This window comes from Chiloscyllium plagiosum, unplaced genomic scaffold (genome assembly GCF_037043375.1).
Source record: "Chiloscyllium plagiosum isolate Xiang-an unplaced genomic scaffold, Cpla_swu_hap1 HiC_scaffold_35, whole genome shotgun sequence".
NCBI lineage: Eukaryota > Metazoa > Chordata > Chondrichthyes > Orectolobiformes > Hemiscylliidae > Chiloscyllium > Chiloscyllium plagiosum.
The window spans coordinates 40796925-40869013 of NW_028270173.1; the positions used below are offsets into that span (position 1 = coordinate 40796925).

At 40.5% G+C, this 72089-nt stretch overlaps 2 protein-coding genes across 2 annotated transcripts; both read left to right on the plus strand.

Moving 5' to 3' along the window:
• Window positions 1-2744: 2744 nt before the first annotated feature.
• Window positions 2745-4164, plus strand: LOC148140695 (uncharacterized). Its single transcript, XM_087979006.1, has 2 exons — window positions 2745-2895; window positions 3230-4164. Exons 1-2 carry the CDS (start codon window positions 2745-2747, stop codon window positions 4162-4164), a joined length of 1086 nt encoding a protein of 361 aa, XP_087835132.1.
• Window positions 4165-12156: 7992 nt separating this feature from the next.
• On the plus strand, window positions 12157-39174 carry LOC148140696 (putative G protein-coupled receptor 139). Its single transcript, XM_087979007.1, has 5 exons — window positions 12157-12226; window positions 14219-14357; window positions 35384-35487; window positions 36522-36587; window positions 38264-39174. Exons 1-5 carry the CDS (start codon window positions 12157-12159, stop codon window positions 39172-39174), a joined length of 1290 nt encoding a protein of 429 aa, XP_087835133.1.
• Window positions 39175-72089: the final 32915 nt, after the last annotated feature.

A 72089-nucleotide genomic window follows, 5' to 3' on the forward strand; every position in this document is an offset into this window, starting at 1 on the left:
ACACCTTGAAAAATGTCCATATTATAGAGGAGGAGGTGCTGGATGTCTTGAAATGCAAAAATGTGGATAAATCCCCAGGACTGGATCAGCTTTATCCGAAAAGTGGGAAGCTAGACAAGTTATTGCTGGGCCCCTTGCTGAGATATTTGTATCATTGATAGTCACAGGGGAGGTGCTGAAAGACTGGAGGTTGACTAATGTCGTGCCACTGTTTCGGAAATGTGGTAAGGACAAGCCAGGGAACTGAAGACTGGTGAGCCTGATGTCGATGGTGGACGAGTTATTGGAGGGAATCCTGAGGGACATGGTGTATATGTATTTGGAAACCAAAGGACTAATTAGGGATAGTCAGCATGGCTTTGTGCATGGGAAATCATATCTCACGAATTTGATTGAGATTTTAAAAGAAGTAACAAAGAGAATTGATGATGGCAGAGCAGTGGATGTAAACTATATGGGTTTCAGTAAGACGTTCAACAAGATTCCTCATGGGAGACTGGTTATCAAGGTTAGACCTCAGGAAATGCAAGGAGAACTAGCCATTTTGATACATAAGTGGCTGAAAGGTAGAAGGCAGAGGGTGGTGATGCAGGTTTGCTTTTTAGACTGGAGACCTGTGACCACTGATGTGCCACAAGGATCGGTGTTGGGTCCACTACATTTTGTCATTTGTATAAATGATATGGAAGTGACCATAGGAGGTATAGTTAGCAAGTTTGCAGATGACACCAAATTTGGAGGTGTCGGACAATGAAGAAGGTTACCTCAGATCACAGTGGGATCTTGATCAGATTGGCCAGTTGGCGGAGGAGTGGCAGATGGAATTTAATTTAGATAAAAGTGACATGATGCATTCTGACCAAGCAAATCAGAGTTAGACTTAGAGTGTAGGTTCACAGTTCCTTGAAGGTAGAGCCACAGGTAGGCAGGGCAGTGAAGACGACATTTGGTATGCTTTCCTTCATTGGTCACAGCATTGAGAATAGGAGTTGGCAGTCATGTTGCGTTCATACGGACATTGGTTAGGCCACTTTTGGAGTATTGTGTGCAATTCTCGTCTCCTTCTTACTGGAAGGATGTTGTGAAACTTGAAAGTGTTCATAAAAGATTTACATGGATGTTGCCAGGGTTGGAAGATTTGAGCTATCGGGAGAGGCTGAATTATCTAGGCCTGTTTTCCCTGGATTGTCGGCGGGTGAGGAGTAACCTTGTAGAGGTTTATACAATCATGAGGAGCATGGATAAGATAAATAGACAACATCTTTTCCCTGGGTGTTTGGAGTGAAGAACTGGAGGGCATAGGTTTAGGGTGAGACCAGAAAGATATAAAAGGGATCTAAGGGGCAACTTTTTCATGCAGTTGGTGGTGCATGTATGGAATGAGCTGCCAGAAGAAGTGGAGGCTGGTGCAATAACAGCATTGAAGAGGCATCTAGATGAGTATACGAATGGAAATGATTTAGAGGAATATGGACCATGTGCTGGCATGTGGGACTAGATTTGGTTACGACATCTGGTCGGCGTGGATGAGTTGAACTGAAGGGTCTGTTTCTGTACTGTACATCTCTATGACTGCAGCACGAATAATCCAGGTAATTGTAGTCCAGCGAGCCTGACGTCAGTGGTAGAGAAGCTGCTGGAGAAGACACTGAGGGATAGGATCTATTTACATTTGGAAGAGAATGGGCTTATCTGTGATAGGCAGCATGGTTTTGTATAGGAAAGTTCATGTCTTACCAACTTAATAGAATTCTTTGAGGAAATGACAAAGTTGAATGTTGACAGATGGGCTGTAGATGCCACACATGTGGACTTCAGTAAGGTGCTTGATTAGGTTCCCTATGGTAGGCTGATGGAAAAAGTGAAGTTTCATGAGGTCCAGTGTTTACTAGCTAGATGTGTAGAGAACTGGCTGGGCAACAGGAGACAGAGAGTAGTAGTAGAAAGGAATTTCTCAAAATAGAGAACTGTGCCCATAGTTGTGTTCCACAGGGATTCATGCTGGAACCACTCTTGCTTGTGACACGTTATAAATGATGTGGAGGAAGGTATAGGTGGTCTGATTATCAAGTCTGCAGATGACACTAAGATTGGTGGAGCAGCAGAGAGTGAAGAGGACTGTCAAAGAATGCAGCAGGTTATAGATAGATTGGAGAGTTTAGCAGGGAAATGGCAGATTGAGTTCAATCTGGGCAAATGAGAGGCGATGCATTTTGGGAGATTCAATTGTAGAGTGAGCTGTATGATAAATGGAAAAGCCCTGGGGAAAATTAATGTGCAGAGAGATCTAGGTGTTCAGGTCCATTATACACTGAATGTGGCAACGCAGGTTAATAGTGTGGTCAAAAAGGCATACAGCATGTTTTCCTTCCTTGGACAAGGTATTAAGTACAAGAGTTGACAGGTCTTGATACAGTTGTATATGACTTTGATTTGACCACATTTGGAATAATGCGTATAGTTCTGGTCGCCACATTACCAGAAGGATGTGGATGCTTTGGAGATGGTGGAGAGGAGATGAACCAGGATATTTCCTGGTATGGAGAGTGGTAGATATAAAGAGAGGTTGAGTAGATTAGGATTATTTTCATTAGAAAAACAGAGGTTGAGGGGATCCTGATTGAAGTCTGCAAAATCATGAGAAGTCTAAGCAGGGTGGATAGCAAGAAGCTTTTCCCAGAGTGAGGGACTCAATTACTAGGGGTCATGAGTTCAAGTTGAGAGGGGAATAGTTTAAGGGAAATATGCTTGGGAAGTTCTTTATGCAGTGGGTGGTGATTATCTGGAGTACGTTGCCAGCAGAGGTGGTAGAGGCCGGCACAAAGGCGTCATTTAAGATGTATCTGGACAGATACATGAATGGGCAAGGAACAGAGGGAATCAGACCCTTGGAAAGTAGGCAGCAGGTTGAAATAGAGGATCTGGATCAGCACAGGCTTGGAGGGCTGAAGGGCCTGTTCCTGTGCTGCAATTTGCTTTGTTATTTGTTCTTTCTCCTTTATTCGCTGCAGAATTCTGAGTTCTTGACCTACTCTTGCAGCTGGAGTTTGTATATGGAACCTTGTCATTGTCCTGTCAAGTGCACCATTCCATTCAACACTATTGTATTCTCATTCCTCAGGAAGCTTTGAGTAACAGTATAAGGAATATGCTAATATTCAGAAAAAGATAACTGTAGACTTATGATTTTTTCAACAGTTGGTAATTTTTATCCTTCCTTTCATTGCAGCTAATCTGGTGACAATTGTGATTCTCTCTGGTGGCCATTGTGAGCTGTCCAAATGCATCACGCAATACCTGATAGCAATGGCAGCAGCGGATCTATCTGTGCTGATATTTGATGTGCTTTTCTATGAGATTAAAGATGCTTATTTTACATATTCGTTTCTGAACTACACTCCAATTTGCTGTCTTAACTTGGCCCTACTTTTTATCTCCATTGATTGCTCTGTCTGGTTGACTGTCATTTTCACTTTTGACCCGTTTGTGGCCATTTGTTGTCAGAAGCTACAAACGAAATATTGTACTGGTAAAACTGCAGCTGTGGTAATCGCATTGGTTTGTTCCTTGAGCATTTTAGAAAGCATTCCAATCTACTTTGTATATGAACCTCGGGAAATAATTGATAATGTACCATGGTCCTGTTCGATATCATCACGTTTTTATAGCTTACCCATATGGGTCGCTTTTCTTTGGTTGGAAACCATTTTAACTCCATTTCTTCCATTTCGTTTGATCTTATTGCTTAATGCAATGACCATTCGGCACATTTTACAAGCAAGCAGAGTGAGAAGGGCACTGCGAAGAAATAACAATGGTCAGAATAACAATGATCCTGAGATGCAGAGCAGAAGAAAATCAATTATCTTATTGCTGGCTATTTCTGGTAGTTTTATACGTTTATGGATGGTAACGTTAGTATCATACATATGCGTCCAATTTACAGATAATCAATTTTATAAAGAAAATTATAATGACCCATTTACTATTCTTGAACAATCTGGATACATTCTCAGGACTTTGAGTTGTTGCACAAACACCTTTATTTATGGAGTTTCCCAGAAAAAAATCAGAGATGAACTGAAGAACATGATTAAACATCTCCCTTCTTTAATAATGTCTTTGTTCAAAAGGCTATGTGGCTTTACTAAGTTAACTTATTAAAGGATTTTAATTAAGGAAATTCCTGTCAATTTGCTAACACTAGCTGAATGCATTTGTAGAATTGACAATTAATTTAACATTCATAAGCTCTGTGGACAATAGTTCTAAATGCCTACAACGTCTTTAATGTAGAAATGTTTCCTTTTGGTGGTGAGGGGACCGAGCACAAAAGGCAATGGTCGTGTTAATGGCGAAAAAGGTGCAGGTCAGAGGCTAAATAGGTGGGGATGATATGTAATCCGGTTATTTCCTATTCCAGGCCTTGGATCACTCTGTTATGACATCTGTCCTCCAGTCTTGTCAGATATTTTGCTTTGTTTTGGTGGGGCTCGAGTCTGTGTCATCACAGGTTATTTGCGCATGGTGTCAAATCAATCCCCAATCACTGATAGCTGCCACGACATTCAGTAATTGAAAGGAAGAACCACAATGAAGGAACAGCTCTGCCTGATTGGTAGCGGTTAATTCTTAAAACATTGACTGACATGACATGCTGTCGAGAGGAGAGGGAATTCGACTTTTAGAAAAGCTGAAACAGATATACAGTTTAAAATTACTTGATTTGGATTTTAGGATTCATTCAGAGCACGAGTGAATTCAGCGTCCTGTGGTGAAACAGGGCAGAAAGATATTCTGGTTTCTGCAGATCTTTCGAAGCTATCCTGCTGACAATTAATAGTGGGAAGTACTAGTTGTTATTTCAGCCAATTTGTGAGTTGACACTGAGGAAGCCTTTCCTTTGGCCGATTACTGGCTGCCCTTGAGAGAGCGACGTGTGGACTCCTCCAGGCGCTGCAGTCATTTTGATGTATTTAGATTGACAATACCTTTGGGTATAGAACTGCAGGCTTTTTGCATAATAGTGTATTTTTGAGTAAGATAAATGAATAGCTTGGAGGGAAACTTGTAAATCTTGGTGGTTCCAAGTATCTGCTCATTTTCCTAGATGGCAATCATTATACTAAGTTTAGAAGACGATTTATAAGGAGCTTTGGGAGACTTTCTACATCTTGCAGGTAAGATCATAAGAAATAAGAGCAGGAGTAGGCCATCTGGCCCCTCGAGCTTGCTTCATCTTGTAAGAACAACATGGCTGATCTTTTAATAGACTCAGCTCCACTTACCCACCCACCTATCGAAACCCTTAATTCTTTTAATGATCAAAAATCCATCTATCTTTGCCTTAAAATGTTTAACAAGGTAGCCTCAACTGCTTCACTGTGCAGAGAATTCCACAGATTCACAACCCTGTGGGTGAAAACGTTGGAGCAGAACAGAAGCTGGGTGGGAGTGGCTGAGAACCAAAGTGAAGTAGGCTGTAGATTTGGAATGGAGCAGAGATGGATGTTGGACTAGACATTGGTGCAAGTGGTCAGCAGCTGGCGAAGTCAGTCAGACCATGTCTGCGGAAGCTCCTGCACTGATCTACTGCAATATAATGCTTATCTGTAATCTGGTTACCTGACTGTAATATTTGTCCTTTTAATTGTATGCCTATTTTCTAACTTACATTATGAATCACTGTAAAGCAATGTAACTTCTTGCTTTATTTCTTTTTCATTGTATCTGAGATCTGCACCCAGGCACTTTGTACATAAGATGGCACCACGAGAGGCGACATTGTCAACGTTTGACTGTACCTCTGCGCTAGAGTACAAGTAACAATAAAACTTAAATATACTTCTAAGTTATTTCTCAACTCGGTACTAAATCTGATCCCTCTTATTTTGAGTCTATGCCCCTTAGTTCTAATTTCACCTGCCTGTGGAATCAACCTGCCTGCTTCTATCTTATCTGTTCCCTTCTTAACTTTATATCTATATAAGCTCCCCCTTATTATTTAAATTCCAATGAGTATAGACATATTCTACTCAATCTCTCATCATAAGCCCGCCCTCTCAACGAAGAATCTTTGCACCTCCTTCAGTGTCAGCATATCCTTTCTCAAGTAAGGAGACCAAAACAGTACATTGTGCTCCAGATTAGGCCTCACCAGTACCTCAGGCAACTACAGCATTATGTCCCTGTTTTTAAAATCTACTCTTCTCGCAATGGAGAACAATATTCCATTTGTCTTCTTAATTACCTGCTGCACCAGGAAACTAAGCTTTTGTCACAAGGACACGCTGCTACCTCCCCACCCCCGCACAGCAGCATGACACAATATTATAAATAATTGTCCATTTTTCTTTTATTTCCATCAAAATGGATGAACTCACATTTGCCAACATTGTACTCCATCTGCCAGACCCTTGCCCACTCACTTAACTTATCAACATTCCTCCACAGACTTTCAGTTTCCACTGCACACTTTGCTCTGTCATTCAGCTTAGTGTCATCTGCCAAATTTGACACAATCATCTGTGTTAAGTGTAAGTAATTGTGGTCCCAACACTAACCCCTGAGCCACACCACGAGCCACTGATTGGTAACCATTAAACACCCATTTAATCTCCACTTCTTGCATTGCTTTCTGTTAGTTCAGTGAGAGTTAGTGATAGTACACATTAATGTTACTAAGAGATGATATTGGAGTGAGTGAATGTTTGTGGATGTGAGACCAATCAAGTAGGCTGTTTTACCCTGGATAGTTTCAAGCCATTGGAATGTTTTTGGAGCTGTCGAGATCCATGTATGTGGGAAACATTCTGTCACACTCATGACTTGTACTTTGCTGGTTATGGACAGGTTTTAAAGAGTTTGGAGGCGACTTATTTGCTGCAAGATTCCTCCTACTTGTTCTGGTAGCCATATAGATAATTACTTATCTATTTCAGTTGTCACAAAGCCGGCCCTTTTTCTAAAAAATGTGTCCGTGGAGTTTTTCAGAGGGGTCATAAACAGGCCAAGCTCCAGAAGGGCTGGGTTTGGTGCAGAGGTGAACGGCCTTTTCATTTATACGTAAACAGACTAATCTTTAGGCCAAATATTTATGATTTTAGAAGTAACCTGTATAAATAAAGTGGGCGTGGCTAGCTCTCCAGCTGAGCGGTTTTGTTCGAACTATTTAGGGAGTTCAGCAATGAGCTGTGTGGAACCAGGTCACTAACCTCTGTCTCCTGCATTTCTAACTTCGACTTGTAAGCCTTTATTTCATTTTTACTGCGTTTAAGGGGTTTGCTTGTTGGGACTGCTGTGTAGTTTCTAAACAGCATAATTAAGTCCAGTTTGGATAGACTGAATTCTATATTCTTTATTCTGTTCTTTAAGTTTCTTTTTGTAATTTTGTGAATACATTTTTGTCCGTTTTAAAACCTGGTAGTCAACCTCGCTGACTAATTCCGGGTAATTTCCACTGTACTCTTACCAAAACAAATTACAAAGTTATGGTTTGGGCTGCCTGTTTAAGAATGTTTTGAGTGGTCTGGCCAGTCCATAACAGTTCAGTTGCTGGTCAATGTTTACGCAAAATATGTTGACTGTGGAATCATTATAACTAGGTGTGTAAATACAACAATATCAGACATCAGTTCAATCAGCGTTGAATTTGAATTCACTATGTAAACATTCTCTCTGGGGGAAAATATGCCATCGATTGTGTTGTGTTTTTGAAAATACTTTATACATTTAGAGTTTTGCAACAGGTGATTATCGTAATAGAGAAAAAAAAAACTGAACCGATGTAAAATCAAAAGCGTCAATCGACATCCTTATGGCAAGCATATTTAACTTCATTGCCTTGTAAATAGTGAACTAAATTCATCTTATAAATAAAAACATACCAATAACACCGACAATCTTTATGCAAGCAACAATGAAGTAAAAAGAAATAATAAAATGAGAATGTCAAAATGAAACTGGGACCAAACGTGTTAGACAAGTAATCGTGTTGCTTTCGTTTCAATATTTAAAAAGTATAGCCGAGATGTACACACACCAATTAGAATATAATCAAAGAAATATGGAACTAACATATGGATCTGGAAACAATTTTACTGACCATCTGGTTTACAATTAACCAATGTTTTGCACAAGACAATGGCATTGTAGGTGGTGAAGAGCTCAGCTAGATTGTTGGTTTTGGGGAGGGTTTCGGTGGTCGGGGCGTGGCAGTGGTTGCAGTGTGTTAGGGAGCCCACAATCTTTGAACAAAAAGGCTTGGATTTTCTGATATCCAGAACAGAAGAATCTGGGCAAAGGTGGCGGACCCGTGTTTGGAACCTTAAGAAGCAAGACATAAAAACATTGTGTGCAATAATCTCCAATAATTCCTGAAGAAGGGCTTATGCCTGAAACGTCTCCGATTCTCCTGCACCTTTGATGCTGCCTGACCTGCTGCGCTTTTCCAGCAACACATTTTTTCAACTCTGATCTCCAGCATCTGCAGTCCTCACCTTCTCCAAAGTTTAGCCTTCCTGTCGGTGATTTTGTATTACTCGTGGCCTTACACAGAAGCCCCTTACACTGATTTCAGTGTCAGGGACTTGGGCAATATGTTCAAAACCCGACCTGGATTATGACAAGCAAAATATTTATATTGATCAATCCAGGTATAAACTAGTGCTTGGTTGACAACATTGAATAGAGCAACCACAGACCATTCAATGCCAACTCGACAAGACCACTGCACATGACCTGATTATACCCATATTACAAATCTGGACCAAGGGAATTAGCAGAAATTTATAATCACAAAATGCGTGTAAAATGTTGTCATCTACTGCTAAATGTGCTCTAGACTTTGATTTAAAGCTTTGGAATTGATAAATTTATCCAAATGTCCTGCTGCAATCAGATGCTTATTTCTTACCTTCACGTAGACTTGGGTGACGTTTGATCACGGCTGTGTCCTGTTGGAGTCGGGCCATTTCCTGCCTTTCAGAAATATATAAAGCACAACTGATAAACAGAGATCTCACTACTATGCAACTGTAATTAGTTATGGACTGAAACGTTTACTATATCTCCAACCTGAGACGTATTCCAAATAATACAAACATGCACACGCGCACACACACACACACACACTGCTCGAAGAGGATTGCCAGCTCCACCATGGCAATCAGTGTGGTACTGTTTACAAGCGGCACGGTAGCACTACTGCCTCACAGCACGAGGGTCCCAGGTTCAATTCCAGCCTCGGGTGACTGCCTGTGTGGAGTTTGCACATTCTCCCTGTGTCTGCGTGGGTTTCCTCCGGGTGCTTCGGTTTCCTCCCACAGTCCAAAGATGTGCAGGTCAGGTAAATTGGCCAAGCTAAATTGCCCATAGTACTAGGTGCATTATTCAGAGGGAAATGGGTCTGGGTGGGTTACTCTTCGGAGGGTCACTGTGGACTGTTTGGGCCGAAGGGCCTGTTTCCACACTATAGGGAACCTAATCTAAGAGCATCTGTGGGTCAGCTGCCTGACCAGCTATGCTTTTCTAGGACCATACTTATCGACTGTGATCTCCAGTATGTGCTGTCCTCACTTTCTCCCAGTTGATTATAACCTTACTGCAAAGCCTCTTCCAAGGATGCCTCCCGTGAAAAAGTTCTCCTCGTCCCTCTACAAGGGTCTCAGTGAGTCTCTCTCTTACTGTACCCCGTCGTCTTCTCTGCCCTGAAGTTCTTCAGCCACGTCGTGAACCAATCACCCTCTTCTCCCACCTATCACCACCACTGCCCCTACCTTCTTCTGTCAATCGGATTCCCAGCTTAATTACAAACACACACGACACGCCCCCCTTTAATCTCTCAGCCCCCTTGGGCCACCCTGATCTCCAGCATCTGCAGTCCTCACTTTCTCTACATCTATTAGAATAAATGACACTATGCATTGCATTTTACGGAGTGGAAGCAAACATTGAACTGCTACGTGAGATTCTCTTCTGCCTGGCCACACATGATTATTTCCACCAAGTCTTGTCTAATGACGCATAGTAGTCTCAGGCACAAGTGGAAACAGTATTCCACAACAGTATTCCAAGCAATGAAAACCCTATAAATGTGATTTAGATTTCAAATTAAATTGCACATACTTCAGTTCATTGCATGTTATCTGATTAACGAGCAGGGTGAAATGGAGCTCCTCTACTCTCAGATTTTCGACTACTTTCCACCAATTTGCTGACATTTTGAAGTCGCGATTATTTTTGTTTTTGCACAAGGATTACTTGTTCTTGACATTCACCTGAAGCTCAAACAGAACAATTGCATATTTGCTTACTGACATAACATCGAGAAGGCAATAGCCATCAAGATATTTGCCTCTTCCTTCCTAAACGTAGTGAAAGTGAGGGGAACTAGGGCAGCTTCAGGTAAGTTCACAAAATCAACCTTAATATTCAGCATTTATTTCCTTACTAAGTAAATGGACGCAAGAAGAGAAATTAATGTGCAATAAACGTTCATCAGCAAAGTGATTCCATAAAGGGATGATATAAATAATTGATCCAGAGCAACATTCTGAATCCTGCAACTCACGTTCACTGTAATGACAAGAAATATTTCATCATCATTTTCCAATATGAATAATTCAAATTTATATCACACAGAAACAATTCAAATCTCCATGTCATAAAGGTCAAATCGCCTCAAGACATGATATTGCAATTTATTGTAATCTTGATGACAAAAATTTGATATAGCTATTGGTCTATGCACGATTGATGCCGGGTGTTATTCTATCTACACTGGAAATTGCTTTATCAAGTTACCAAACTTGAGAAACGGTTAGATTGAGTCAATTAGTTAACTCCATTCATTTCTATTTGATATTCTTATGGTTTGTAAGTAAGGTGTTCTTTTCATGAAACAACATTTTCATTTAATTGATACCCCCCCCCGAAAAAAAACCCAAATGAAACACTGAAGCTTTGTGCAAATTCATTTTTTCTGCTTCAGTCTGAATACTGACACAATTACTATCGACACTCCGGAGGCAACAGTGGAATGCTTTAACTTCATGTTTGAAATTATTGTATCGAAACATAAATCTATCTTTTCATTCTTTTAACCAAGTAATGAGAAATAAATTCAAAACGTGTGGCGCTGGAAAAGCTCAGCAGGGCAGGCAGCATGAGAGAAGCAGGAGAGTCGACGTTTCAGGCATAAGCCCTTCATCAGGAATGACCTGCTTGTTTTCCAGCGCCACACCTTTCGACTCTGATCTACAACATGCGCAGTTCTCGCTTTTGCTTTCTGATAAATGTAATCTGCTAAAACCTCCAACCGTGCGAACTTTAAGAAGCATTACTAATAACACTTTAGGGATAGACGTGCAGATCATATCAATGCAGCATAATCTAGGAAGAGGGGACGAATAAAAAGAAGCAAATAAAATGTCTCACTTTCAATTTTACTTCTCCCTTTCACTATCAAGGATGTGTAGAACGTTTGGAAGATGTCAAATTACAGCAAAAAAAAGGCCGTTTACCTTTGAGATGGATATTATCAACTTTATCTGAATTCATTTTCCTTATTTTCAATGAATATTAAACCTTTTCTCTATACCTCGGCCATTGTCAGTTCATTCCAAAACCTAAACTTGCAGTTTTCTCTTATTGCATCATTGACTGATTACATATCATAATAGGTCTCTGTATAGTTTGTGAAGATTCTTTGAATGCATGCATCAGGTAGCTTATTAAGTATGTATTATAGTCACCAAGAAATTGGTGACTCTAGACCACTGAAACATGCACATCCATTAAATAATTTAAGCATTATTAATCTACTACTTCATACGTTTAGAATCAAGAGCCTTGTCTTTTTTTGAGTTTCGGGATTAAAATGTATTTCAGACGGTTGATCACGCAAATGGACTCTTTTTGACTTTTTTAAATGACTTCGACTCTTTAAACGAGGAACCATCTGATGTAATCATACTCCTTCAGCAGTAGATGGAAATACGCCTTGGGGTAATGTGTTTGTTCAAAACACTGACACTGATGTCAATCATTATGTAGTACTCGTGTCGTCAGGTGAGGTGAAGTATAAAGGCAAGCTTAGTTTGATAACAATACATTTTGGTTTGAGAACGCAAACTACATGAACATCACTGTATGAACATGGCTCAACCGGCAATCATACTGGTGGAAAATATTTACTACCCTATTCTTGCAGTAGTTGGTATTCCTGGTAAGCATTTTATAATCATTTAAAATTTATGTCCCCATGACTGTCCCCATGACTTTTCCTTACTGCTTATTTTCTTTTCCACCTATCCACTCCACCCTCACCCCCGACCTATCACCTTCATCCCCTTCCTCACTCACTTATTGTACTCTGTGTTACTTTCTCCCCACTCCCACCCTCCTCTCACTTATCTCTCCACCCTTCAGGCTTTCTGCCTGTATTCCTGATGAAGGGCTTTTGCCCGAAACGTCGATTTTACTGCTCCTCGGATGCTGCCTGAACTGCTGTGCTCTTCCATCACTATTAATCCAGAATTTAAAATTTATGGTCAACCCTGTTGAGCTGGAGTACTTTTCCTTCCGTCGATGATATGTTCTGTTTGCCTGGATGCGGTGGATGTTAATTGCCATCATAAATCAAATAGGAAGAACACCCTGTATGTTGGAAATTCTGGATAGAATGATTTGCCTGGAAACACAGTTTCTCCTTCCTCAAAAAAATACAGTCCCTTAGTTTCATTTGTAGATTGCGTTTGTATTTTTTAGAAGCAAACACTGCGATGATTAGGATTTTGATGTAGAATTAGAAGATACTGGAACCATTCACGAATTCATCCAGTGTCTGTGGAGAAAGACAAATCAAATAAGTTTATGGACAAAATTTATGAATGTTGATTAACTAAAAAAATCCGTTTTACTGTGCACCAACATTGTATTTTGCCAACCTTTTTACAAAATAATAAAACGATTTCCGTCATAAAAAGTAGGTTATTGTGTTGGAATCATACATTTCTTTCTTATTCATGAGGTCAGCTAGATTCGATTGGATGCATTCTTAACATTTTCTTCAGCGTATGCTTATGGAAATCAGTTCCACATTTTGAATATGCTCTGTTTAATAACATTTCCTTTGAATTCACGAACAAGTGGTGTATTGTTTTTCCATTTTTGACAACTGCAATTGGATACACGTTACGTATGTGCACCTGAGTGGTGATTTTATGATCTCTGGAACTGTCTCCACCACTTCTCTCTTCGATTTGGATTTCCAGTGGGAAAGAAGCCTATCAATACATATTGATGGATATAGTCTGTTCAATCAGTTTCGCTCTCCAAATAACATTAATTTGTGCAATGCCTCTTTTATTTTACAATATTAATGAGACAACTGCTGTTCGCAGTATTCTAAGATTGGTTTTATAAAATATCATGTTACTTTGATATAAAACGTTGATTTAAAGTTTAAATCTATAGACATGCATTATAGAGATGAAACCTTGGGATTTCTTGCGAGTTTTGTTAGCCTTCTTAGCGTGTAGCTTCTTTGATGATCTCTGCATCCATTCGCCTATGTCCACTTGTTCTACACACTGTTTCGACATTTAATTGCTAAAAGGCGCATTACGATTTTATTTTTTCTGCTAAAATGCATTGTGTCACACACACCTGTATGGAAGTTCTGTTTTCCTACCCCATTCTACAACTTTATTAAAATAATCTTTCGATTTCCTTCGTTTACGAGAAATCCCTGCAAATTTTGCAGCTGAAAGATTTTGCTTGACTGTGTGTGCAAAGAGTAGACAGTACTTGCATCAGACAAGCCCCTTTGAAATATTTAATCTACTTTCCTGCCAAGTATATGAATCAAAAGAAAATACAAAGTTTTGTGACAGCACAGCCTTGGAATAGAAACTCATTTTCACACATCAGCCAATCCACCTAATGTAGTTGAAATTTGAACGTCCCAACTTACTAGAGACTGTGATGACGAGTCGACCCTTTATTTCAGAGTGCAGCAAATTTATTCCTTGAGCCGTGATGCGTGATAATATTGTTTGGGAATAAAACGTCATGATGTGACTCACTTTCCAATTCTCTTTAGCTGGCGGGTAACAACATAAACAGTGCACGATATTTTGAACAGAAAATTGTAAATGAACTGATCATCCTCAAACTATGGGCAGTGAAAGCATATATTTTTTTTTTCACTTCGCAGCAAATCTGGTGGCAATTGTAATTCTCTCCCACGGACGCTGTGAGCTCTCCAAATGCATCACTACATACCTGATGGCCATGGCGGTGGCAGATTTGTCTGTGCTGGTATTTGACGTATTGCTCTACGAGATTAAAGATTCGTATTTTCCGTATTCATTCCTAAACTTCACTTCAGTTTGCCGTCTGAACCTTGTCCTGAGCTTAGTTTGTGTCGATTGTTCTGTGTGGTTGACTGTCGCATTCACCGTTGATAGGTTTGTTGCTGTTTGTTGTCAGAAGTTACAAAGAAATTACTGCACGACTAAATCTGCAACCACAGTGATAGTCGTGGTGTGTTGTTTGAGCACTTTGCAGAGCGCTCCCATTTATTTTACATACGAAGCCCGTGAAATAATTGATGACATCTCATGGTCCTGTACTGCAAAAGCAAGCTTTTACACATTCCCGATATGGATTGCATTTCTGTGGATTGAAACTATTCTAACCCCTGCTTTACCATTTGTTTTAATTTTCCTGTTTAATGTATTGACCATCAGGAATATTTTACAGGCAAATAGAATAAGAAGCGGTGTCTTTGGAAAGAGCAAAGGTCAGAATTACAACGATCCGGTGATAGAGAACCGAAGAAAATCAATTATTTTATTGTTTGCTGTTTCTGGCAGCTTTTTGCTTTTCTGGAGTCTGACACTGGTATCTTACCTTTGGATACAATTTGCAGATGTAACGATTTTAGAGTCAAATTACAACAATCCGTTTACTATTGTCGAACAATCTGGATATATTCTTAAGTCGACGAGTTGCTGCATAAACACGTTTATTTATGCATTTACCCAGCGCAAATTCAGAGAGGAAATAAAGAACACAATTATGCGTCCCGTGACTCTAATCATGCAATCGTATAAGGTAGCTTGAACGAAGTACTGTGAAAAAGAAAGTTCATTTTGTCAAAACTTTTAATCTTTCATTCATCAGTGTAATTTGGTGTAAATGTTATGATCAAGTGAAACTAAACTTCTTGTTTTATGAGTTGGGATTTCTGCCAATTTGACATGTGGACTCTGTTAGAAGATGTGTTATCATGGACAAAGCACTGAGTTGACACTGACCAGAATTAATGATAAAGCTTTGTTTGCCTCTTAAGTCACATAAGATGACATTTTTGGTCAAGGCAATCCCTTGGGATCTGAACCAGATAATCACTTTATCCTTTCTTATTGTATTATAACAGGCACAATGTTATATACGGTCTTCCTCTCTGCAGATAACAGAGCTTTGTTTATTAATATATGCAGCTTCCAGTGTACACCAGTGACTTTCAAACATCATCACTTTCAACTGAAACGCCTCTATCAAGAAGAGTCCACTTACGAACCAATCAGGACCCACCTCTTATACCGCATAAATGTTGTTCTCTCTTTTACTTTATTATTTCTTATGAATTGATCTGTTGAGAGCAATGTGAAAAAATTAGTCAAAATTGGTCTTGTTTCAGCAATACTCTCGCTTTGTACTAGAAATTACATTACTAAATGAAACAACGACTTTATTATTAATGTTGACAATTTAAGAAAATAGGAATGTAACGAAGTTCATTTTAAGATGCATCCCAACTAGTTTTTCTATCCCTTGAATTTTAATAAATGCAAGACCAGGCATCGTCTTCAATTTGCAATTTTTTTGATAACATGCGTTGCAAATGAGAGTTCAAGGATGAACATGTGGGCCTGACATCAGTGATGGGAAAGTTGCTGGAGAGGGTGTACTGAGTGATCGGATCTAATTCTTTTGGGAAAAAAGGGGCTTATCAGTGATAGGCAACATGATTTTGTGCGGGGGAGATCGTGCCTTACCAACTTAGTATAGTTCTTTGAGGAAGTGACCAAGTTGATAGATGAAAGCAGGGCTGTTGTTGTTGTATACATGGACTTTAGTCAGGCGTTTTATAAGGTTCCCCATGGTAAACTAATGGAGAAAGTGGCCACATCGTGTGTAGTGTGTTCTAGCTCGGTCGATAAAGAACTGGTTGAGCAACAGGAGACAGAAAGTAGTCGTGAAAGGGAGTTTCTCGAAATGGAGGAAGCTGACCAGTGGTGTTCTGCAGGGGTCAGTGTTGGGGCCACTGTTGTTTGTAATATACATAAACGATCCAGAAGAGGGCACTGTTGGTGGAGTTGCAGAAAGTTAAGAGACTGTCAAAGATTAAAGAAGGATATCGATAGACTGGAGTGTTGGGCAGAAAAGTGGCAGACGGATAGCAATCCCGACAAATGTGAGGTGATGCATTTAGGCAAGACCAATTCTAGAGCGAATTACACAATGAATGGAAGAGCCTTGGGAAAGATTGATGGGCAGAGAGATCTGGGAGTGCAGGTCCATTGTACTCTGAAGGTTGCTGCACAGGTGGATAGAGTGGTCAAGAAGGCATATAGTATGCTTGCCTTCATTGGACGGGGTGTTGAGTGTAAGAGCTGGAAAGTCATGTTAAAATTGCTGTGGTTCTGTTCGCCGAGCTGGAAGTTTTTGTTGCAAACGTTTCGTCCCCTGTCAAGGTGACATCCTCAGTGCTTGGGAGCCTCCTGTGAAGCGCTTCTGTGATGTTTCCTCCGGCATTTATAGTGGCCTGTCCCTGCCATTAAAATTGTACAGGATGTCTGTTTGGCCGCATTTGGAATACTGTGTACATTTCTGGTCGCCATATTACCAAAAGGATGTGAACGCATTGGAGAGGATGCAGAGAAGGTTTACAAGGCTGTTATCTGGTATGGAAGGTTCTAGCTATGGAGAGAGGTTGAGTAGGTTAGGTTTATTTTCATTAAAAAAAAAGAGATTGAGGGGGAACCTGATTGAGGTTTACAAAATCATGAAGGGTATAGTCAGGGTGAATAGAGACAAGCTTTTTCCCAGGGTGAAGGATTCCATAACGAGAGGTCACGCTTTCAAGGTGAGAGGTGGAAAGTTTCAGGGAGATACACGTTGCAAGTACTTCTCACGGAAGGTGGTGGGCATCTGGAATGTGTTGCCAGCAGAGCTGGTACAGGCAGGCATGGTAGATTCATGCAAAATGCGTCTGGACAGATGCATGAGTAGGTGGGGAGCAGAAGGATACAGATGCTTAGGAATTGACCGACAGGTTTAGATGGTACATTTGGATTGGCTCAGACCTGGAGGGCTGAAGGACGTATTCGGGAGCTGTAAATTTTCTTTGTTCTCTTTTTCCTATGTCCCACAATACTATCCCATGCAACTATATGAAAAGAATATGAATTAAAATGACAAGTTTGCTGTACAATCTACTCTGTAAATTCTTCAACTCAGTTGATTCGAATGGAAAAAAATCTTCTTTGTATGTTCACCCGCACGTTCGTTTTTCTTTCTCTGTTGGTTAACCAGTATCAATGCATCAAGAGGAATTGAGTTTATTTACCTGGTAAACCAGGTTATGGGTTTTGAAGTCGCAGGTAGTATATTCTCAAGAAGAGGAAGACCCATGCTGTCATGATTACAGATTTAAACTACCTGAATACGATTCATTTTAAGATGGAATTATGAGTTTTGCTTTTAAAAATCAATTACTGCAACATTTTTATAGTGGAGCCTTAGAACACTCACAGGGCAGTTAGCGCCTAAATGTGTTTATATCCCAAACCGCATTGGCAGCAAGTGAGAGGCAGCCATATCTGAGAGGTCGTACAACCAACGCTGGTTCTAAACTCAGAAGTCCTGCCACATAAGATCATAAGAACTAGGAGCAGGAATAAGCCATCTGGTCCTTCGACCCTATTGTGCCACTCAGTCAGATCATGGATAATCTTTTTGTGGACGCATCTCCATTTACCCACGCACTCACCCTATCCCTTAATTCCTTTACTTTTCAAAAATGGATCGACCTCAGCATTAAAAGAGTTTACAGAAGCAGCTTCAATTACATCCTTGGTCAAGTAATTCCATAGATTAACAACCATCCTAAATCTACTCCCTCTAATTTTGAGGCTATGCGCTCTTGTCCTTGCTTCACTCCCCAGTGGAAACATCCTACTTTTTTTTGAGTCCTTTTATGATTTTATATGTTTCTATGAGAACCCTCTTTATTCTTCTGAATTCCAATGAATATAATCCCAGTCAACTTCGTCTCTCCTCATAAGCCAACCCCATCAACTCTGGAATCAATCTGGTGAAGCTCCTCCAGTGCCAGTACATCCTTTGTTTTGAAGTAAGGAGACACAGTACTCCAGATATGGTCTCATCAACACCTTGTACAGCTGCAACATTACGTCTCTCCTTTTAAACTCAATCCCTTTAGCAATGAAGGACAAACTTTAATTAGCCTGCCTAATTGCTTGTTGCACCTGGAGACGAACCTTCTGTGATTCCTGCACAACGGCACCTTGGTCCATCGGCATAGCAGCATGCTTCAACTGTTTGCCATTCAACTAATAATCGTTTTTACTGTTACTCCTACAAAAATATGAGTTCAAACATATTAACATTTTACACCATCTGCCAGTCCTTTGTCCAGTCACTCAATCTATGTTCCTGTGCAAAGTTTCACAGTCCTCTGCAAACTTTCCTCTGCCATTCACCTTAGTGTCATCTGCAAACTTTGACACCTTTCATTGGGGTCTCCAACTACAAATCATCGTATAATTTGTAAATAATTGCAGTCCCAACACCAATCCCTGAGTCACCGATTGCCAACTAGATTTGCATCATTTATCCCCACCCATTGCTTTCTTATTGTTAACCAATCCACTACCCATGTTACTACTCTACCCCTAATGCCATGCATCATTATCTTATGCAGCAGCCTCACTTGCGGCACCTTGTCGAAGGTCTTTTGGAATTCTAAGTACACCACATCCACTAGGTCCCCATTGTTGAACTTGCTCGAAATGTCTTCATAGAATTTGAGAAGATTTGTCAAGCATGACCTGCCCTTCATGAAACCATGCTGCTTCTGACCAGTGGGACAATTTCTTTCAAGATGCACTGCTGTTTCTTCCTTGATAATTGACTCAAGCATCTTCCCCACTACAGAAGTTAAGCTAACTGGTCTATAATTCCCTACCTTTTGTCTCCATCCCTTTTAAACAGTGGCATCACATTTTTTGTTTCCAATCTGCTGGGTCTTCCCTAGAGTCCAGGGAAGTTTGTAAGATTACCACCAGTGCACCTGCTATTTCTTCCACCATGTCTTTTAGTACCCTGGGATGCATTCCATCAAGGCCAGGTGACGTATCTATCCTTAGCTCCAGTAACTTTCCCAACACTAGCTCTTCCATAATAATGATAGTTTACAGGTCCTCACATACCTTCGTCTCTTTGTCACTTACTCGCATGTTTTTAGTGTCCTCCACTGTGAAGACCAATACAAAATACCTGTACAAGGTCATCATGTTCCATCACTAAATGCCCCTTCTCATCCTTTAAAGGGTCAACATTTACTTGAACCTCTCTTGGTTATTTTAGAACCCTTCTTTCCCATGCCATTCCTTTTGCCACGTTTTTACTTCCCTAATTTTCTTACCCTTAAGCCAATTTGATTAAGGTTTAGGCAGTAATGCGAACATGATGACCCTCGAGGACCTGTTTCTTAATTTTGTTCCTAGTGCTTCAAAATCCCCAAACAGGTTCTCCATCCTAGCCTTGTCTAAATTGTTAGTCCCAGTATGGACCACAACAGATCCCAACCGTTCCCCTCCCGTTCTAATATCCTTTCAAGTCAGTCAGAGATATCTTGCACCCTGGCACCGGACAGGCAATGCACAATGCAGGTCTCCAAATCTGGCTTGCAAAGGATACTGTCTGTCCCCCTATTTATAGACTGCCCTATAACTACTGCTTGTCTTTTTGCTCCCTCCTCTTGAATGGCCCTCTGCACCATGATGCCATAGTCAGTTGGATTATCCTCCCCGCATCCCTTTTCCTCCATCACACGGGGAGCAAGAATCGGATTCCTGTTGGGTAAGGTCAAAAGCTGAGGTTCCTCTGCTTCTGAACTCAGGACCGCCACCCCACATGCCTCAGTTGTAATCACACCCTGCTGTCCATGATCACTAACTGAATCTGAATTACTTAATCCTACCAGTTTTGACAGCCTTCTGAAGCAAAGCATCCAAGTAACATTCCTTGTCACGGATCTGCTGCAGTGTTTGAAGCTCAGATTCCATAAACTGAACTCTGAACAGACTTCTTCCAGCAACCAACATTTGCTGCAAATGTGGTCACTGCCTTTACAATGGGATCAGACAGCTCCCACATCATACAGCTTATAGCACGTCACCTGCCCAGCCATCTCTTCTTAGTTGATTAATTTATGCAAATTTATGATCTAAATAATTTCTAGTACTTCTTGGCTAAGGTCTTATTCAAATAACCAATTAATAGATAAAGTAAAAAAATGCAAGTAAAATTTCTGACTAATCACATAGTACAGAAGAAGAAAAATATAGAAGTAGAGAAGCCTTACCTTATCAAACTAACACAGAGTTAAAAGGAGGAGGTAGTTTGGGAAATATTACACGTGTAGTGTCTTGGGTTCAGCCGCTGCCCACATTTCTTCCTGGCAGCCCCCTGCCTTCGGTGTCTTCAATGTCTAGTTGTTGAAAATTAAACACTTCACTGGAGGAGGATGCTCCACAACCTTTTCCATTCTCAATGATGCAAGAGCCCATCACATCAGTGCAAAAGGTAAAGCTGAAGCATTCGCAAGAACGTTCAGTTTGACACGCCAAATGGATAATCCATGTAGGCCTCCTGCAGATATTCCCAACATCGTAGATAGCAGTCCTCAAGCATTTCAATTCTCTCCAATTGATATCAAGATTCAGATAGAGACACGGGATACTGTAAAGGGTATGGTCCATGCCACCTTTCTGTCAATAGTACTGAAGACTTGTGGTCTAGAAATTCACATTCCTCGACTTCTTCTCGTACATTTAAAAAATGCTCTCTAAATCACATGCGAAATTGCATCGGTATGCCCTTTATACAAAAAGAAAAACTTGAGGACAAATCCAACCTGGCCAATTACTGCCCCGTCAGTCTCCTTTTGATCATCTGTAAAGTGATGAAAGGTGTCATCACAAGTGTTATCAAGCAGTACCTGTTCAGTAATAACCTGTTCAGTGATGCCCAGTTTCGGTACCACCAGAGCCACTCAGATCCTGACCACAGGCTCAAACAAGGACAAAACAGCTGAATTCCAGGGGTGAGGTGAGAGTGACCGACCTTTGTATCGAGGATGCTTTCAATCGAGTTTGGCAGTTAGAAACCCTCGCAAAACTTCAATTAGTGTGCATCAGAAAGCATACTCTCTGCTAGTTGTAATTATACATGGTACATGGACAGACGGTTCTGGATGTCACAGATTAGCCACCTCAGCTCCATGTCATCTGTGCTGGAGTTCCTGAGGGCAGTGTCTGCTTCATCAATGAATTTCTCTCCATCATATCACCAGACGTGGGGATGTTCACCAACCATTGCATAAGGTTCAGCACCATTCGTGACTCCTTATATGTTGAAGCAATAATGTTCAAAAGCAAAAGAAAAAGCATCTGGACAATCTCCAGACAAGTGATAAGTTTATTCATACCACAGAAATCCCAGACAATCTTCAATAACTGATAGTCTAACTCCTTCCCCCGACATTCAATGGCGTTATCATCACTGAATCATGGGATCCTTACAAAGCAGAAAAGAGACCATTTGTCCCATTGCATGTATACTGGCCGTCCAAGGGGCCAAATCTGCATTATTAAGAATTTCTTATGGTTAACTCGCATAGCCTGCACATCCCTGGACTCACAGGTGAACTTTGCATGGACATACTGTCTAATTTGCACGTGTTTGGAACGTGGGAGGAAACTGGAAATTCAAATAGTAATGCATACATGTATGGGGAGACAGCGCAAAATTCACCTCGATAGTGAACTCAAGACTGGAATTGAGGCCAGGTGCCTGGCATTGTGCATCAGCAGTAGTAACCACTGAACCACATTTCTGTCCCTTAATGAATCCCCCACTATCAATGTTCTGTGGTTTACCTTTTATATATGCCACAAAACAGGTCAAAGGTGAGGAATACTGCAACGACTAACTCTCCCCCTGACTCCCGAATGCTTGTCCATAATTGTCAGAAATATGATGGCTTATGCTTCACTGGCATGAATGTGTGCAGCTCTAACAACACTCAGAAGGTTGATGCCATTCCAGACAAAGCAGTCCACTCGATTAGCAGGAAACGTCCACTCCCTCCACTACCTACGCTTAGTGGCGGTCGTGTGTATATGAACAAGATTCACTACATAAATTTACTGAACATCCCCAGGCCGCACGTTTTAAGCGCACAACAATTTCCATTTCGGAGGATAAGGGTGACAAGCACGTGGGGGCACCACAACCTGCAAGTTTCCCTCGGGTGTATAAGGTTCTAAAACGGGAGGGCGAACAGCCAGAAATCTTGTTACATATTGGCACTAATGATATAGCCAGGAAAAGGATCGAGGATATAAAAAGTGATTTCAGGGAGTTAGGATGGAAGCTGCAAAGCAGGACGAACAGAGTAGTGTTCTCTCGTTTACTACCAGTGCCACGAGATAGCGAGGCGAGGAACAGGGAGCGGGCGCAGCTTAATACTTGGCTGCGCAGCTGGTGTAGGAGGAAGGGCTTCAGATATGTAGATAATTGGGATGCCTTCCGGGGGAGGTGGGACCTGTACAAGAAAGACGGGTTGCATCTGAATTGGAAGGGGACCAATGTCCTGGGTGGAAGGTTTGCTCGAGTAGTTTGAGAGGGTTTAAACTAGTTTGGCAGGGGGGGTGGGAACCTGAGCTGCATACCGGAGGTGAGAGTTGATGCAAATGAGGCAATAGCAAGAGGTAGACCAGCTAGTGGGAAGGACTTCCCTGGCAAGGAACCAAGGTATCAGTTAAAGTGTGTTTGCTTTAACGCAAGCAGTATCAGGAATAAAAGTGACGAACTTAGAGCATGGATCAGTACCTGGTGCTCTGATGTTGTGGCCATCACAGAGACATGGGTTTCTCAGGGGCAAGGATGATTGCTGGATGTTCCAGGGTTTAGAGCATTTAAAAAGAATAGGGAGGGTGGAAAAAGAGGAGGGGGTGTAGCACTACTAATCAGAGAGTGTATCACAGCTACAGAAGCTTCCATTGTCGAAGAAGATCTGCCTACCGAGTCAGTATGGGTGGAAATTAGGAACAGCAAGGGAGCAGTCACCTCTTTCGGGGTTTACTACAGGCCCACCCAATAGCAGCAAGGAGATGGAAGAAAGCATAGGTCGGCAGATTTTGGAAAAGTGTGGACGTAGTAGGGTTGTTGTAATGGGTGACTTCAACTTTCCCAATATTGATTGGAACTTCCTTCGAGCAAAAGATTTGAATGGAGCTGTTTTTGTGTGTTCAGGAGGGTTTCCAAACTCAGTACGTTGACAGGCCGATGAGGGGCGAGGCCATTCTAGACTTAGTGCTAGTAAACGAGCCGGGTCAGGTATCAGATCTTGTGGTGGGAGAGCATGTTGGTGAGAGTGATAACAACTGCCTCACATTCTACATAGCCTTGGAGAAGGAGAGGATTCGGAGAAATGGGAGGATATTTAATTGGGGAAGAGGAAACTATGATGCGATTAGACATGAGTTAGGAAGCATGGATTGGGAGTAATTCTTCCATGGTAAAGGCACTATAGACATGTGGAGACTGTTTAAGGAACAGTTGTTGCAAGTGATGAATAAATATGTCCCTCTGAGACAGGCAAGAAGTGGTAAGATAAAGGAACCTTCAAGGGTGACGAGAGCGGTGGAGCTTCTCGTCAAAAGGAAAAAGGTAGCTTACATAAGGTGGAGAAAGCTAGGGTCAAGCTCAGCTCTACAGCTTACAGGCAGGCGAGGAAGGAGCTTAAAAATGGTCTGAGGAGAGCCAGGCGGGGGCACGAGAAAGGCTTGGCAGAACGGATTAGAGAGAACACAAAGGCATTTTACACTTATGTGAGGAATAAGAGAATGGTCAAAGAAAGAGTAGGGCCGATCAGGGATAGCATAGGGAATTTGTGTGTGGAGTCTGAGGAGGTAGGGGAAGCCCTAAATGAGTTTTTTGCTTCTGTCTTTACGAAAGAAACGAACTTTGTAGTGAATGTAACCTTTGAAGAGCATGTGTGCATGCTGAAATGGATAGAGATAGAGGAAGCTGATATGCTGAAAATTTTGTCAAACATTAAAATTGACAAGTCGTCAGGCCCGGATCAGATTTGTCCTTGGCTGCTTTGGGAAACGAGAAATGCAATTGCTTCGCCACTTGCGAAGATCTTTTCATCCTCGCTCTCCACTGGAATCGTACCTGAGGACTGGAGAGAGGCAAATGTAATTCCTCTCTTCAAGAAAGGAAATAGGAACATCTCCGGCAATTACAGACCAGTAAGTCTCACGTCTGTCGTCTGCAAGGTGTTAGAAATGATTCTGAGGGATAGGATTTATGACCATCTGGAAGAGCATGGCTTGATTAAATGCAGTCAACACGGTTTTGTGAGGGGAAGGTCAGCCTACAAACCTTATCGATTTCTTTGAGGATGTGACTAGAAACGTTGATGAGGGTCGAGCTGTGGATGTGGTGTATATGGACTTCAGCAAGGCATTTGATAAGGTTCCCCATGGGAGGCTCATTCAGAAGGTCAGGAGGAATGGGATTCAGGGGAACATAGCTGCCTGGATACAGAATTGGCTGGCCAACAGAAGATAGCGAGTGGTAGTAGAAGGAAAATATTCTGCCTGGAAGTCTGTGGTGATTGGTGTTCCACAGGGCTCTGTTCTTGGGCCTCGAATGTTTGTAATTTTTATTAATGACTTGGATGAGGGGATTGAAGGATGGGTCAGCAAGTTTGCAGATGACACAAATGTTGGAGGTGTGGTTGACAGTATAGAGCTGTTGTAGGCTGCAGCGGGACATTGACAGGATGCAGAGATGGGCTGAGAGATGGCAGATGGAATTCAACCTGGATAAATGCGAGGTGATGCATTTTGGAAGGTCGAATTTGAAAGCTGAGTACAGGATTAAGGATAGGATTCTTGGCAGTGTGGAGGAACAGTGGGATCTTGATGTGCAGGTACATAGATCCCTTAAAATGGCCACCAAGTGGGCAGGGTTGTTAAGAAAGCATTTGGTGTATTGGCTTTCATTAACAGGGGGATTGAGTTTAAGAGTCGTGAGATCTTGTTGCAGCTCTATAAAACTTTCGTTAGACCGCACTTGGAATACTGCGTCCAGTTTTGGGCGCCCTATTATAAGAAAAATGTGGATGCTTTGGAGAGGGTTCGGAGGAGGTTTACCAGGATGCTTCCTGGACTGGAGGGCTGATCTTATGAGGAGAGGTTGACTGAGCTCGGACCATTTTCATTCGAGTAAAGGAGGAGAAGGGGGGACCTGATTGAGGTATACAAGATAATGCGAGACACAGATAGAGTCGATTGCCAGAGACTATTTCCCAGGGCAGAAATGACTAACAAGAGGGGTCATAGTTTTAACCTTGTTGGAGGAAAGTATAGAGGGGATGTCAGAGGCGGGTTCTTTACACAGAGTTGTGAAAGCATGGAATGCATTGACAGCAGCAATTGTGGAGGCAGGGTCATTGGGGACATTTAAGAGACTCCTGGACATGCATGTGGTCACAGAAATTTGAGGGTGCATACATGAGGATCAGTGGTCGGCACAACATCCGTGGGCTGAAGGGCCTGTTCTGTGCTATAATGTTCTATGTTCTATGTTCTAAGCTACAACATTAGATTTAAGAGGGAAATTCACCAATACATTCTCGAAGGCAACTTGGGACAGACAATACATTCTTTCCAGCCAGGGACACCCGTGGCCCAAGAATGAATAAAAATAACGTGCGACCATGAATGGTAAAATTGCTGGATCGATGTACCTGCCTGTTTAGTTTGTTCATTGATACTGTCATTTACTATGAACATCTCTTTTGCATCTTTTTCTATTCAACCGATAGCATTTGAAACCTTGTAGATTCAGCTGCTTTTCCTGTCCATCGCTGTCGCAAATAATAGCTATTACATCAAAATCCTATGTTTCCAAACATGCCCTGAGTTCATCAGCCCTTCCTGTAAGACACCTTACATTGCAATAAATGAAGTTTAATTCTTCAGCACGACTTCGTTATCTGACTTGCCCTTGTTTGTCGTTTCTTATTAACTTGTTATTTTCAGAATCCAAACTATTCTCACTTAATTTTCCATTTACTCTGGAACTAAAGGTCCCCCCATCTCCTCTTTCTCATAGTTTACAGTCTTCATGAACAGGATTACCAATTTTTCCTACTAGGATAATGGACACATTCCAGTAGAGGTGAAAACCACCTTTTTATGAACAGATGTTTTCCACCCTGGAAAATATCAAAATGATCCAAGAACCCGAATTCCCGAAAATTACACCATATCTTCAGCAATGATTTATTTCCATTATCATATTATCCTTTCCCTCGTTTGATCTTGTCAGTGGGAATATACAGAGATTGCTACATTTGAGGTTCTTTGTTTTAATCTTCTACCTAACTTTTTATATTTACTCTGTAAAGTCTTACTCTTTCCCCTAAAAATGCCGTTCCAACCAATGTGTACAGTAACGTCTGGTTTCTCACTCTCCCCTTTAACAACATGCTTGAAACGCTTTGAGTTTCGATAATCCTGGCACCAAGAAAATAGCATATTATCCTAGGTTCACACTCACTGCCGCAGAATCTCCTGCCTGTTCCCTTGACAGGACAGAACCTTAAAAAATATTCTTCCAAATGCTGGCAAAGCCACCTAACATAACATTTGTGCCCAATTTATTTGTCTCCTCCATTTTCCTCAGAATGGTTATGCTTTTCAACAGTACTCAAAACTGAGTATCTATTGAGATAAAAGTAGTGACATGAAATACTTGAATAACCTTCTTATCTTTCCTGACAGTCACCGATTGATCTGATTGATCCTGCTGTGGAATCAGTCACAGTCATAAAGTAATAGACAAGTACAGCACGGAAGCAGACTCTTCCATTCATGCCGACCAGATATCCGAACTACTTAAGTATCATTTGCCAGCACTTAGCCCATATGCCACTAAACCCTTCCGCTTCATATACCCATTCAGATAACTTTTAATTGTTGAAATTGTACCAGCTTCCACCAAATCCTCTGGTTGTTTATTCCATACATGTGTCACCCTCTGTGTGAAAAAGTTGCGTTCTTCTGAAATTTTTCTCCTCTCAACTTTAAAATTTGCTCTCTATTTCTGCACTTTCCTACCCGAGGGAAAATACCTTGTATATTTACCCTAACAATGCCCCTTATGAATTTATAAACCTCTGTAAGGTCACTCCTCAGCCTCCCACACTTCAGGGAAAACAGCCCCTACCTATTCAACCTCTCCCTACAGATCAAACTGTCCAACTCTGGCAACATCCTTGTGAATCTTTTTTGATTCCTTTCAAGTTTCACAACATCCCTCCGATAGGAGAGAGATCGGAATTATACATAACATTCCAAAAGACAAAGCAGAGGTATTAGTAATTTTTTTAAAGACATGCTGTGCAGTTTAAAGAGTGTAGAATGATTGTAGGAAATAGGAAACTTAGATCTGCTCGCAGGAGTTCGCAAGCAGTCGACCATAGCCGGTAGCATCTTGCTGCTAGAAGTGGCTCCCGAAGTTCCTGAGGCTGGTGTTGGAGTCGGGCTTGCTGAGGAAGTATACTGTAATGGACCCTCTTTTGTAAAGCTGCAATGGATTACAGCCCCCCTGGCTGCCCGCGATGCATTGCACACACAGGTGGCAATAAAAGAAGTCTCCTTCGTTAAACAAAGGCTATTTGAGTTTGGAGATAAGCCAGGTAGATATCTGGCATATCTGGCTGGAAAACGAAATACTTCCTAATCTATTATGTTCGAGAGAAGGCTGACAGGGTTACCTGTGAGTTGAAGAAGATCAATGTTAGATTCAGGGAATACTTCACAGAGTTACCTCAGTTGGAGGGAGGTGAACACGGTGTTGTGAGAATGCAGTCTTTTTTTGAGAACCTGGAACACCCCAGGACAAACGCAGAATAGGCTTCCCTGTTGAATGCGCCAATGACTGTACAGGAAGCAATAAAGCAGCTCCAGGGTGGAAATGCTCCGGCACCAGATGGATTCCCGAGTGAATTCTCTAAGGAATTCATTAATGTGCCAGTTGAGCCACTTCTGGGGATGCAAAACTATTTATATGCGCAAGGATTATCTGCTGCCCTCTCTGAGGGATGCTAATATCGCTCTCATTTTAAAGAAGGGGAAAGACCCCGAAAATGTGGTTCATACAGACCAATTTCAGTGTTGAATGTCGATTTTAAAATCCTTTCCAAGACGCTGGCCCTGAGGTTGGAAAAGGTGTTGCCCATGTTATAATAGAAAATCGGGCGTGTTTTTTCAAGGTCTGTAGATCCTCCAACAATATTAGGAGGGTACTGAACATAGTGCAGGTATGCCAGGAAAGATTGATCGCGGGTTTGGAGGTATCCCTCGATGCAGAACAGGCACTTGAACAGTTGGAATGGACGTAGCTGTTTGAAGTCCTAGAGCACTTTGGTCTGGGGGGATCCTTTTCCAGACGGGTGGTATGGCAGTCATTACAATCGGCACTAAGTCAGATAACTATTATTGGCAGATGTAGTCGACAGGGGTGTCCTCTTTCACCGCTGTTATTTATCTTGGCAATTGAGCCATTAGCTGAAGCTATCAGGAGGGATACTGAAATAGTGTTGCCAGGATGGAAATTGGTGAGCGTAAGATCACTCTATACGCTGATGACAACCTTTTGTTTTTGGAAAATCTGGGGCACTCTGATCGTCGATTAATTCAAACAATAAATTTATTTGGTAGCTTTTCTGGGCTACAAGATCAACTTTACAAAAGCGAAAGCCATACAGCTGTGGCGATTAGTGGAGATGCCTGATCTCAAGGATGGAATGCAGTTCCTGTTCAGATGGTCGTCTAAAGGTTTTTTGTAGTTGGGAATTTTTATTACGCCTGCGTTCCACCAACTGCATAAAGCTAACTATGTACAACTATTGGAAAGGATAAAACAGGATTTGCGGCACAGGGTGGGATCACTGTTATCATGGTTAGGCCGAATAGTACTGATTAAAATGAACGTTCTTCCTTGTCTGTTGTACCCTATGAGAATGCTCCCATTGTTGCTTCCTCGACGAGTATTATGGAGGCTAGGTTCTTTAATTTGGTGTCCCAGGCGCCCCCTTAATTAAATTTACCAAATTGCAGCTTTCAAAGGGTGCGGGAGGTGTGGATCTTCCCGACTTGAAGAGATATTCAATAAGCGCCCTGTTACCATGTGTCGGTGACTAGGTATGAGGCAATTCAGATTGGATTTGGCTTGATGTTGAAGCCTCATGAAATCCGTGACCAAGTAGTGTAAGAGTCCAATCATTTTAAATACAATAAAAAGCCTGGAGGATAATGAGGCAAGGCAACGGCAATTGGCGCAAAGCCTTGCCATTTTCCCCGTTGGTGGCAGCCCAACATTTAGACTTGGTGCAATGGACTCCAGCTTTAAGTTATGGGAGAATAAGGGAATCTCCGGTCTGTGCAATTTATTTGAGGGGGAGATCTTGATGCCATTTAGCCAGTTATGTCAGAAATTTAGATTGACTAATGGGGACCTTTTCCAGTACTTTCAGATAAGGGATTATATGCAGAGGAAGATCACACTCCTGGCTCAGTCTTGCAAGACAGACATGAAGGAAAGAGTGATCCAGTGTACAGGCGCTCTTTCAGTTAGGAGTTTGTATCACTTACAGAAAGGACGTGCATTAGCGGATATGGAGGGACCCTGTAGAATGTGGAATCCAGAGCGAGGAGAGGTTATCTCATTGGAGACATGGGTAGAAGTCAGGGAGCTGAAGGACATCCTGGAGATCGAAGTTAAAGTGGATCCGGCAATTCTTCTTGGGTTGCCAAATTTGCCCTCTCTGGGGAAACGCAGGAAGAGATTGTGTAACATTCTGACTCATTCCCGTGCGCGGAAGAGCATTTTAATGAATTGGACGTTTGAAAGTCCACCAGGTTTTATGTGGTGGTGTAAGCTGGTGACGGAGCAACTCCCTCAAGATTATGTCACAAATATGGTGCCCAACAGAATGGAGCTGTTCTACAAGACGTGGCGGCTGTTTTTAAATTATGTTGACACAGACTTATCAGCAATATTTATTCGGCCCATGGTATAGCAGTGGGAATCAGTCTGTAGAGCCCTGGGAGGGGGAGGCTGGGGAAATGAATATGGGTACAATTACTGGTGCTCCCAAGTATGGGAGCCTCAGTGGAGGTGTGATGATTGAAATAGAATAAAGTAGTGAGATATAATTTAATTTAAGTTAATTTGAATTTAGTTTAATTTAAATTGTATTTAACTTGTTTGTAGTTTAGTTTAAGTTGATACCTTTGTTCTTGTTGAATAGTCGTTCATTATTAATAATATCATGATATGACATTGTTGTACAGCCTCTATCTTTCTGTATTTTGATATTACTCCTTTTTGTATACAGATGTTTTGTAAAAGATTTTAAAATGTTTCCAATAAAAACATTTCTATAAAAAATCCATTTGTCCTTCACACGTTTTTCACAATTAAATTCTAAAACGTATATTGCAACTTTATTTTTCCAGATAAAACATTTGGATGGAAATTCTATTCTCCAGCTTATTCGAAAAGTTTATTAAAATAATCATTTGATTTCATCCTTTTATGAGATACACCAATTGACACATTTTGCGAGATTGTACATGCAAGTGGTCGACAATATTTATATCAGACAAGCCCTTTTGAAGTATTTAATCTGTCTTCCTGTCAATATATGAATCAAACTAAAAGAAATGGGCTGAGAAGTGGCAGATTTAGATAAGAGTGAGTTGCTGCATATTGGAAAGGCAAATCAGAGCAGGACTGATACAATAAATGGTGATGTGCTGGGGTTTTTGCTGTATAAAGAGACCTTGGAGTGCAGGTTCATAGATCCTTCATAGGGTAGTGAAGAAGGCATTTGGTATGCTTTCATTTGTTGGTCAGAGCATTGAGTATAAGAATTGGGAGGTCATATTCTTGCGGTGCAGGACATTGGTTAGACCACTTTTGGAATATTCTTTGCAATTCTGGTTTCCCTCCCATTAGATCAAATTTGTGAAAGGGATCTAAGAGGCAACATTTTCATGTAGTGGATGGTGTGTGCATGAAATGAGCTGCCTGAGGAAGTGGTGGAGGCGGGTTCAATTAGATCGTTCAAAAGGCATATAGGTGGGTATATGAATGGACTTGGTTGACAGTGATATGGGCGAAGTGCTGGCAACTGGGACTAGATTAGGTCACAATATCTGGTCGGCGTGGATGAGTTGAACCAAAATATCTACTTCTGTGCTGTACATCTCTATGACTGCATGAGGGTAGCAAGAATAATCCAGATAATTATTGATCGGTGAGGCTGACGTCCGTGGGAGGGAACCTGCAAAAGAAGATAATGAAGGATAGGATCTGGATGAAAATGGGTGTATCAGTGAAAGCCAGCATGGTTTTGTGCAGGGAAGGTTATGTTGTACCAACTTAATAGAATTCTTTGAGGAAATGATAAAGTTGATTGATGAGGGAAGAACTGTAGCTGCCATGCATGTGCACTTCAATAAGGCGTTTGATTAGGTCCCCCATGGCAGGCTAATGGAGCAAGTGAAGTTGCATGGGGCCCAGCGTATACTAGTGAGATGGATAGAGAACTGGTTGGCAACAGGAGGCAGAGAGTAGTAGTGGAAGGGTATTTCTCAAATGGAGAACTGTGCCCAGTGGTGGTCCAGAGAGATCCGTGCTCGGCCCACTCTTGTTTATGATATATATAAACGACCTGGAGGATGGTACAGGTAGTCTGATTGAAAGTTTGCAGATGACACCAAGATTGGTGGAGTAGCAGAGAGTGAAGGGGACTGTCAAAGAATGCAGCAGAATATAGATAGATTGGAGAGTTGGGTGGAGAAATGATGCATGGAATTCAAATGTGAGGTGATGCTCTTTGTAAGATTGAATTGTGGAGCAAGCTATACGGTAAATGGAAAAATCCTGGGGAAAATTGATGTGCAAAGAGATCTGGGTGTTCAGGTTTATTGTACTCTGAAGGTGACAACACATGTTCATACAGTGGTCGAAAAGGCTCAAGGCATGCTTTCTGTTCTTGGACGGGGTACTGAGTACAAGTTTGACAGGTCATGGTACAGTTGCGTAGGACTTTGGTTTGGCCACATTTGGAATAATGTGGCCAGTTTTGGTCGTCACATTACCGGAAAAATTTGGATGCTTTGGAGAGGGTGGAGAGGAGATTAACCAGTATTTTGTTTGGTATGGATGGCGATAGGTATGAAGAGAAGTTGAGTGGATTAGGATTATATTGATTAGAAAGTTAGATTTTGAAGTGGGACCTGATTGAGGTCTACAAAAACATGAGAAGTCTAAGAAGGGTGGATAGCAAGAAGCTTTATCTCCAGAATGGGTTACTCAATTACTAGGGGTCACGAGTACAAGATGAGGGGGAAAAGTTTAAGGGAAATATGCATTGGAATTTCTTAACTCAGAGGGTGGTGGGTAACTGGAATATGTTGCCAGCAGACGTGGTAGAGGCGGGCACAATAGCATCATTTCAGATATATCGAGATAGGCACATGAGTGGGTAGGGAACAGAGGGATGTAGATCTTTGGAAAATATGTGACAATTCTAAATAGAGGATCTGGATCAGCGCCGGCTTGGAGGGCTGAAGGGACTGTTCCTGTGGTATAAGTTTATTTGGTCTTTGTTTTTTATTGGCTGCAAAATTCCGAGTCCTTGACCCAGTCTTTTAGCTGGAATTTGTATGTGAAATCATGTCACAGTCCTGTTTATTGGGTGTAGAGTAAGTGAAGCATTCGATTCATTGCCAATGGATTCTCATTTCTCAGGAAGCTTTGAGTAACAGTTTAAGGAATATGCAAATATTCAGAAAAAGATAACTATAAACTTATGATATTTTCAATAATTGGTAATTTTTATCTTCCCTTTCATTGCAGCTAATCTAATAACAATTGTGATTCTCTCCCGTGGCCATTGTGAGCTCTCCAAATGCATCATGCAATACCTGGTAGCAATGGCAGCAGTGGACCCATCTGTCCTGATATTTGATGTGCTTTTCTATGAGATTAAATATGCCTATTATACATATTAATTCCTGAACTACACTTGAATTTGCTATCTTTACCTGGCCCTGCTTTTTATCTCCAGAGATTGCTCTGTCTGGTGGACTGCCATTTTCACTTTCGATGGGTTTGTGGCCACTTGTTGTCAGAAGCGACAAACAAACTATTGGACTGATGAAACTGCAGCTGTGGTAATCACAGTGGATTGTTCCTTGAGCACTTTAGAAAGCATCCCAATCTACTTTGGAAGTGAACCTCGGGAATAATTGATCATGTGCCATGGTCCTGTTCGATATCATCAAGCTATCATACCTTACCCATATGGGTCGTAGTTATTTGCTTGGAAGTCATTTTAACTCAATTTCTTCCACTTCTTTTGATTTTATTGCTTAATGCACTGTCATTAGGCACATGATTAATTGATTACGGCTGTGTCCATTAGGAGTTGGGCCATTTTCTGCCTTCCAGAAATGCATAGAGCACAACTGATAAACTGAGATCTCATTACTGGTCAACTGTTCTTAGTTTTGGACTGAAACTTTTATTATATCACTAATCTGTGATGTATTCCTAATAATACAAACACACATACATACGGAAACATGCGAGTGCACACACACATGCATAAAAACTCACACACACACAAAACGCAAGAAGAGAATTGCCAAATCCACCATGTGGGTGCATTTACTCAAATCGCAAATTGTGGTGCTGGAAAAGCACAGCCGTTCAGATAAAATCCGAGAAGCAGCTGTCTGACTGACTGTGCTTTTCCAGCACTACACTTTTCGACTCTGATCTCCAGCATCTGCAGTCCTCACTTTCTTCACATCTATTTGAATAAATGACACTATGCATTGCATTTTTCAGAGTGCAAGCAAACATTTGAACTGCCACGTGAGATTCTCTTCTGCGTGGCCACATATGATCATTTCCACCAAGTCTTGTCTGGCGATGCATGATGATCTCAGGCACAACTGGAAACAGTATTCCACAACAGGCTGCTATATTCCAAGCATTAAAAACCCTATAAATGTGATTTGGATTTCAAATTAAATTGCACATTCTTGAGTTTATTGCATGTTATCTGATGAACTAGCAGGGTGAAATGGAGCTCCTCTACACTCAGATTTTTGACAGCATTCCACCCAATTTTCTGACAGTTAGAAGTCACCAATATTTTTGTTTTTACACAAGCATTACTTGTTCATGTCATTAACATTAAGTTCAAAGTGAAGAATTGTGCATCTGTCTACTGACGAAATATCGAGAAGGCAATGGCCATCAAGATATATGCCTGTTCTTTCCTAAACCTGGTGAAAGTGCGGTTGAATAAGACAGCTTCAGGTTAATTCACAAAATAAATCTGAATATTCAGATCTTATTTACTTGCTAAGTAAATGGATGCAACAAGAGAAATTAATGTGCAATAAACGTTAATCAGCAAAGTGATTCCATAAAGGCATGATTTCAATAATTAATCAGTTGAAACAAAACATATGAGATCAGTAACTCACATTCACTTTAATGAAAATAAATATTTCATCATTCTCCAATCTGAATAATTTAAATTTATACCAATTAGAAACAATTGAAATCACCATGCCATAAAGTTCAAACCACCTCAAGATAAGATATTGCAATTTACTGTAGCCTTGATGACAACAATTTGATGTAGCTATTGATATTTCAGTATTGATACCGGGTGTTATTCTGTCTACACTGGACATTTCATTACCAAGTTACCAAATTTCAGCAAGGGTTAGTTTGAGTCGATCAGTCAACTGCATTAATTTCTAATTGATATTCTCTTGGTTTGTCAGATTTTTTTTCATTAAACAACATTTTCATATAATTGATTCCCAAAAAATACACAAATGAAAGTTTGAAGCTTTGTGCAAATTCAATTTTTCTGCTTTAGTCTGACTGCTGACACAATTAATATTGGCACTCCCGTGCCAACAGTGGAATGCTTTGTACTCATTGTATCTGAACACAAATATATCCTAGCACTTTTTAAAGCAAGTAATGAGAAATATAGTCAAAATGTCTGGCGATGGAAAAGCTTAGCAGGTCAGGCAGCATGCGAGGAGTCGGAGAGATGACGTTTCGGACCCTTCATCAGGATATGTCCTACATTTTTTCCAGCGCCACACTTTTCGACTCTGATCTCCAGTATGTGCAGTCCTCACTTTCCCTTTTTGAGAAATGGAACCTGCTAAAAGTCTCAACCATGCGAACTTTAAGAAGCATTACTAATGTCAATTTAGGGATAGACGTGGAGATCATATCAATGCAACATAATCCAGGAAGAGGTGACGAATCGAAACAAATGACTCACTTGCAATTTTCCTCCTTCCCTTCACTATCAAGGATGTGTAGAATGTTTGGAAGATGCTAATTTGCAGCGCAAAATAAAAACTCCCATTGACTTTTGAGATGGATTTTATCATCTTTATCTGAATTAATTTTCTTGAATTTCAATGAATATTAAAACAATCCCTATCTCTGTACTCCGTCCATTGTCAGTTCATAACGAAACCTAAACTCGCAGTTTGCCCTCATTGCATCAGATTACTGATTTCATAATCATAATAGGTCTCTGTCTAGTTTGTGAGGGTTCTTTGAATGCATGAATCAGGTAGCTTATAAAGTATTTATTATTGTGTACAAATCTATCAGAAATTGGTGACGCTAGTGCACTGAAACATGCACATCTATGAAATTATTCAACATTATCAATCTAGTATTTAATACTTTTAGAATCAAGTGTCTTGTCATTTTCATTGAGTGTAGGGATTAAAATATATTTTAGATGATTGATCACATACATGGACTCTTTTCGACTCTTTTAAATGAATTTTACTCTTTTAAACGAGGAACAGTCGGGTGTAATCATACTCCTTCAGCAGTAGATGGAAATACACCTTTGGGTAATGCGTTTGTTCAAAACACTGGCACTGATGTCAATCATTGTGTAATATTCGTGTCGTCAGGCGAGGTGAAGTATAAAGGCAAGCTTAGTTGCATTTTGGTTTGAGAACACTATACGAACATAGCTCAACCAGCAATCGTACAGGTAGAAAATATTTACTACCCTATTCTTGCAGTAGTTGGTATTCCTGGTAAGCATTTTATAATCATTTAAAACTTATGATCAACTCTGTTGAACTGGAGTACTTTTCCTTCTGTCAATGCTATGTTCTGTTTGCCTATAGGCCATTGATGTTAATTACCTTCATAAATTAAATACTAAGAACACTCCATGTATGTTAGAAATTCTGGACAGAATAATTTGCTTGGAAACACAGTTTCTCTTTTTAAAAAAAATTGGTACATTGTCCCTTAGTTTCATTTGTTGATTGCTTTTGTATCTTCAGAAGCAAACACTGCGAAGATTAGAAATCTGATGTAGAATTCTAAGATGCTAGAAACATTCGCAAATTCGCCCAGATTTTGTGGAGAAAGACAAATCAAATAACTTTGTGTACAAATTTTATGAATGTTGATAAACCTGAAAAAAAATCCGTTTTACTCTGAACCAATATTGTATTTTGCCAACCTTTATACAAAATAATGAAACAATTTCCTTCATAAAAACAGGTTGAAGAGTTGGAAACCTATATTGCTTTCTTATTCATGCGGTCAGTTATATTCGATTGGATTCTTAACATTCCCTTCAGCGTATGCTTATGGAAACCAGTTCCACATTTTGAATATGACGTTTTAAATAATATTTCTTTTGAATTCACGAACAAATGGTGTATTGTTTTTCCATTTTTGATTGCAATTGGATACCCTTTATATATGTGCATTTGAGTAGTGATTTTACGATCTCCTGAACTGTCTCCACACTTCTTTCTTCGATTTGGATTTCCAATGGGAAACCTATTCATGGATACAGTCTGTTAATTCAGTTTCACTCTCCAAATGACATTAATCTTTGCAATATTTCTTTTATTTTACAATATTAATGAGACAACTGCTGTTCGCAGAATTCTATGATTGGTATTATAAAATGTCATGTTACTTTGATATAAAACATTGATTTAAAGATCATATCTATGGACGTGAATTAATGAAACCTTGTGATTTCTTGGAATATTTTCTGCCTTTTTAGTGTGTAGCTGCTTTCATGAACTCTGCATCCATTCACCAACATCTACTTGTCCCACACACTGTTTTGTCATTTAATTTCTAAATGGCCCATTACAACTTTATTTTTCCTGCTAAGATGTGCTATGTCACACACACCTATGTGGAAGTTCTGTTTTCCTACCCATTCTATAAGTTTATTAAACTAATCTTTTGATTTCCTCCTTTTATGAGATAACACTACAATTTTAGCAAAATTAAAATTTTGATCGATTGTATGTGCAAAGAGTAGACAATACATGTATCAAGCAAGCCCTTCTGAAATATTTAATCAACTATCCTGCCAAGTATATGAATCAAATGAAAAGACAAAGTTTGTGTCAGCACAACCTTGGAACAGAAACTCATTTTCACACATCAGCCAATCCACCTAATGTAGCAGAAATTAGAACATTCCAAATTTGTGGAGACTGTCATTACCAGTCGACCCTTTATTTCAGAGTGCAACAACTTAATTCCATGCAGCTGTGGAGCATGATAATACTGAGTGTGAGTAAAACACCACAATGTGACTCATTTTCCAACTCTCGCTAGGTGGCAAGTACCAACATAAACAGTGAACGATATTTTGAACAGAAAATTGTAAATTGACTGATCATTATCAAAATGTCGGCAATGTTATCAAATTTTTTTTTTCACTTCGCAGCAAATCTGGTAGCAATTGTAATTCTCTCTCGCGGACGCTGTGAGCTCTCCAAATGCATTACCACATACCTAGTGGCCATGGCGGTGGCAGATTTGTCTGTGCTGGTATTTGACGTAATGCTCTACGAGATTAAAGATTCGTATTTTCCATATTCGTTCCTAAACTACACTCCAATTTGCAGTCTGAACCTCGTCCTGGGCTTTGTTTGTGTTGATTGTTCTGTATGGTTGACTGTTGCATTCACCGTTGATAGGTTTATTGCTATTTGCTGTCAGAAGCTACAAAGAAACTTCTGCACGACGAAAACTGCAACAACAGTGATAGTTGTGGTGTGTTGTTTTAGCACTTTGCAGAGTGCTCCCATTTATTTTACATATGAAGCTCGTGAAATAATTGATGACATCTCATGGTTCTGTATTGCAAAAGCAAGCTTTTATACTTTACCGATATGGGTTGCATTTCTGTGGATTGAAACTATTCTAACTCCAGCTTTACCGTTTGCTTTAATATTCCTGTTCAATGTATTAACTATCAGGAGTATTTTACAGGCAAATAGACTAAGAAGCGGTGTCATTGGAAAGAATAAAAGTCAGAATTACAACGATCCGGTGATAGAGAACCGAAGAAAATCAATTATTTTATTACTTGGTATTTCTGGCAGCTTTCTGCTTTTGTGGAGTCTGACACTTGTGTCTTACTTTTGGATACAATTTGCAGACGTATTGTTTTTAGAATCAAATTACAACAATCCATTTACTATTGTCGAACAATCTGGATATATTCTTAAGTTCACGAGTTGCTGCATAAACACGTTTATTTATGCATTTACCCAGCGCAAATTCAGAGAGGAAATAAAGAACACAATTACGCGTCCCGTGACTCTAATCATGCATTCTTTTAAGGTAGATTGAACGAAGTACTGTGAAAAAGAAAGCACCTGATGTTGAAACTTTTAATCTTTCACTCATCAGTGTAATTTGGAGTTAATGTTAAGATCAAGTGAAACTAACATTCATGGTCTATGAGTGGGGGTTTCTGTCAGTTTGACAAGTAGACTTTGTAAGTAGATGTATGATCATGGACAATGCATTGATTTGACGATGACCATAATTAATAGACAAACTTTGTTGGCCTCCTAAATCACTCAATATGACATTGATTGATCAAGGCAATCCCTTGAGATTTGAACCGGATAATCGCTTTATCCTTTATTATTGTATTTAAACAGGCACATTGTTATCTGTGGTCTATCTCTCTGCAGATAACAGAGCTTGGTTTATTAATATATGGTTTCCAGTGTACACAAGTGACTTTCAAACATCTTCATTTCAATAGAAACGCCTCTCCCAATCAGAGTCCACTTATGAAACAACCAGCACCCTCCTCTTGTACAGCGTAAATGGTGTTCTCTCTTTTACTTTATTATTCCTTATGAATTGAACTGTTGAGAGCAACGTGAAAACCTTTGTCAAAATTGGTCTTTTTTCAGCAATACTCTGGCTTTGTACTATAAATTACATTACTAAATGAAATAACGACTTTATTATTAATCTTGACAATTTAAGCAAATGGGATTGTAACGAAGTGCATGTTAAAATGTATCCCAATGAGTTTTTCTATCCCATGAATTTTAAGCAATGCAAGAGCAGGCATTGTCTTCGATTTGCAATTCATTTCTTAATATGCGTTGCAAATGAGAGTTCAATGATGAACATGTTCCACAATACTATCCCTCCAAATGTTTCAAAAGAATATGAATTAAAATGACAAATTTGCACTACGATCTGCTCTGGAAATTCTTGAACTCAGCTGCTTTAAATGGAAGAGTTTCTTCTTCGTATGTTCACCTGCACGTTCTTTTTCCTTTCTCTGTTGTTTACCCAGTATCAACGCATCAAGAGGAATTGAGTTTATTTGACTGGTAAAGCAGGGTTTTGGCCTTAAAGGCGCAGGTAGGACATTCTCAAGAAGAGGAAGACACATGCTGTCATGACTACAGATTTAAACTACCTGAATAAGATTCATTTTTAAGATGTAAATATGCGTGTTGCTTTTAAAATCAATGACTGGGCGATTGTTTCGGGCAGCCTAAGAAAACTCACAGGGCAGTTAACGGCTAAACTTGTTTACATGCCTTACAGCATCGGCAGTAAGTGATAGACAGACTTCTCTGAGATTTCGTACAACCAAAGCTTCAGATCTAAACTCAGCAGTCCTGTCACATAAGAACTTAAGAACTAAGAGAAGGAATCATTTATCCGGCCCTTCGACACTATTCTGCCACTCAATCCGATCGTGGATAATCTTTGCATGGACTAAGCTCCACTTATCCGCATACTCATCGTATCCCTTAATTCCTTTATTTTTCAAAAGTGCAACTACCATAGCTTTACTGAAGTAGCGTCAATTACACCCTTGGGCAAGGAAATCCATAAATTAACAACCCTCTGGGTGAACAAGTTCCTTCTCAATTCAGTCCTAAATCTGCTCCCTCTAATCTCGAGGCTCTGCCCTCTTAGCTGAAAATGTGTTGCTGGAAAAGCGCACCAGGTCAGGCAGCATCCAAGGTGCAGGAGAATCGACGTTTTGGGCATGAGCCCTTCTTCAGGCCTGCCCTCTTATGCCCTCTTATCCTTGCTTCACCTCCCAGTGGAAACATTGTATCTACTTCAATTTTATCGATTCCCTTAATCATTTAATATGTTTCCATGAGATTCCCCTCATTCTTCTGAATTCTATTGAATATATCCCAGTCTACAAGGTCTCTCCTCATAATCGAAATCCATCAACTCTGGAATCACCGAGTGAACCTCCTTCATTGGCAGTACATCCTTTGTTTTGAAGGAAGAAGACGAAAAGCGCACACCGTACTGCAGGTGTGGCCTCACCAACACCTTGTATAGCTGCAACATTACGTCTCTGCTTTTACACTCAATCCCTTTAGCAATAAAGGACAAACTTTAAAATGCTAACCCAATTACTTCTTGTACCTGCAGACGAACGTTCTGCGATTCATGCACAACAGCACCCAGGTCCCTCTGCATAGCAGCATGCTTCAACCTTTTAACATTCAACTAATAATCGTTTTTATTGCTACTCCTACAAAAATGTGTGACTTCAAATTTATTAACATTGTATTCCATCTGCCAGACCTTTGCTCAGTCATTCAATCTATGTGTGTTCCTCTGCAAAGTTTCCCAGTCGTCTGCAAACTTTCCTCTGTCACTCACCTTAGCGTCATCTGCAAACCTTGACATAGTGTATGTGGTCCACAATTGTAAATCAGCTCTATAATTTGTAAATAATTGCCCTGAGGCACACGACTAGTCACCGGTTGCCAACTAGATTAGCATTCATTTATCCACACTCTTCGCTTCCTTATTGTCAACCAATCCTCTGTCCATGATAATAATTTACCCCAAACGCCATGCATCCTCATCTTATGCAGCAGTCTCTTGTGCAGCACCTTATCGAAGTCCTTTTGGAAATCTAAGTACACCACACCCACTCGGTCCTCATTGTCTAACTTCCTCGCAATGTCTTCATAGAATTCCAGAAAATGTGACTAGCATGACCTGCCGTTCATGAACCCATGCTACTTCTGTCCAACGGGACAATTTACTTCGAGATGCCCTGCTATTTCTTCCTTGATAATAGACTTAAGCATCTTACCCACTACAGAAGTGAAGCGAACTGGTCGATAATTCCCTATCTTTTGTCTACCTCCCTTTTGAAACAGTGGCATCATATTTGCTGTTTTCCAATCTGCTGGGTCTGCCCTAGTCCATTGAATTTTGGAAAATTACAACCAGTGCACCTGCTATTTCTCCCACCATCTCTTTTCGTACCCTGTGAGGCATTCCATCAAGACCTGGAGATGTTTCTGTCCTTAGTTCCAGTAGCTTTCCCAACACTAGCTCGTCCATAATAATGATAGTTCCCATGCCCTCACCGCCCTTCATCTCTTCGTCACTTAGTGGCATGTTTTTAGTATCCTTCATTGTGAAGACCAATGCAAAATACCTGTTTAATGTCTCGTCCATTTCATAATGTCCCATAACTAAATGCCTCTTCTCATCATCTAAAGGACCAACATTTACTTTCGCCACTTTTTTTCATTTTATGTATTTGTAGATACTTTTGCTATCCATCTTATATTCTGTGCTAGTTTTTTTCTCATGCGTTATCTTACTTTTCTTTATTCCTTTTTTTTGTGGCTTTCTGTTAAACTTTAAAGTTTTCTTAATCTTCTAGTTTCATGCTGCTTTTTGTCACTTTGTATGCATTCTCTTTCAATTTGACAGCATGTCTTATTTCCGTAGACAACCAAGGCAGATTGCCTCTCTTCTTACAGTCCTTCCTTTTCACCGGAATATGCTTTTCCTGAGGACTTTGAAAAATTTCTTTGAAAGTCCTCACTGCTCTTCAATTGTCCCGCCATAAAATATTTGTTTCTCGTCTACATTAGCCAGGTCTGCCCTCATTCTATTTTCTTCAAACACAGGACCCCAGTATTGGATTTTATCTTCACACTCTCCAGCTGTATTCTAAATTCAACCACACGGTGATCACATCTTCCATGAAGATTCTTAACTATAAGGTCATTAATAAATCCTGTTTCATTAAACAGGACCAGATCAAGGATAACTTGGTCCATCGGTTCCATTATAGACTGTTCAATAAATCTACCACGGATTCACTCAATGACCTCACCCTCAAGGCAACCCTGATCGAGCCGCTTCGATCAATCTACATGCAGGTTAAAATCCGCCATAATAACAGCCGTACCATTTTTGAAGGCATCTGTTATTTCTTTGTTTATTGCCTGACCCAATGTGATATTATTATTTGGTGGTGTATAGAGACTATGCCTCTGAGTACGTTGTCCTCCTTAAAATTGCTAATTTCCACCCAAATGCATTCAACCTCATTCTCCATAGACCCTATGTCATCTCTCAACAACGCCCTAATATCGTCTTTGAATTTCAGAGCTACTCCACTTCCCTTATATTACTGTCTGTCCTTCTGAAGAGTCTTGTACCTTTGGATATTTAATTCTCAGTCGTGACCATTCTGTAATGGTTACCAAATCGCTTTCATTTGCGATGATTTGTGCCGTTAACCTTGTTACAAATGCTCTGAGCATTGAGGTCAAGCGCCTTTATGCTAGCTTTCACACCGTCATGATTCACAACATCTCTAATATCTCCTGAATTGTTGATCCATTTTGCTTCTTTCATTGTCCGCCCTTAATGTAAACCCTCCTGCATGCATGTGAACCTGCTGTTCACCTTTAAATTTATCATACTTCCTGCCGCTTTCCCTTTCGCTGCCACCGAACTCACAAGTTTAAAGTCGAGAGTGTGATGCAGGAAAAGCACAACAGGTCAGGAAGCATCCGAGGAGCAGGAGAATCGATGTTTCAGAGAAGAGCCGTTCATGAGGAAGGTTCTTGCCCCAAACGTCAATTCTGCTGTTCCTTGGATGCAGCCTGACCTGCTGTGCTTTTCCTGCACCTCACTCTCGACTCTGATCTCCAGCATCTACAGTCCTCACTTTCTCACAGGTTTAAAGTCCTCACGATCAACCTATTTTTCCTTTTCAGTTCAGGTGGAGAGCATCCCTTTGGTACAGATGCCTTGGGTTCCAACATTGATGCAAATACCCCATGAAAGTAACCCCATTTTCCCAAGCCATTTCCTTTGCCTCGTGTTTGATTCCCCAATTTTCTTATCTCTAAGCCGATTTGATCATGGCTTGGTCAGTAATACAGAGATTATGACCCTCGAGGACATGTTCCTTACTTTTGTTCCTTGTGCTTCAAAATTCCGAAATAGGTCCTTCATTCTAGTCCCAATGTGGACCACAACAGTTGGATCTTTCCCCATCCGCTCCAATATCCTTTCAAGCCTGTCAGAGATATCCTGCACGCTGGTACCAGTCAGGTAACACACAATGTAGAACTCCCAATCTGGCTTGCAAAGGATACTGTTTGTCCCCCAATTATAAAATCCCCTATAACAATGACTTGTCTTTTTGCTCCCCCTCTTGAATCGTGTCATGGTCAGTTGGCTCATCCTCCCCGCAGCCCTTTTTCTCCTTCACATGGGGAGCAAGAATCTCATACCTTGAATAAGGACAAAAGCAGAGACGCCTCCACTCCTGAACTCAGAAATCTACACCCCTCCGACATGCCTTACTTGCAATCACACCCTGTTGTCCCTGATTACTACCTGAATTTGAATCACTTAATCTGCCAGGTGTGACTGCTTCCTGATGCAAAGCATCCAAGTAACTCTCCGCCTCCCGGATGTGCTGCAGTGTTTAAAGATCAGATTCCAGACCATCAACTCTGAACCAGACTTCTTCCAGCAACTAACATTTGCTAAAAATGTGAGCACTGCCGTTCACAGTGGGACCAGACAGCTCCAACATCATACAGTTACATCACATCACCTGCCAATCCATCTCTTCTTAGTTACTTCATTTATGCAAATTTATGTTCTAATTAATTTCTAGTACTTCTCTGCTATGGTTTAATTCAAATAACCAATTAATAGATAATTACAAAAATGCAAGCAAATTTTTAAACAACCACATACTACAGAAGAAAAAAAAAAGAAATAGAAAAGCCTTACCTTATCAACCGAACACAAGTTAGAGGAGGAGGTAGGCTGGAAAACACTGCACATGTAGTGTCTTGGGTTCAGCCGCTGCCCAAATATATTCCTGGCGTCCCCATGGTCTTCAGTGCCTCCAATATCTAGTTAGTGAAAATTCAACACTTCACTGGAAGAGGAGGCACACAAATTTTCCCATGCTAAATGATGGACGAGCTCAACACATCAGTGTAAAAGGTTCAGCTGAAGCATTCGCGACAACATTCAGCTTGGTGCGCTGAATGGATAATTCACCTCGGCCTTGCAGATATTCCCAGCATAGCAGACAGCAGTCCTCAAGCATTTAAATACTCTCCAATTGATATCAAGAAACAGATAGAGACACTGGATACTGTAAAGGCTATGGTCCACACCACCATTCCTTCAAATGTACTGAAGAGTTGTGTTCCAGACGTTCCCATGCCTAGAGTTGTTCTCGTACATTTAAAACATGCCCTCAAATTGAAATGGGAAACTTTCTCGAAATGATCTGTATACAAAAAGAAAAACTTGAGTAGAAATCGAAGCTGGCCAATTAATGTTCCTTCAGTCTACATTTGATCATCTGTAAAGTGATGAAAGGTGTCACCACCAATGCTGTCAATCAGTACTTGTTCAGTAATAACCTGCTCAGTGATTCCTAATTTCGCTTCCACTCAAGGCACTCAGATCCTGACCACAGTCCTGCCTTGGTTCAAAAATGGACAAAAGAGCTGAATTGCAGGATGAGGTGAGAGTCACTGACCTTTATATCGAGGATGCATTCAACCGAGTGTGGCAGTAAGAATCCCTCAAAAATCTCAATTAGTGTGCATCGGGAAGCAAACGCCCTGCTAGTTGTAATTGTATATGGCACACGGACAGATGGTTCTGGATGTTACAGGTTAGCCACCTCAGCTCCAGGTCATCAGTGCAGGAGTTCCTCAGGGCAGTGTCTGCTTCATCAAATAATTTTGTTCCATCATATCACCAGGAGTAGGATGTTCACCAACCATTGCATAAGGCTCTGCACCATTCGTGACTCCCATATGATGATGCAATCAATGTTCAAAAGCAAAAAAAAAACACATCTGGACATTCTCCAGACAAATGATAATTTATACATCCCACAGTAATCCCAGACAATCGTCAATAACTGACAGTCTAACCCCTGCCCCCAACATTCAATGGTGTTATCATCACTGAATCATGGGATCCCTCCAATGCAGAAAAGAGACCATTTGGCCCATTGCATGTAAACTGACCGTCTAATGAGCCATTCCTGCATTAGCCCGAAATTCACATGGTAACACACCTAACCTACCCATCCCTGGCTCAACTGAGTATGAACAATCGAACTAATTTGCACGAATTTGGAACATGGGAAGAAACTGGAGCATCAGATGGTAATCCATATAGATATGGCGAGACTGCGTAAAGTTCACCCCAATAGTGAATTGAGGCCAGCTGCCTGGGTTTGTGCAATAGCAGTGGTAACCAGTGAGCCACATTCCGATCCCTTACTGAATCTCCCAATATCCATGTTCTGTGGGTTACCTTTCACGTATGCCACAAAAGCAGGTTAGAGTCGAGGAATACTGCAGCGAGTAACTCACTGCCTGACTCGCTAAATCTTGTCAAAAATTTAAAAGGCACAAATCAGGAATATGATCTATTACGCTCCACTAGCATGGTTGGGTGCAGCTCCAACAACAGTCAAGAAGATTGATACCATTCCAGACAAAGTAGTCCACTCGATTGCCTGGGACCGTCCACATCCTCCACTACATATGCTCATGGACATTCGTGTGTACTAAGAACAAGATGCACTGCACAAATTCACTGAACTTCTCCAGACAGCACGTTTCAAGCGCACACCAATTTTTATTTAGATGGATAAGGGGGACAGGCACATGGGAGCACCACAACCACCAAGATCCCCTCCATGATGTTGCTGTTGCTCGATAAAGTCATGGAACTCCCCTCTTTACGTCATGGGATTCAAGCTACAACATTTGGTTTCAGAGGACAATTTACCAATACATTCTCGCGGGCAACTTGGAACAGGCAATAAATTCTTTCCAGCCAGGGCCACACACCACCCAAGAATGAATAAAAATAATGTGAGACCATGAATGATAAAATTGCTCGATCAATGCAGCTGCCCGTTTAATTTGTTAATTGATACTGTCATTTGCTATGATCATTCTTTTGCACCATTTTCTATTCATCCGACAGCATTTGAAGCCTGGTGGATTCAGCTGCTATTCCTGTCCATTGCTGTAGCAAGCAATAGCTATTACATAAAAATCCCATATTTCCAAACATGCCTTGAATTCATCAGCTTTACCGGTAAGACACCTTACATTGCAATAAATGAAGTTTAATTAATCAGCACGACGTCATTATCAGATTTGCTCTTGCTTGTCATTTCCTATTAATTTGATGCTTTAAGAATCAAAACTGTTCTCACGTAATTACCCATTTACACTGGAAGTTAGGATCCCTCCATCTCCTCTCTCGAATAGTTCACCGTTTCCCTTAACAGGATTAGCAATTCTTCCTGCAAGGATAATGGACAAATTCCAGTAGAGGTGAAAGCCGCCTTTTTTGAACAGGTCTTTTCGACACCAGAAAACATCAAAATGATCCAAGAACCCGAATTCCTAAAAATTACACCATATCTTCAGCAATTGATTTATCTCCATTATCTTTTTAGTGTTTCCCTCATTTGAGCTTGTCAGTGGGAATAAACAGAGATAGCTACATTTGAGGTTCTTTCTTTTAATATTCTACCTAACGTTTTATATTCACTCTGTAATATCTTAATCTTTTCCCTGACAATGCCATTCCAACCAAAGTGTACAATAAGTTCTGGTTTCTCACTCTCCCTTTTAACAACATGCTTGAAACGTTTTGAGGTATCCTTAATCCTGGCATCAAGAAAACAGCATATTATCCGATGTTCAAACTCACTGCAGCAGAATCTCTTGCCTGTTCCCTTGACATGACAGAACTTAAAAATTACTGTTTCAAATGCTGTCAAAGCCCGCCTCACATAAATTTTGTGCCCTATTTATCACAGTCTCTTCCATTTTCCTCTGAGCGAGTATGCTTTTCAACAGTACTCAAAACTAAATATCTATTGAGATATAAATCGTGACAGCAGACATTTGAATTACCTTCTTATCTTTCCTAACAGTCACCCACTGATCTGATTGATAATGCTGTGTAATCACTTACAGTCATAAAGTCATAGACAAGTACAGCACGGAAACAGACCCTTCAGTCCAACGTGTCCATGCCAACCATAAACCTTAGCTAATTTAACCTCATTTGCCAACACTTAGCCCATATTCCTCTAATCCCTTCTGATTTGTATACCCGTTAAGATGCCTTTTAAATGTTGAAACTCTACCCGCCTTCACCACATCCTTTGGCTGTTTAATCCCTGCATGCACCGCCCTCTGTGTGAAAAAGTTGCCTCCTTCTTATATTTTTCTTCTCTCAACTTAAATATTTGCCCTCTATTTCTGGATTCTCAACGTAGGGAAAATACCTTGTATATTTACCATAAAAATGCCCGTTATGAATTTATAAACCTCTGTAAGGTCACTCCTCAGCCTCTGATGTTCCAGCCAAAACAGCCCCGACCTATTCAACAGTTCCTTACAGCTCAAACCCTCCAACTCTGAGAACATCCTCGTCAATCATTTTTGATCCATTTCAAGTTTCAGAATTTCCTTCCAATAAGAGGTAGACCAGAATTATAGACAATAAATCCAAAAGCTAAAACAGAGGTGTCAGTACTTTTTTTAAAAAAAAAACATGGTATTAATTTTAAAGAGCGTGGAACGATTGTAGGAAATAGGAAACTTAGATCTGCATGCAGGAGCTCGCAAGGAGTTGACCATATCCTGGTGCATCTTGCTGCTAGACCTCGTCAGCTTCCTGGAGAAGTGGCTCCTGAATTACCTCGGGCTGGAGTTGTAGTCAGGCCTGTTGATTGTGGAGCGGGCCCACTGGATTGCAATGAGCAGGGCCGGGTTGGACCAACGCCCCCACGTGGTCCCAGTGTGTTGCCTGTATCATAAAGAAAAATAGTGAGTGATTGCAACAACAAGAAGACTGCAAAGAGATTCACAGGCTTTAATGTACAACTTACCAAGTTTAGTGAGATTTTAGGACTTCTCAGGGGCCCTAATTAAGGAAAGGGCGTTTGATGAAGTTAAGAGTAAATTTCGTGTTGCGTTTCGCTCATGGAGGGGCGCCATATCATTTTCATTCTGCAGAAAAGGTGAAGGTCTTTGTGAATTCTCCGAATTAAAGGACTCAGGTCGTGGTGTTGGGGGAGCAGCATCGTTACAGACAATGACATGGGTTCTTTTTAGTTCCCCTTTTTTTCCCCTCTCTTCCCCCCCTTTTTTTTAGTGGTTATCGGCTTTATCCATAATACCTTGCTATAAAATCGGAATTATTACATGTATCGGTTGAGTTGTTATTATCTGGGGCTTTTTCTTTAACTGCTGTCCTTTTTTTTTTGCGGATTGGGGTTGGCTATACATGTGGTTAAGATAAGTGTGTTTGTGATCGCGCGTTTGTGTGTTGGTGGGGGCGCAGTGGTTGGGCATCCTTTGTTAATTCTCAGAATGTAAGTAACAAGTTTTCTTCATTTGTGAATTGCCTGTGGCAAGGGCACGGCATTGGGATGGTAGCAAGGTTTGTGAGGTGTGCCCCCTATGGGCAAAGGAGGAAATCTCTAGTGACTTGGGTTTTTGTTTGGGTGCTTTCTTAAGTTAAATGTCGTGATTAGTTTTTTTTGTTATAGTAGCTTTTATTGGAGCAGTGTTTCGCCTTTATGGAGTTAATGTTTTGTCCCTCGCACATCTGAAACTGTAGCGGGGTTCGGTGGGGGGCGGTGGGAGGGTGGGAGAGGGATGGTGTGGTTATGACAGGATATTCTTCTCCTCCTTTAGCTCTAACACAAATAAGTGGCTCTTCTGATTAGAAGGAACTTCCTTTTCCAGTTAATTGAACAATTTAAGGACGAACATGGACGGTTCATCATTCTTAATGGTCTAAGACATGGAGAAGAGTATGGCTTCCTGAATATGTATTCTCCGCCGGCACATACTCTTAAATTTATAATTATACAGTCACTAAATTAATGAGTCTTGGGGTGCACCGCATGATCATAGGAGGGGTTTTTAATTGCCTAACACATCCCACGGTTTACAGGGTGCCAAAAGGCCCAGAAGACATGCCTGCACACCTAAGCAGTTGTGTCTGTGTGTGAGGAGTTGGGATTAGTGACTGTGCGGAGGCACCTCCACGCTAATGGAGGAGACTTTATGATCGATTCCAACCCGCACAAGTGCCATACGTGAATTCACATTTTTTAATGCAATCAGATTTTTTGGACAAAACATTGGCGTGCAAAATTGGGGATATAACTATCTAAAACTTCCACCAGTGTATTTAGATGTTAAATTCAAGGGTGGTGGAATGGATGCACGTCACTGGGGCATGGACCCATTCCTGGTAAGGGACAGCAAATTCTTTGAGTACATCACAAGAGGGTTCATGGCCTTCTGCAAAATCAACTTGGATATGGCCAGTAATCCGGCCATAATTTGGGAGGCCACTAAGGCACATCTATGAGGCCGAGTTATTTCGAATTCAATGACTTGAAGGAGGCAGACGCAGGAGCAACAACGGATGCTGGAGATCCGGCGGCAGACACCTGAGGAGGTATACTATAATGGGCCCTCTTTTGTCAAGCTACAGAAGGGCACGGTCCTCTGGGCAGTCCTTGACTCACTGCACACACAGGAGGCAATAAAAGAGGTATTCTTTGCCCAAAAAAGACGGTTTGAATTTGGAGATTAGAGCTCCCCAGTATAAATGCGTAACAGATTTCCCTGTTGAATGCGCCAATGACAGTGCAGGGAGTGCAGAAAGTAATAAAGCAGCTCCAGGATGGCAGAGCCCCAGCATCAGATGGATTCCCAACTGAATTCTACGAGGAATACAATAATGTGCAGGTTAAGCCCCGTCTGGCGATGTATAGCTATTCATATGCACAGGATGTTCTGCTGCGCTCTCTTAGGGAGGCTAATATCTCTCTCATTTTAAAGAAGGGGAAAGGCCCCGAAGAATGTGTTTCATTCAGACTAGTTTCACTCTTGAATGTAGATTTTAATATTCTATCCAAGATGCTGGACCTGAGGTTGGGAAAGGTGTTGCCCCATAGTATAAAAGAAGATCCGGTGGGTTTTGGCATGGGCCGTAGATCCTTCAACAATGTCAGGAGGGTACTGATCATAGTGCAGGTGTGCCAGGAAAGATTGATCGCGGGTTTCCGTTGATGCACAAAAGGCATTTGAATGGATAGAATGGTCGCACATGTTTGGAGTCCGAGAGCACTTTAGTCTGGCGGGATTCTTTTCCAGATGGGTGCCAGTATTGTCTAATGATTCTGAGATGATGGTCATTATAACCGGCACTAAGTCAGATAACTTTAATATGAGCAGAGGTAGTGGACTGGGGTGTCCTCTTTCACCGCTGGTATTTACCTTGACAATTGCGCTGTTAGTTTAGGCTATTAGGAGGGATTCTGAAATAGTGGCCAGGGATGGGAATGGGGAGTGTACGAATTCTCTGTACGCTGATGACGTCCTTTTCTTTGGCCAATCCGGAGGATTCTGTTCCTAGTTTAATTCAAACAATTAATTTATTTGGTCGTTTTTGGAGTCTAAAATGAATTTTACAAAATCGGAAGCAATGCCTCTCTGGCGCCATGCGAGCCCTGTGTAAAGTTTTCAATTGCATTGCCTGCGCTGTGTGACATACTGAAAATTTCCTTGCATTTTCCTGTATATCTTCCCATGGCTCCAATGAGATATTATTGCAGGTGCCTGAACTCACGGAAGGCATGCAGTTCCTGTTCAGATGGCCGTCAAAAGGTTTTCTGTATTTGGGAATTTTTATTACACCTGCTTTCCACCAGCTGCGTAAAACTATCTATGTCCAAATATTGGAGAGGATAAAACAGGGTTTGCAGCAATGGGAGGGATTATTATTTTAGATTAGATTCAGTGTGGAAACAGGCCCTTTGGCCCAACAAGTCCACACCGACCGGCCAAAGCGCAAACCACCCAGACCCCATTCTCCTACATTTATCCCTTAACCTTAATCTAACACTACGGGCAATTTAGATCGGCCAATTCACGTAACCTGCACATTTTTGGTCTGTGGGAGGAAACCGGAGCACCCATGCAGATACTGGGAAAATGTGCAAACTCAACACAGTCAGCCGCCTGAGGCGGGACCTGAACCTGGGTCTCCGGCGCTATGAGGCAGCAGTGCGAACCATCGTGCCCTCTAATTAAACTTACTAACTTGTAGCTTTGACAGTGTGCGGGAGTTGTGGCCTTCCAGACTTGAAGAGATATTCAATCACTGCCCTGTTATGTGTCGAGGTATGAGGGAATTCAGAGTGGATTTGGCTTGATGTCGAAGTCTCATGATATCCGTGATGAAGCAGTGTAAGAATACAATAATTTTAAATTCGGTGACATCCTGAAGGATAATGAGGCAAACCGAGGGCAATTGGCGCATGAGCTCGCCATTTACCCCGTTGGTGGGAGATTTATACCTGGGGCAATGGACTCCGGCTTTAAGTTATGGGATAATAAGGGAATCTCCTGATGAGGAAATTTATTTGAGGGGGAGGTCCATGGTTATCATGGTAGGCCGAATAGCCCTGATTAAAATGAATGTTCTTCCTCGTCTGTTGTTCTCTATGAGAGTGCTTCCGTTGTTGCTACTTCTACGAGTAGTTTGGAGACTAGGTTCTTTTATTTGGCATTGCAGGTGCCCTCTAATTAAACTTACTAACTTGTAGCTTTGACAGTATGCGGGGAGATGTGGCCTTCCAGACTTGAAGAGATATTCAATAACTGCCCTGTTATCTGACTAGGTATGAGGGAATTCAGAGTGGATTTGGCTTGATGTCGAAGTCTCATGATATCCGTGATGAAGCAGTGTAATAATCCAATAATTTTAAATTCGGTGACACCCTGGAAGATAATGAGGCAAACCGAGGGCAATTGGCGCATGAGCTCGCCATTTACCCCGTTGGTGGGAGATTTATACCTGTGGCAATGGACTCCGGCTTTAAGTTATGGGATAATAAGGGAATCTCCTGATGAGGAAATTTATTTGAGGGGGAGGTCTTTTAGCCAACTAAGTGAGAACATTAGATTGTCCAATGGGGACCTTTTCCAGTACTTTCAGATAAGGGATCATATGCAGAGGAAGAGGAAGATTGCACTCCTGGCTCAATTTTACAAGTCAGACGTGGAGAAAATAGTACTCCGGTGTCCGGGCGCTCTTTTAGGTAGCACTTTGTTTTATTTACAGAAAGGACGTGCTTTAGCGAATGTGGATGGACTCTGTAGGATGTGGAATCAAGAGCTAGGAGAAGATATCTCATTGGAGGCATGGGAAGATATACGGGAAAATGCAAAGAAAATTTCAGTATTCACACAGCGCAGACGATGCAATTGAAAAGTTTACACAGGGCTCGTATGGCACCAGAGAGGCGAGCTCAGTTCAAACGAAGATCATCACCAGGGTTACTGAAATTTAAACTGAGTATAGTCACTGTTACACACTGCTACTGGTAATATTGTAAGATCCAGAGATACTGGAGTACTATAGTAAGGGAGTTGAAGGACATCCTGGAGATTGAAATTAAAGTGGATCCAGTATTTCTTCTTCTGGGGTTGCCAAATCTGCCCTCTCTGAAGGAACACGTGAAGAGGTTGTGTAACATTCTGACCCACTGTGCGAGGAAGAACATTTTAATGAATTAGACATTGGAAAAACCACCAAGTTTTATGGGGAAGGCTTAAGCTAGTGATGGAGCATCTCCCCCAAGAATGTCTCATAAATATGGTGCACACAAAACGGAGCAGGTTTACAAGACATATTGGCCCTTTTAAATTACGTTGACGCAGACTTATCAGCCACATTAATTAGGGCCATGGTATACCGGTGGGAATTAGTCTGGGCGCCCGTCCGGCCCGAGGAGGGGGAGACTGGGGAAATGAATACGGGTACAATGACTGGTGCTGCCAGGGATGGGAAACTCAGTGGAGGTGTGATGAGTGAAATAGAAAAAAAAAGTAGTGAGATATAATATAATTTAAGTTAATTTGAATTCAGTTTAATTTAATTTCCTTTTAATTTGTTTGTACATTAGTTCAAGTTGAGTAGATACGTTTGTTCTGGTAGAGTAGTAGTTCATTATTAACAGTATCATGGTATAACATTATTGTAGTGCCTCTATCTTTCTGTGTTTTGATATTACTGTTTTTGTATTCAGATGTTTCGTAAATGATTTAAAAAGATTTTCAATAAACATATTCATGTAAAAAAATCCATCAGTCCTTCACACTGTTTTCACATTTAAATTCTAAAACGTATGTTGCGACTTTATTCTTGCTTATGAAATATACTAGTTCGCACATATCTGGATGGAAGTTTCATTTTCCAGCCTTTCTCGGTTTATTAAAACTATCCTTTGAGTTCTTCCTTTTATGAGATACACCAAAAATATTTGGTAGCTGACACATTTTGTTTGATTGTACATGCAAGTAGTAGACAATAATGATATCGGACATGCCCTTTTCAAGTATTTAATCTGTTTTCCTGCCAAATATATGAATCAAACGAAAAGACATGGGCCGAGGAGTAGCCAATTTAGATAAGTGTGAGTTGTTGCATTTTGGAAATGCAAATCAGAGCAGGACTGATACAATAAATCGTGAGGTCCTGGGGACTGTTGCTGAATAAAGAGACCTTGGAGTGTAGATTCATAGATCCTTCAAAGGGTAGTGATGAAGACATTTGGTATGCTTTCCTTTGTGGTCAGAGCATTGAGTGTAGGAGTTGGAGGTGATATATGGGATATTGATTAGGCCACTTTTGGAATATTGTTTGCGATTCTGGTCTCCCTCCCATCGGATCGATGTTGTGAAAGGGATCTAAGAAGCAACATTTTCATGCAGAGGGTGGTGCGTGCATGGAATGAGCTGCCAGAGAATGTGCTCGAGTCTGGTCCAAATAGATCATTGAAATGGCATGTAGGTCGGTATATGAATGGTAATGTTTTACAGTGATATGGGCCAAGTGCTGGCAAATGGGACTAGATAAAGTTAGATATCTGGTCAGCATGGATGAGTTGGACCAAAGGATTTGTTTCTGTGCTGTACGTTTCTCTGACTGCATGAGAGTAGCAAGAATAATCCAGGTAAGTATCGATCAGCGAGGCTGACATCAGTGGTAGGGAATTTGCGAGAGAAGATAATGAAGGATAGAATTTATTTACATTTGAAAAAAAACTGGCTTATCAGTGAAAGGCAGCATGGTTTTGTGCAGGGAAGGTTATGTCTCACCAACCTAGTAGAGTTCTTCGAGGAAATGACCAAGTTGATTGATGAGGGAAGGGATGAAGATGCCATGTACGTGGACTTCAATAAGACATTTAATTAAGTTCACTATGGCAAGCTGATGGAGCAAGTGAATTTGCATGGAGTCCAGGGTGTACTAGCTGCATGGATAGAGAACTGGCAGGGTAACAGGAGACAGAGTGTAGTAGTGGAAGGGAATTTCTCAAATGGAGAACTGTGCCCAGTGGTCCACAGGGATCCATGCTGGGACCACTCTTGCTTGTGAAATATGAACGACCTGGAGGAAGATGTAGGTCGTCTGATTAGCAAGTTTGCAGATGACACTTAGATTGGTGGAGTAGCTGAGAGTGAAGAGGACTGTCAAAGAATGCAGCAGAATATAGATAGATTGAAGAGTTGAGTGGAGAAATGTTCCACAGAAATCAGTCCAGGTAAATGTGAGGTGATGCATTTTTAATGATACAATTGTAGAGCAAGTCATATAGTAAATGAAAAAATCCTGGGGAAACCGATGTGCAGAGAGATCTATGTGTTCAGGTTTAATGGAAACGGAAAGTGGCAGCACAGGTTGATAGAGTAGTGAAAAACGCACAAGACTTGCTTTCCTTCATTGGATGGGGTATTGAGTACAAGTTTGGCTGGTCATGGTACAGTTGTATAGGACTTTGGTTCGGTCACATTTCGAATAATGTGTATAGTTTTGGTCTTCAAATTACCAGATGGATGTGGATTCTTTGGAGAGAGTTGAGAGGAGATTAACCAGAGTGTTGCCTGGTATGGAGGGCGCTCAGTATGAAAAGAAGTTGAGTGGATTAGGATTGTTTTCATTAGGAAGTCAAAGGTTGAGGAGGGACTTGATATAGGTCTCCTATATCATGAGATCTCTAAGCAGGTTGGATAGCAAGAAGCTTTATTCCCAGAGTGCTGGACTCAATTGCTTGGGTTCACGAGTTCAATCTGAGAGGAGAAACGTTTCAGGGAAATATGCATGGGAAGTTTTTTTCTTCAGGATGGTGGGTACCTGGAATACGTTGCCAGCAGAGGTGGTAGAGGTGGGCACAATAGTGTCATTTCAGATGAATCGAGGCAGTTACATGAATGGGCAGGGAACAGAGAGATGCATCCCTTTGAAAATAGCAACGGCAATAGCGGACCTATCTGTCCTGATATTTGATGTGCTTTTCTGTGAGATTAAATATGCCTATTATACATATTCATTCCTGAACTACAGTCCAATTTTTTGCCTTGACCTGGCCCTACTTCTTATCTCCATTGATTGCTCTGTCTGGTTGACTGTCGTTTTCACTTTCGTCGGGTTTGTGGCATTTGGTGTCAGAATCTACAAACAAATTATTGTACTGCTGAAACTGCAGCTGTGTTAATCACAGTGGTTTGTTCCTTGAGCATTTTTGAAACTATGAACTTTGGGATATAATTGGTATTGTACCATGGAGCTGGTCGATATCATCAAGTCTTTATAGCTTTCTCATATGTGTCGCATTTATTTGGTTGGAAACCATTTTAACTCCATTTCGTCCATTTTTTTTATTTTATTGCTGAATGCACTGACCACTTGGCTCAGTTTGCAAGCAAACAGAGTGAGACGCCGACTGCAAAAAATAAAAACATGGTCAGAATTACAATGATCCTGAGATGGAGAACAGAAGCAATGTAATAATTTTACTGCTGGCCATTTCTGGCAATTTTATACTTTTATGGATGGTGACTTTGGTACCGCATTTATGTGTCCAATTTACTGGCAATCAGTTTTACAAAGCAAATTATAATGATCCATTTCCGATTCTTGCTCAATCTGTATACACTTTCAGGACTTTGAGTTGTTGCACAAGCACATTTATTTATGGAGTTTCCCAGAGAAATTAAAACAGAGATGAACTGAAGAACATGATTAAGCATGTCGTTTCTTTAATAATGTGTTTGTTCAAAAGGCTACGTGGCTTTAATACGTTAACATATTAAAGGATTTTAATGGAGGAAATTCCTGACAATTTGCTGACACTAGCTGAATCCATTGGTAGAACTGACAATTAATTTAACAATCATCAGCGCTGTGGACAATAGTTTTAAATGGCTCCAACGTATTTAATGGAGGAAAGTTTATTATTGGTGAGGGTACCTATCAGAAAAGGCAATGGTAGTGTTAATGGCGTTAAAGGAGCAATGCAAATGCTAAATAGTTGCGGACGATATGCAATCCGATTGTTCCTATTCCAGGCGTTGTGTTCTATATTGTGACATCTGTCCTCCAGTCTTGCCCATATTTTGCTTGTTTTGGTGGTGCTGGAGTCTGTGTCGTCACAGGATATTTGTGTATCATCTCAAATCACTCACCACCCACTTATAACTGCCATCACTTTAAGTAATTAAAAGGACGAACCACAATAAAGGAACAGATCAGCCCTGATTGGCAGTGTGATATCTGTTAATTCCTGAAACATTGACTGACATGATATGTGGCCGAGAGGAGAATGGATTTGACATTTAGTAAAACTGAAACGCGATGTACAGTTTAAAATTATCTGATTTAGTTTTTCGGATTCATTCAGAGCATTGGTGAATTTAGTGTCCTATTGCAAAACAGGGCAGAAAGATATTCTGATTTTTGCAGATCTTTGGCAGCTATCGTGATGACAATTGACAGTGGAAAGTCCTAGGTGCTATTTCAGCCACTTTGTGAGTTGACATTGCGGCAGTCTTTCCTTTGACCCATTACTAGCTGCCCTTGAGAAAGTGATGAGCTGACTCTTCCAGGTGCTGCCGTCATTTTGATGTATGTTGATTGTCGATTCCACTGGTAGAGAACTGCATGCTCTTCGAATAATAATGCATTTATGAGTAAGGTAAATGAGTGGCTTGGAGGGAAATTTGTAAATGCTGGTGTTTCCATGCATCTGCTGTCCTTGCTTCCTAGATGACAATCATCATGATAAGTTTAGAAGACAATTTCTAAGGCAGCTTAGGAGATTTTCTGCATCTTGCACGTAAGGACATAAAGAATAGGAGCAGAATTAGGCCATCTGGCCCTTCCAGCTTGTTTCACTTTTTAATAACATCATAGCTGATCTTTTAGTGGACTCAGCTCCACTTCCCCACCCACCCATCGTATCCCATAATTCTTTTACAGTTCAAAATCTATCTATCTTTGCCTTAAAAACGTTTAGCAAGGTAGCTTCAGCTGATTGACCGTGCAGTGAATGCTACAGACTCATAACCTCTTGAGGTGAAAACCCAGATCAGGACAGATCAGAGGTATGGAGCAGAAAGGCTGAGAGCCAGAGTGAAGTAGGCTAAAGAAATGGAATGGAGCAGAGATGGTTGTTGGATTGGACACTGGTGCAAGTAGACAGCAGCTTGTGAGGTCAGTCAGACCACGTCTGTGGAAGCCACTGCACTGATCGACTGCAATGTCATGTTCACCTATAATCTGTTTATCTGACTGAAATGTTTGTCCTTTTAACTGAATGCCTATTTTCTAACTTACGTTATGAATCACTGTAAAGTATCATGACGTTTTTCATTTTTTTTTGTATCTCAGATTTGTACCTAGGTAATTTGTACTTAAGATGGCACCATGAAAGGTGACGTTGTCAATGTCTGACTGTACCTCTGCACTTGAGTATACATGACAATTAAACCTAGTTATACATTTAAGTTCTTCCTCAACTCAGTACTAAATCTGATCCTTCTTATTTTGAGTCTATGTCCCTTAGTTCTAATTTCTCCATCCAGTGGATTCAACCAGACTGTTTCTAACTTATCTGTTCCCTTCATAACTTTATGTCTGTATAAGCTCTTCTCTTGTTTATCTAAATTCTAATGAATATAGTCAAATTCTCGTCATACTTTCCTCAGAAGCCAGCCTGCTCAATAAATCAAGCAACCTAATGAATCTTTGCACCGCCTCCAGGGCTTGCATATCCTTTCTCAAGGAAAGAAACCAAAACTCTACATTGTGCTGCAAATGTGGTCTCACCAGTGCCTTAAAGAGCTACAGCATAATGTCCCTGTTTTTAAAATCTACCCTTCTAAAAATAGAGGACATCATTCCATTTGCCATCATTGTTACTTGCTGCTCCTGCAAAGAAAGCTTTTGTCACAAGGTCACGGAGGCCCCCCTGCACAGACGTGTGCTGCAATATTATCACTAATAGTCGGTTTTGCTTTTATTTTTACCAAAATGGATGACCTCACATTTGCCAACATTGTACTCCATCAGCCAGATCCTTGCCCACTCACTTAACATATCTATATCCCTCTGCAGACTTTCTGTTAGTTCAGTGATAGTTAGTGACAGTACACACGAATGTTCCTGAGAGATGATATTGGTGCCAGTGCACGTTTGTGGTTATCAGGCCAATCAAGTAGGCTATTTTATCCGGGATAGTGTGAAGTCTTTTGAATTTTATTGGAGCTGTATTGATCCATCTAAGTGGGAAGCATTCTGTCACATTCATGACCTGTACTTGGCAGATTATGGACAGGTTTTGAAAAATTCAAAGGTGACGTATTCGTTGCAAGATTTCTCCCACTTGTTCATTTAGCCACATATTTAATTATTTGTATATTTCAGTTGTCACAAAGCTGGTCGTTGTTTCGAAAAATTGTTACTTTTCTCAAGGATACTGTACCCTAGTATTTTCTTTTCGAGGGGTTTTAAATAGGCCGGGCTCGAAAACGATTGGATTTGTACAGAGATGAAGTATCCATTTGTTTATATGGAAACAGATGAGTCTTTAGGTCAAAGCATTTGTGTTTTTAGTAGTAACCTGCGTAAGTCAAGGGGCAGTGGCCAGCTCTTTAGCTGAGAGGTTCAGTCCAGAACTAGTTAGGAAGTTCAGTAGTGAGCTGCGTGGAAACTGACTGCTAAACCCTCCCTCCTTCTGCCTTTCTAATTTCGATCTCTAAGCCTTTTGTTTTCATTTTTACTGTGTTTAATGGGTTTGCTTATGATGCTGTTGTGTACTTTCTAAACAGCATCGTTAAGTTTAGTTTGGATAGACTGAGTTCTGAAGGTATTCTTTAGTCTGTTCTTTGTGTTTCATTGTGTAATTTTGTGAATACATTTTTGTCTGTTTTAAAATCGGGTAGTCATCCTAGCGAACTTAAACCGGGTAATTTCAACTGCACGTGTACCAAAACAAATTGCAAAGTTGTGGTTAAGGTTGGCTGAAGAAGAATGTTTTGTGTTTTCTGGCCGAGTCCATAAGAAAGTTCAGTTGCTGGTCACTTTTTACCCAGGAGATGGTCCATGTGGAATCATTATAATTGGGTGAGCAAATACAACAATATCGGACATCAATTCAGTTTGCGTTGAATTTGAATTCACGATGTCAACAGTCTCTCTGTGGGAAAATATGTCATCGATTGTGTCGTTGTTCTGCGAAAATACATTGTACATTTCGAGTTTTGCAACAGGTGATTAGTATTCCAGAAAAAAAAAACGGAACCGAGGCAAAATCAAAGTGTCAATCAAAATTTTTATGGCAAAGATATCAAACTTCATTGCCTTGTGAATGTTGGAGAATGGAAGTATAAAACTAAATCCTTTTTACAAACAAAACCAAATCAGCAACACCCACAATCTTCATGCAAACAACAATAAATTAAAAAGAAAAATAAAATGAGAATGTTAAAACGATACTGGGAACAAAAGTGATAGACAAATTAACATGTTGCGATAATTTCAACCTGTACAAAGTATAGCCAAGATGTACCCACACCAGTGAGAATACAATCAAAGCGTGGAACTAACATACGGAGCTTGAAACAGTTTTACTGACCATGTGGTTTACAATTAATCAACGATTTGCTATAGACGTGGTAATTGGTGATCACATTGTAGGAGGCGAAATGCTCAGCTAGCTTGTGGGGTGGGGGCACTGTGTAGTGGTGGGACGTTGGCAGTAATTACCGTGTGTTAGGGAAACCAGAATCTTTCAATATAAGAATTGGAACTTCTAATATGCAGAACACCAAAATCTGAGCAAACGTTGTGGATCCGTGTTTGGAACTTTAAGAAGCAAAGCATACATCAGGATGTGGAAAAATCTCCGAAGTTTAGCCTTCCACTCGGTGATTTGCATTACTTGTGGCCGTACACAGAAGCCTCTTACACTGATTTCACTCTCAGTGACTCGGGCCGTATGTTCAAAACCCGACCTGGATCGTGTCAAGCGAAATGTTTATATTGATCAATCTCAGGTATAAACTAGTACTTGATTTGCTAAAGTGAACAGAGCAACAACAGGTCACTCAACGCCAACTTGACAAGACCCGCACACATGACCTGATTGCACCCACATTACTAATCTGGACCAAAGAATTGGCAGAAAGGTATACCGAGGGTAGAAGATGAACCAAGACATTGGGTTGCAAATGATGCAATGCGTATATATCTGGATGAATGATTCATGCAATGTGTAGTTGAATGAGATGAGATTCGAGCAGTCAATGTAACCGTTCATCCTCAGTGGTGAGTCTTTGAACTGCGGACTCATGTGCAAGCACAATGGCAAATCACAAAGATGGCACGACTAAGTTAGACGAAAATGATTCTCTGGATTGTCAGCATACAGAAAACGATCACAATACTGGCCTGGTATGAATTTATTGTCCAAACCTTTTCCACTTTTTAAAAAGAAGCTCTCCTATTTTGTAATTTTGACTTACAATTTCAATCGTAAAAGGCGTGTAAAGTGTTGTTATCTTCTGCGAAGAGAAATGAAGGATATATTTAGTCCAGTATGAACAATGGATTTTGTTGGAGTCATTGAATCTAAACTGGTGCCTGGATATAATATCCTTTCCTTGGAATCATACACGAAAAGCGGCAACATCATTTTCAAATATGCTCAAGGCTTTGATTGAATGTTTTGGTATTGATAAATTTATCCAACTGCCCAATAACAATCAGGTACGCATTTTTTACCTTCACGTGGACTTGAGTGATGTTCGATTGATCATAGCTATCTCCTGTCGGAGTCGGGCCATTTCTTGCCTTTCAGAAATATATAAAGCACGACTGATAAACAGAGATCTCACTACTGGGCAACTGGACAGAAACCTTTACTATATCCCGAGCCTGTGATGCATTCCAAATAACACACACACATGCACATAAAATGCAAGAAGAGGATTGCCAACTCCTCCATGGCAATCTAAAAGTGTGGTGCTAGAAAATCACAGCCAGTCAGGCAGCATCCGAGGGGCCGTTGTCTGATCAACTCTGCTTTTCCAGCACCACACTTTTCGACTGTGATCTCAAGCATCTGCAGTCCTCACTTTCTCCTCCTTAATTTTAACCTTGCTGCGAAGCCTGTTGCAAGGATGCCTCCCGTGAAGGCGTTCTCCCCTCCTCTACAAGGATCTCAGTGAGTCACTCTCTTACTGTACCCTGTCGTCTTCTCTGCCCTGAAGCTCTTCAGCCACCTTCTTCTCCCACCTATCTCCACCACTGCCCCCCCACCTTCTTCTATCGATCGCATTCCCAGTTTACCGCCAGACGCACACGCCCCTCTCCCCTTTTATCTCGCAGCCCCCTTGGGCCACCCTGAATTCCAGCATCTTCAGTCCTCACTTTCTCCGCATCTATTAGAATAAATTACACTGTGCGTTGCATTTTTCAGAGTGGAAGGAAACTTTTGAACTGTCACGTGATATTCTCTTCTGCCTGGCCACACATGATTCTTCCCACCAAGTCTTGTCTAATTATGCATGGTAATCACTGGCACAAGTGGAAACACTATTCAACAACAGACTGCTATACTCCGAGCTCTAAAAATCCTATAAATGTGATTTAGATTCCAATTAAATTGCACATTCTGGAATTCATTGCATGTTATCTGATTAACTAGCACGGTGAAATGGAGCTCCTCTACTCTCAGAGTTTCGACTACTTTCCACCAATTTGCTGACATTTTGAAGTCGCGATTATTTTTGTTTATGCAAAAGCATTACTTGTTCTTGTCATTCACCTGAAGCTCAACTGAACAATTGCACATCTGCTTTCTGACAAAACATGGAAATGGCAATGGCCATCAAGATATTTGTCTCTTCCTTCCTAAACGTAGTGAAAGTGAGGGGAAATAGGGCAGCTTCTGGTAAGTTCACAAAATCAATCTTAATAATCAGTATTTATTTACTTTCTAAGAAAATGGACGCAAGAAGAGAAATTAATGTGCAATAAACGTTCATCAGCAAAGTGATTCCATAAAGGGATGATATAAATAATTGATCCAGAGCAACATTCTGAATCCTGCATCTCACGTTCATTATAATGACAAGAAATGTTTCATCATCATTTTACAATATGAATAATTCAATTTTATATCAAATAGAAACAATTCAAATCTCCATGCCATAAAGGTGAAATCACCGCAAGCAATGATATTGCAATTTATTGTAATCTTGATGACAACCATTTGACATAGCTATTGGTCTATGCACTATTGATGCCGGGTGTAATTTTGTCTACACTGGACATTGCATCATCAAGTTACCAAACTTGAGCAACGGTTAGATTGAGCTATTTAGTTAACTCCATTAATTTTTCTTTGATATTCTTTCGGTTTGTAAGTAAGATCTTCTTTTCATTAAACAACATTTTTATTTAATTGATTCCCAAAAAATACTCAAATTCAATTTTTCTGCTTCAGTCTGACTACTGACACAATTAATATTGACACTCCCGAGGCAACAGTCGAACGCTTTAACTTCATGTTTGAAATTATTGTATCGAAACATAAACCTATCCTATCATTCTTTAAACCAAGTAATGAGAAATAAAGTCAAAATGTATGGCGCTGAAAAAGCTCAGCAGGGCAGGAAGCATGTGAGAAGCAGGAGAGTCGACGTTTCAAGCAGAGACCCTTCATCAGAAATGACCTGTTTTTTTCCAGCACCATACCTTTCGTCTTTAATCTCCAACATGCACGGTCCTCACTTTCCCTTTATGAGAAATGTAACCTGCTAAAACCTCCAACCATGCGAACTTTAAGAAGCATTACAAATATCAATTTAGGATAGACGTGCAGACCATATCAATGCAACATAATCTAGGAAAAGGGGACGAATCGAAACAGGCGAGTGAAATGTCTCACTTGCAATTTTACTTCTCTCTATCACTATCAAGGATGTGTAGAACGTTTGGAAGATGTTAATTTGCAGCTAAACGAAAACTCCCGTTGACTTTTGAGATGGATATTATCAACTTCATCTGAATTCATTTTCCTTATTTTCGTGAATATTGAAACAATACTATACCCCGTCCATTGTCAGTTCTTACTGAAACCAAACTCGCAGTTTTGCCTTATTGCATCAGATTACTGATTGCGTATCATAATAGATCTCTGTATAGTTTGTGAAGATTCTTTGAATGCATGAATACCTTATTAAGCATGCATTATAGTGCACAAATTTATCAGGACGTGGTTACGCTAGACCACTGAAACATGCACATCGATTGAATTATTTAAGCATTATTAATCTAGTAGTTAATACGTCTGGAATCAAGAGTCATGTCTTTTTTTGAGTGTAAGTGTTAAAATGTATTTCAGCCGTTTAATCACATAAATTTACTCTTTCAAATGAATTCGACTCTTTAAACGAGGAACCATCTGATATAATCATACTCCTTTAGCAGTAGATGGAAACTCACCTTGGGGTAATGTGTTTGCTCAAAACACTGGCTCTGATGCTAATCACAGTGTAATACTCGTGCCGTCAGGTGAGGTGAAGAATAAAGGCAAGCTTAGTTTGATCACATTAAATTTTAGTTTGAGAATACAAGCTGTGGACATCGTTTTACGAACATGGCTCAACCAGCAATCATACAGGTGGAAAATATTTACTACCCTATTATTGCAATAGTTGGTATTCCTGGTAAGCATTTTATAATCATTTAAAATTTATGGTCAACTCTGTTGAATTGGTGTACTTTCCCTTCCATCGATGATATGTTTTGTTTGCCTGAATGCAGTTGATGTTAATTACCATCATAAATCAAATAGGAAGAACACCCTGTATGTTGAAAATTCTGGACAGAATGATTTGCCTGGAAACACAGTTTCCCCTTCCTTTAAAAAATGATCTACAGTACCGTAGTTCATTTGTAGATTGCTTTTGTATTTTTAGAAGCAAACACTGTGAAAATTACAAATTTGACGTACAAGTCGAAGTTGCTAGAATCATTCACGAATCGATCCAGTGTCTGTGGAGAAAAACAAATCAAATAATTTTCGAGGCAAATTTTATGAAAGTTGATTAACTAAAAATTTCCGTTTTACTTTGCACCAATATTGTATTTTGCCAAACTTTTTGCAAAATAATCAAACCATTTCTGTCATATAAAGCAGGTTATTATGTTGGAATCGTACATTTCTTTCTTATTCATGAGGTCAGTTAGATTCGATTGGATGCATTCTTAACATTTCCTTCAGCGTATGCTCATGGAAATCAGTTCAACATTTTGAATATGCTTTGTTTAAAAACATATCCCTTGAATTCACGAACAAGTGGTGTATTTTTTTCCATTTTTGACAACTGCAATTGGATACACGTTATATATGTGCATCTGAGAGGTTATGTTATGATCTCTTGAACTGTCTCCACCACCTCTCTCTTCGATTTGGATTTCCAGTGGGAAAGAAGCCTATAAATACATATTGATGGATACAGTGCGTTCACTCAGTTTCGCTCTCCAAATAACATTAATTTGTGCAATGCCTCTTTTAATTTACAATATTAATGAGACAACTGCTGTTCGCAGTATTCTAAGATTGGTTTTATAAAATATCATGTTACTTTGATATAAAACGTTGATTTAAATTTTATATCTATAGACATGTATTAATGAAACCTTGGGATTTCTTGCGATATTTTTAGCCTTCTTAGCGTGTAGCTTCTTTGATGAACTCTGCATTAATTCGCCTTTGTCCACTTGTTCTACACACTGTTTTGACATTTACTTGCTAAAAGGCACATTACGATTTTATTTTTCCTGCTAAAATGCACTGTGTCACACACACCTGTATGGAAGTTCTGTTTTCCTACCCGTTCTATAAGTTATCTTTTGATTTCCTTCTTTTATGAGATAACCCTGCAATTTCAGCAACTTGAAGATTTTGCTTGACTAGACAAGTGCGTGCACTCTTGGCTTGTGTGTGTACAAAGAGTAGAAAATACTTACATCGGACAAGCCCTTTTGAAATATTTAATCTACTTTCCTGTCAAGTATATGAATCAAAAGTAAAGACAAAGTTTTGTGACAGCACAGCCTTGAAATAGAAACCCATTTTCACACATCAGCCAATCCACTTAATGTAGTTGAAATTTGAACGTCCCAACTTACTGGAGACTGTGGTGCCGAGTCGAACATTTATTTCAGAGTGCAACAATTTTATTCCATGCAACCGTGATGTGTGATAATATTGACTGGTAGTAAAACGTGACTCACTTTCCAACTTGCCCGAGATGGCGTGTGCCAACATAAACAGTGCACGATATTTTCAACAGAAAATTGTAAAATTGACTGATCATCCTCAAACTATAGGCAGAGATAGCAAATATATATTTTTCACTTCGCAGCAAATCTGGTGGCAATTGTAATTCTCTCCCACGGACGCTGTGAGCTCTCCAAGTGCATCACTACATCTCTCGTGGCCATGGCGGTGGCAGATTTGTCTGTGCTGATATTTGACGTATTGTTCTGCGAGATTAAAGATTCGTATTTTCCGCATTAATTCCTAAATTACACATCAGTTTGCAGTCTGAACCTCGTCCTGGGCTTTGTTTGTGTTGATAGTTCTGTGTGGTTGATTGTCGCATTCACCGTTGATAGGTTTGTTGCTGTTTGTTGTCAGAAACTACAAAGAGATTACTGCACGACTAAAACTGCAACAACAGTGATAGTCGTGGTGTGTTGTTTGAGCACTTTGCAGAGCGGTCCCTTTTATGTTACATAAAGCCCATGAAATAATTGATGACATCTCATGGTCCTGTACTGCAAAAGCAAGCTTTTACACCTTATCGATATGGGTTGCATTTCTGTGGATTGAAACTATTCTAACACCTGCCTTACCATTTGTTTTAATTTTCCTGTTTAAGTGTATTGACCATCAGGAATATTTTACAGGCAAATAGAGTAAGAAGCGGTGTCTTTGGAAAGAGCAAAGCTCAGAATTACCACGATCCGGTGATAGAGAACCGTAGAAAATCAATTATTTTATTGTTTACTGTTTCTGGCAGCTTTTTGCTTTTATGGAGTCTGACACTGGTATCTTACATTTGGATACAATTTGCCGATGTAACGATTTTAGAGTCAAATTACAACAATCCGTTTACTATTGTCGACCAATCTGGATATATTCTTAAGTCCATGAGTTGCTGCATAAACACGTTTTTTTATGCATTTACCCAGCGCAAATTCAGAGAGGAAATAAAGAACACAATTACGTGTCCCGTGACTCTAATCATGCAATCGTATAAGATAGATTGGACGAAGTACTGTGGTAAAGAAAGCACATTTTGTCAAAACTTTTAATCTTTCATTTATCAGTGTAATTTGGAGTAAATGTTAAGATCAAGTGAAACTAACCTTCTTGCTTATGAGTTGGGATTTCTGCCAGTTTGACAGGTGGACTCTGTTAGTAGATGTGTGATGATGGACAATGCACTGAGTTGACGATGACCAGAATTAATGATAAAGCTTTGTTTGCCTCTTAAGTCACACAAGATTACATTGATTGATCAAGGCAATCCCTTGGGATCTGAACCAGATAATCGCTTTATCCTTTATTATTGTATGAAAACAGCCACAATGTTATATACGGTCTTCCTCTCTGCAGATAACAGAGCTTTGTTTATTAATATATGCAGCTTCCAGTGTACACCAGTGACTTTCAAACATCATCACTTTCACCTGAAACGCCTCTATCAAGAAGAGTCCACTTACGAACCAATCAGGACCCTCCTCTGATACCGCATAAATGTTGTTGTCTCTTTTACTTTATTATTTCTTATGAATTGATCTGTTGAGAGCAATGTGCAAAACGTTTTAAAAATTTGTCTTGTTTCAGCAATACTCTGGCTTTGTACTAGAAATTACATTACTAAATGAAACAACGACTTTATTATTAATGTTGACAATTTAAGAAAATGGGAATATTACGAAGTTCATGTTAAGATGTATCCCAACTAGTTTTTCTATCCCTTGAATTTTAATCAATGCAAGACCAGGCATCGTCTTCAATTTGCAATTTTTTTGATAACATGCGTTGCAAATGAGAGTTCAAGGATTGACCTGTGGGCCTGACGTCAGTGGCGGGAAAGTTGCTGGAGAGGGTGTACTGAGTGATAGGATCTAATTCTTTTGGGAAAAAAAAGGCTTATCAGTGATAGGCAATATGGTTTTGTACGGGGGAGATCGTGCCTTACCAACTTAATATAGTTCTTTGAGGAAGTGATCAAGTTGATAGATGAAAGCAGGGCTGCTGTTGTTATATACATGGACTTCAGTAAGGCGTTTTATAAGGTTCCCCATGGTAGACTAATGGAGAAATTAGTCACATGGTGTGCAGGGTGTTCTTGCTCGGTCGATAAAGAACTGGTTGAGCAACAGGAGACAGAGAGTAGGAGTTGAAGGGTGTTTCTCGAAATGGAGGAAGGTGACCAGTGGTGTTCTGCAGGGGTCAGTATTGAGGCCACTGTTGTTTGTAATATACATAAACGATCCAGAAGAGGGCACTATTGGTGAAGTTGTCGGAAGTATAAGGGACTGTCAAAGATTACAGAAGGATATCGATAATCTGATGTGTTGGACAGAAAAGTGGCAGATGGATATCAATCCCGACCAATGTGAGGTGATGCATTTAGGCAAGACCAATTCTAGAGCGAATTATACAATGAACGGAAGAGCCTTCAGAAAAGTTGATGGGCAGAGAGATCTGGGAGTGCAGGTCCATTGTACTCTGAAGGCTGCTGCAGAGGTGGATAGAGAGGTCAAGAAGGCATAGAGTATGCTTGCCTTCATTGGACGGGGAGTTGAGTGTAAGAGCTGGCAAATCATATTAAAATTGTACAGGATGTTTGTTCGGCCGCATTTGGAATACTGTGTACATTTCTGGTCGCCACATTAGCAAAAGGATGTGAAAGCATTGGAGAGGATGCAGAGAAGGTTTACAAGGCTGTTGTCTGGTATGGAAGGTTCTAGCTATGGAGAGAGGTTGAGACGGTTAGGTTTATTTTCATTAGAATAAAAGAGATTGAGGGGGAACCTGATTGAGGTTTACAGAATCATAAAGGGTATAGTCAGGGGAAATAGAATCAAGCTTTTTCCCAGGGTGAAGGATTCAATCACGAGAAGTCACGCTTTCAATGTGAGAGGTGGAAAGTTTCAGGGAGATACACGTGGCAAGTACTTCACACAGAGGGTGGTGGGCCTCTGGAACGTGTTGCCAGCAGAACTGGTACAGGCAGGCATGGTAGATTAAAAAAATGCGTCTGGACAGATGCATGAGTAGGTGGGGAGCAGAAGGATACAGATGCTCAGGAATTGATCGACAGGATTAGACAGTGCATTTGGATTGGCTCAGACTTGGACGGCTGAACGATGTATTCGTGAGCTGAAAATTTTCTTTGTTCTCTTTGTCGTATGTCACACAATACGATCCCATGCAACTATATGAAAAGAATATGAATTAAAATGACAAGTTTGCTGTACAATCTACTCTGGAAATTCTTTAACTCAGTTGATTCGAATGGAAAAATATCTTCTTTGTATGTTCACCCGCACGTTCGTTTTCCTTTCTCTGTTGGTTAACCAGTATCAATGCATCAAGAGGAATTGAGTTTATTTACCTGGTAAGCCAGGTTATGGGCTTTGAAGTCGCAGGTAGTATATTCCCAAGGAGAGGAAGACCCATGCTGTCATGACTACAGATTTAAACTACCTGAATACGATTCATTTTAAGATGGAATTATGTGTTTTGCTTTTAAAAATCAATTACTGCAACATTTTTACAGTGGAGCCTTAGAACACTCACAGGGCAGTTAGCGCCTAAATTTGTTTATATGCCAAACAGCAATGGCAGCAAGTGCAAGGCAGACATATCTGAGAGGTCGTACAACCAACACTTGTTCTAAACTCAGCAGTCCTGCGACATAAGATCATCAGAACTAGGAGCAGGAATAAGCTGTCTGGTCCTTCGAGCCTATTGTGCCACTCAGTCAGACCATGGAGAATCTTTTTGTGGACTCAGCTCCATTTACCCACGCACTCACTCTATCCCTTAATTCCTTTATTTTTCAAAAATGGATCGACCTCAGCTTGAAAAGCGTTTACAGAAGCAGCTTCAATTAAATCCTTGGTCAAGTAAGTCCATAGATTAACAACCCTCCTAAATCTCCTCCCTCTAATTTCGAGGCTATGCGCTCTTCTTCTTGCTTCACTTCTTTTTTTTTGAGTCCTTTTATGATTTTATATAATTCTTTGAGATCCCCCTTCATTCTTCTGAATTCCAATGAGTATAATCCCAGTCAACTTCGTCTCTCCTCATAAGCCAACCCCATCAACGCTGGAATCAATCTGGTGAAGCTCCTCCAGTGCCAGTACATCCTTTGTTTTGAAGTAAGGAGACACAGTACTCCAGATGTGGTCTCACCAACACCTTGTACAGCTGCAACATTACGTCTCTGCTTTTAAACTCAATCCCTTTAGCAATTTGGACAAAATTTAATTAGCCTGCCTAATTACTTGTTGCACCTGGAGACGAACCTTCTGTGATTCCTGCACAATGGCACCCAGGTCCCTCTGCAGAGCAGCATGCTTCAACTTTTTGCCATTCAACTAATAATCGTTTTTACTGTTACTCCTCCAAAAATATATGAGTTCAAACATATTAACATTTTACACCATCTATCAGACCTTTGCCCAGTCACTCAATCTATGTTCCTGTGCAAATTTTCACAGTCCTCTGCAAACTTTCCTCTTCCATTCACCTCAGTGTCATCTGCTCACTTTGACACCTTTCATTGGGGTCTCCAACTACAAATCATCTATATAATTTGTAGTTAATTTCAGTCCCAACACCAATCCCTGAGTCACCGATTGCCAACTAGATTTGCACTCATTTATCCCCACCCATTGCTTTCTTATTGTCAACCAATCCACTACCCATGTTACTACTCTACCCCTAATGCCATGCATCATTATCTCATGCAGCAGCCTCACGTGCGGCACCTTATCGAAGGTCTTTTGGAATTCTAAGTACACCACATCCACTGGGTCCCCATTGTGCAACTTGCTCGAAAAGTCTTCAGAGAATTTCAGAAGATTTGTCAAGCATGACCTGCCCTTCATGAAACCATGCTTCCTCTGACCAGTGGGACAATTTCTTTCAAGATTCTCTGCTGTTTCTTCCTTGACAATAGACTCAATCATCTTCCCCTCTACAGAAGTTAAGCTAACTGGTCTAGTATTCTCTATCTTTTGTCTCCCTCCCTTTTAAACAGTGGCATCACATTTTTTGTTTTCCAATCTGCTGGGTCTTCTCTAGAGTCCAGGGAAGTTTGTAAGATTACCACCAGTGCACCAGCTATTTTTTCCACCATGTATTTTAGTACCCTGAGATGCATTCCATCAGGGCCAGGAGACGTATCTATCCTTAGCTCCAGTAACTTTCTCAACACTAGCTC

Bases quoted from the DNA above. Each gene is read 5' to 3' on its own strand.
- LOC148140695 (XM_087979006.1), top strand. From the start codon at position 2,745: ATGCTTGGGAAGTTCTTTATGCAGTGGGTGGTGATTATCTGGAGTACG. The intron at 2,896-3,229 runs GTAGGCAGCAGG...CTTTCATTGCAG, and splicing joins GGGAATCAGACCCTTGGAAA to CTAATCTGGTGACAATTGTG.
- LOC148140696 (XM_087979007.1), top strand. From the start codon at position 12,157: ATGGCTCAACCGGCAATCATACTGGTGGAAAATATTTACTACCCTATT. The intron at 12,227-14,218 runs GTAAGCATTTTA...TTCACTTCGCAG, and splicing joins TGCAGTAGTTGGTATTCCTG to CAAATCTGGTGGCAATTGTA. The intron at 36,588-38,263 runs GTAAGCATTTTA...TTCACTTCGCAG, and splicing joins TGCAGTAGTTGGTATTCCTG to CAAATCTGGTAGCAATTGTA.